Source organism: Colletes latitarsis, unplaced genomic scaffold, assembly GCF_051014445.1.
Source record: "Colletes latitarsis isolate SP2378_abdomen unplaced genomic scaffold, iyColLati1 scaffold0013, whole genome shotgun sequence".
NCBI classification, from domain to species: domain Eukaryota; kingdom Metazoa; phylum Arthropoda; class Insecta; order Hymenoptera; family Colletidae; genus Colletes; species Colletes latitarsis.
In genome coordinates, this window is record NW_027488368.1 from 6,145,772 (window position 1) to 6,217,860 (window position 72,089).

A 72,089-nucleotide genomic window follows, 5' to 3' on the forward strand; every position below is an offset into this window, starting at 1 on the left:
TCGACTAATCCTGGTCACGATATATATTTTAGAGGATAACTCATGCTAGGTCTAGGTTAGGCGTGGGATTTGCCCTCATCAGACTCATACTTTCGCATTCATCACATACTTGTTGTACAGATCCTGGGTTTTTTCTGGTTTGAATCACGTGGTAATGTGGTACCACACTGAAACAGTCCATGAAACCTAGTCTCGGTCAAAATTTTAAAGGATATCGCATGTTAGGTCTGGGTTGGGTCTGGGATTTACCCTCACGAGGCTCATACTTTCGCATATTTCTCATACATGTTGGCCTGATCCTGGGCTTTTTCTGTTTTTGATCACGTGGTAATGTGGTACCACATTGAAACAGTCCATGAAACCTGGTTTCGATCAATATTTTAGAGGATAACGCATGTTAGGTCTAGGTTAGGTCTAGGATTTGCCCTCATCTGGCTCATACTTTCGCATATTTCTCATACTTGTTGGCCTGATCCTTGCCCTTTTCTGGTTTGGATCACGTAGTAATGTGGTACCACACTGAAGCAGTCGACTAAACCTGGTCTCGATCAATATTTTAGAGGATAACTCATGCTAGGTCTAGGTTATGTCTGGAATTTGCTCTCATCAGTCTCATACCTTCGCATTCTTCACATACTTGTTGAACAGGCCCTGCGTTTTTTCTGGTTTGAATCACGTAGTAATGTGGTATCACACTGAAACAGTCCATGAAACCTGGTTTCGATCAATATTTTAGAGGATAACGCATGTTAGGTCTAGGTTAGGCCTGGGATTAGCCGTCATCAGACTCATACTTTCGCATTTTTCGCATACTTGTTGAACAGATCCTGGGTTATTTCTGGTTTGGATCACCTGGTAATGTGGCGCCACACTGAAGCAGTCAAATAAACCTAGTCTCGGTCAATATTTTATAGGATATCGCATGTTAGGTCTTGGTTAGGCCTGGGATTTGCCCTCATCAGACTCATACTTTCGCATTCTTCACATACTTGTTGAACAGATCCTGGGTTATTTCTGGTTTGAATCAGGTAGTAATGTCGTACTGTCATGCCGTAGGCCCCCATAGAAGATAAGTATTACTCATAGCGATAAGGTTAGTCATAAGCGATACACCAAGAAGATGACGAACTTGTTGACTCCTTTAAGGGTAAAAACAAATGCGTCATACGCCCAGATCTAACCCGGCTGTACTCAAACCAAAGATTATAAAAGCGTACCGCTTCTGGCCCTCGGGGCTCATTTTGACGTTTGATTTTGTAAGAAGTGCATCAATGTTCAGTCTCCGAATAAACCTTAGAGTATATCCTGATATCTTTGTCCGAGTGCTTGAACCTTTCCCAAACAAAATCAACCTAATATTGTGACGCCGCAACTATTTGGACGAGTCTGCAGCTTACGGCATAACAATAAGGACAATTTTATGGTGGCAGCGGTGGGATAAGCCAGCAGAAGACGACAAAGGGACGAGCTCCACTCTAAGCTTTCGAGACTATGAAGATAATTCTTGGGTAAGTTGATCAATTTATGCTATTTTCGACTTACCGTGAGCCCAAGAACGTAATTGAAACCGATTCATCAAGCGAAAACAGTATCATGAATACTAACGCGAGTTTTAATATAAACCCGGAAGACCTCGCCGCGGCTGGTTCTTCGAGGGAACTATTAGATTCAAATTCTATTCAGCAACAGATAGATATGCTAACGAAGAACTGTAACGCAATGATGGAACAAATCAGAGCACTCAAACTACAGAAAGACGGTATAATTCGTAAAATCACCGACGATGATTCTTCCGGTAATCAACGAAGCGGTAGCGAAATAAACACGCCACTTCGAACGCGAACATTAGTCCAGTATTCTAAGGACACAAAGGTAGCTTTGGAAATGATTGGAGAATTCGACGGATTTAATAGACCGGTTGAAAAATTCATATTAGAAGTCAGGGAAATGAAACAAATGGTACCGGATCAAGTCATTTATCTTAACATGCTACGCGCGCAGAAACTCAAAGGAGACGCTAAACAACTAATAGATCAGCAAGACATCAGTGATATTGACGACTTAATAGACGTGTTGAAAACAGAATACGGACTGTCGAAATCGTATCACCTACTACAACAGGAACGCACAGTTTTAACACAAGGAAGACGCGACGTTAGAGAATTTACACGTCGTTTCAATCTGCTAAACCGCGACATACAACGAGCTATTAATCAAATGCCAGATCTCTCGCCTCGAGAAAAACGCGCAGCACTAGTGGTAAAAGAAAAGAATGCGATAGATCTTTACATACAAAACCTAAACGACACTTTAACGAAAGACGTACAGTATATGCGTCCAATGACACTGCGAGAAGCACAGCAAATTGCTTACGAAGCTCAAAGACGAAACGAATTACGCGAAAGAGCTAGAAGTGCCGTCCAACGCGCGCAATACCCGTCGCGATCAAATAGGAGCTACCGGCTGGACGATATACCACCTCGTGTCGAAAAGCAACCCTCTCGCGAGACTCGCCGGTATCGAGAACAACCAAGATTCGCGCCGAGGCCAGACAGGGACAGAAATTTCCAACCAACGTGCTTTAAGTGTCAGAAAGTAGGTCATTATTCACGCGATTGCCCTAAGAACCAAAATTTTTGCGAAGTGAACAAATCCGACCGACCACCGGGAATAAAGTACTTACAATCGGACGAGACAGGAGTAATGGAAGAGGAGAGCGACCGCGAGTTAGCTGCAAGAATAAAATATCCATCGGAGTCAGATTGGGAGGAAGCCGAGGCACCTTCCTTATCGATACCGGAGCAGGAATAAATTTAATTAAGCGTACCCCAGCTAGAAATTTATCAACGCGACCTGGTATTAATACATTTTACGGAATAGATAATATGGAAACCCAGACTACGCGAGAAGCCAAATTAACTATTGGCAAAAAATCACATGTGTTAGCTATCGTAGATGATTCATTTCCTATAGAAGAAGATGGGCTCTTAGGAATGCCCTTCCTGTCTTCCGAGGAAGCAGGGATCGACATCAAAAATAAAACAATAAAGTTAACCAATACATTGAAGCGCGTTTTGCACTTACAAAGTATCAAACGGCCCGGACGAATCGAGCTGTTAGATAGTCAGACGCGACTAGATCATATAATGGATCCAAAGGTTCGTCAGCGAATAAGAAAAATTGTATTGGATCATGCAGAAATATTTTGTTTACCCGACGATCCTCTACCTAAAACGAGTTTAGTAGAGCACGCGATACCCACGACGGACGATATACCAGTCCACACGAAGCAGTTCAGGTATCCTCCAGGACACTTAGATGTTATTAAAGAACAAGTAAAAGATATGAAAGAAAAAGGGATTATCGTAGATTCCGACTCTCCGTATAATTCCCCTCTTTGGGTGGTTCCAAAGAAAGTGGACGCCAGTGGAAAGAAGAAGTGGAGAGTCGTGATAGACTTTCGGCAATTGAACGAGAAGACGCCTCAGGATGCCTATCCGTTGCCGAACATCGAAGAAGTCCTAGACCAGTTAGGAAGAGCGCGATGGTTCTGTGCTTTCGACCTGGCTAGCGGTTTTCACCAGATAGGAATGAAGACCAAGGATCAGAAGAAAACTGCATTCAGCACTCCGGCAGGGCACTACGAGTATACCCGCATGCCATTTGGGCTCAAGAATGCACCAGCGACGTTTCAACGGATGATGGATCAAGCCTTGAGGGGACTGACTGGCAACATCTGTTTCGTCTACCTAGATGACGTGATCGTGTTCGCGGCGGAACTCGAAGAATTATATAAACGTCTAAATACTCTTTTCGATCGATTTCGCGAAGTAGGGTTGAAACTTCAACCAGATAAATGCGAATACCTTAAACCCGAATTACAGTATTTGGGACATCTCATAACTGAGGAAGGAGTAAAGCCTAATCCCGAAAAGATTAGGGCAGTAAAAGAATTTCCAAGACCAAAAGACCGTAAGAATATCAAACAATTTTTAGGATTAGCGGGTTATTATCGACGCTTCATACCAGGATTTTCAAAGATCGCAAAACCATTAAACACACTTCTGAGGAAGGACGCAAAGTTTGAATGGGGCACGCGACAACAAGAGGCGTTTGATATTCTCAAGAAGGAACTCTGCGGAGATCGTGTTTTAGCGTACCCGGATTTCACCAAGGAATTTATTTTAGCCACCGACGCTTCGGGAGAAGCTATTGGAGGAATACTGGCTCAGAAGGGCTCCGACGGAAAGGAAAGACCTGTTAGCTTTGCCAGCAGGACACTTAACAAAGGAGAAATCAATTATTCAACAACCGACAAAGAATCATTAGCAGTTGTTTGGGCTGTAAAGCATTTCCGACCCTATCTGTATGGTCGAAATTTCAAAATTATTACTGATCATCAACCATTGAGGTGGCTGCCAACGCTAAAGAATCCAACGGGAATCAAGGCGCGATGGAAGATCACGCTAGAAGAGTACAATTACGAAATTATTTATAAAAAGGGATGTTTAAATACAAATGCAGATGCTTTATCGCGCAATCCAGTTTTATATTCCGATCACTATAAATCGCGTTGGATAAAAAGTATAAGAATTTGTGAAATCGCACCTCAGGATGCGACAATTGTTCGCTTTGAAGACGGGGAAGCTAGACTAGACTTAACCGATACTGAAATTGTAATTTACCGGAAGGATTTTGATTTATCTGAAATTTGCGAAGAACTTCTAACATTACTAATCTCGGAGCCGATCGCTTCTATAGCTATTAATATGTACGACTTGATAGGATATTGCAATTGCACGGAACAGGATATTAAAAAGATATTTTTGCGTGTATTTCAAGAAATTCGACGAAATAACGTCGTTAATTTAATACAAAATGCCTTAAACGAACCTGAGAATGACGAAGAGAAACAACGCATACTGAGTAATTCACACGGTAATATTCTGACGGGTCATTTAGGTATTAAGAATACAATTACAAAAATCTTGAAGAATTATGCATGGAAAGGACTCTATAAAGACGTGGCAAATTTTATTAAACAATGCCCAAATTGTCAACAGGGCAAAATAGAGAGAAGACCGACAAAAATGCCGCTGTGTATAACAGACACGCCGCGACGTTTTAATGATAAAATCGCGATAGATATAGTAGGGCCTTTTAATGAAAGTTCGATGGGTCAAAGATATGTGTTAACTATCCAAGACCAATTAAGTAAATTCATAGAAGCTGTAGCCTTAACAAATCAACGGAGCGAAACAATCGCTACAGCACTCATGAACACCTGGTTCTTACGTTACGGCGTACCAAAGACAATTTTGACAGACCTAGGACAGAACTTTACCAGTAATTTAATGCAGGACTTTGCAAAATTATTTAATATAAATTTACAACACACAACCGCTTTTCACCCAGAGTCTAATGGATCATTAGAGAGAGCGCATGCCACACTTAAGGAATTTATTCGAACACAATTGATAATGGACGATAACAACGAAGACTGGCACAATTATTTACAAGGAGCTGTATTCGCATGGAATACTGCACCACATCAAAATAAACTCGTACCGTATGAACTAGTTTTTGGACGAGACGCACCAATAGTCGATCAACTTTTAAACAATTCCACAGACGTAGACTATTCTGACTTATTGACTGCACACAAGACACACATACGTAAACTGACGTTACATGCCGAAGACGTACTATAGGATATTAAAGCTAGAGTTAAGAAAGAATATGATAAGCATATTAAACCATTATCATTAGAAATAGGTGACTATGTATGGGTTAAAAATCAGGGTAGGGACAGGCTACAAGGACTAACAAATCCTTGGGTAGGCCCATATAGAGTTATAGACATCAAAAATGTAAACGCACTAGTAGATGTTAAAGGAAAAATACAGAATATTCATCTCAATAGATTAAAATACGCTAATATGAACTCTGTTACAGATTAACGCTAGCAGTAATATGCTATGCAACATCATGGAAAATAACGCCAATAACCAATGTACCAAATATTGAGTTCGACCATTTAGGCACTGCTAGGTTATATCATAAAACTTGGATAACCGTTTTTACCATTGACCAAGAAGAAATCATCCTACACGAGGAACTCATCCTTGATAGCCTACATCTAGTAACACAGAACACCGGAGGATCCTACCAGGATCTCTTGCAGCATATTAAAGATAAGTTAATTAGGTTGAAACAAGAACGATTAAATCTATTAGCTATGGTAGGATATAGAGAAACGGATACAGTAAGTAACCGCGTTAAGAGAGGATGGTTAAACCCCATAGGAGATTTGGCAAATGTACTTTTTGGAACATCGTCTCAGAAAGACGCCGAATATTACAATCAAGAAATCGATAAATTATATAGTGACAATAAACGCGTAAATGTTCTAATAAGTAACGAAACTCTAATTGTCAAAGGGATTTTAAAAGACTTTAGTAAATATCAAGAGAAAGTAACAAAAGTCAATGCGTTAATGAATAGAAACGTCCGAACCGTTCATCAAGAACTTAATATGCTGTATACCACGTTACTAGTTAATGAAATTGCAGACGAATATTCGAATTTAATAACTAAGTTACGAAACATCGTAAATTCTGGACTTCAAGGAAAATTCAACATTGCCGCGGTACAAATGAGTAGTTTCTTAGAAACCTTGAAATATATGCAGAACCGTTTCGGTCAACATCAATTACTTTTTCCTATAGATCCACAAAATTTACATAAATATATAAAGATCTCCGATGTATCCATTTTTATTATGAATCGAGACAAGCTTTGCTTTGAAATTAAACTCCCCGTAACCGAAGAAGAAATGTATAATTTGTACCAAATAATACCGATTCCGAAATTAGTAGAGGCCATCATGTATTTGCCTACCATACCGAAAAATACTTACTCATTGATTCAACTACGAAGCGTTATAATCCAATAAATATAAATGAAATAGCTGATTGCAAGAAAATAGAGAAACTTTACATTTGTGAACGCCACACACCTGCATATGCGACTGCTTTACAAGACCCCTACCTTGTTCAAGCAATCCGTATTTTGCCAGAACAAGCCAAGTGCAAAACTGCAATGTTGAAATTGATAAATCCTATATGGATACAGCTCTCTTCTCAACAAGATTGGATATCAATTTCCCGCGAAGTCGAAAGCATACATATCTCCTGTAAAGGGCTTCCTCAAGAAACAAGGCTTTTGCAAGGTTTACATCGTATATATTTAGATAAGGAATGTATAGGCTCCGCGTTAACAGCCACTCTTATACCTCGAACTACAGATATTGATGTCAAAACATACCAACTACAATTAGGCTTAGCTTCATTCAATGTCACTGAACTGAATAATACAATAATAGATTTTGCAAAAATACCTAGCTTACCGACGAATGTTATCGAGCCAGAACATTTGTTACAATATGCTAGATCTTTTATCGATATTTCACAAGAAGCCGAGTGACTATCAACACATGTTAGGTCGACAACTAGGTACGAATAATTTTTGAGTAGTTTACAAATAATTGGAGCATCAGTAGCGACCATACTCGTCTTGTACGTATTATATAAATTAAAAGCTTTCCGTTTGCTTAAATACTTATTTACTAGACCTTGTTATTATATTAATTGTTTCAATGTCGGAGGACGACAGCAAGCTTTTAATACCAGAAATCCACATGTGACGCCTGACGTCGAATACTCTCCAGACCCGACGGCTCCCTTAACTCCGACTACAATCATAGAATCCCCGCTTGATATACCTAAAACTCTGCGTTTTGATACAGGATCGCCAACACCCGCAATCAAAACTATTAGATTTAAGCCATTAAAATTTTGAATATTGTAATCAAAATTTTAAAAATAAGGAAAGGGGTGTCATGCCGTAGGCCCCCATAGAAAATAAGTATTACTCATAGCGATAAGGTTAGTCATAAGCGATACACCAAGAAGATGACGAACTTGTTGACTCCTTTAAGGGTAAAAACAAATGCGTCACACGCCCAGATCTAACCCGGCTGTACTCAAACCAAAGATTATAAAAGCGTACCGCTCCTGGCCCTCGAGGCTCATTCTCACGTTTGATTTTGTAAGAAGTGCATCAGTGTTCAGTCTCCGAATAAACCTTAGAGTATATCCTGATATCTTTGTCCGAGTGCTTGAACCTTTCCCAATCAAAATCAACCTAATATTGTGACGCCGCAACTATTTGGACGAGTCTGCAGCTTACGGCATAACAGTACCACCCTGAAACAGTCGATTAAACCTGGTTTCGATCAATATTTTAGATGATAACGCATATTAGGTCTGGTTTAGTTCTTGGATTTGCCCGCATCTGGCTCATACTTTCGCATTCTTCACATACTTGTTGGACATATCCTGGGTTTTTTCTGGTTTGGATCACGTAGTAATGTGGTGCCACACGGAAACAGTCGATTAAACCTGGTATCGATCAATATTTTTGAGGATAACGCACGTTAGGTCTGGGTTAGGTCTAGGAATTGCCGTAATGAGGCTCATACTTTCGCATATTTCGCATACTTGTTGGCCAGATCCTTGGCTTTTTCTGGTTTGGATCACGTAGTAATGTGGTACCACACTGAAGCAGTCGACTAAACCTGGTCTCGATCAATATTTTAGAGGATAACGCATGTTAGGTGTGGGTTAGGTCTGGAATTTGCTCTCATCAGTCTCATACCTTCGCATTCATCACATACTTGTTGAAGAGATCCTGGGGTTTTTCTGGTTTGGATCACGTAGTAATGTGGTACCACACTGAAACAGTTGACTAAACCTGGTCTCGATCAATATTTTAGAGGATAACACATGCTAGGTCTAGGTTAGACCTGGGATTTGCCCGCATCTGGCTCATACTTTCGCATTCTTCACATACTTGTTGGACAGATCCTGGGTTTTTTCTGGTTTGGATCACGTAGTAATGTGGTGCCACACGGAAACAGTCGATTAAACCTGGTATCGATCGATATTTTTGAGGATAACGCATGTTAGGTCTGGGTTGGGTCTGGGATTTGCCCTCATGAGGCTCATACTTTCGCATATTTCTCATACATGTTGGCCTGATTCTGGGCTTTTTCTGTTTTTGATCACGTGGTAATGTGGTACCACATTGAAACAGTCCATGACACCTAGTCTCGGTCAATATTTTAGATGATAACGCATGTTAGGTCTGGGTTAGGTCTAGGATTTGCCCTCATCTGGCTCATACTATCGCATTTTTCGCTTACTTGCCGGGCAGATCCTGGGTTTTTTGAGGTTTGGATACCGTGGTAATGTGGTTCCACACCGAAACAGTCAATAAAACCTGGTCTCGATCAATATTTTAGAGGATAACGCATGTTAGGTCTGGGTTAGGTCTGGAATTTGCTCTCATCAGTCTCATACCTTCGCATTCATCACACACTTGTTGAAGAGATCCTGGGTTTTTTGTGGTTTGGATACCGTCGTAATGTGGTTCCACACCGAAACAGTCAATTAAACCTGGTTGCGATTAATATTTTACAGGATAACGCCGGTTATGTCTTGGTTAGTTCTGGTATTTGCAATTATCTGGCTCACACTTTCGCGTTTTTCGCATACCTGTTGGGCAGATCCTGGGTTTTTTCTGGTTTGGATCGCGTACTAATGCGGTACCACACTGAAACAGTCCATGAAACCTGGTTTCGAACTATATTTTTGAGGGTAGCACATGTTAGGTCTGGTTTAGGTCTTGGACTTGCCCGCATCTGGCTCATACTTTCGCATTCTTCACATACTTGTTGAAGAGACCCTGGGTTTCTACTAGTTTGGATCAGGTAGTAATGTGGTATCACACTGAAACAGCCGATTAACCCTTGTCACGATGAACATTTTTGAGGATAACGCCGGTTAGGTCTCGGTTAGGTGTGGGATTTGCCCTCATCAGGCTCATGCTTTCGCATATTTCTCATACTTGTTAGCCAGATCCTTTGCTTTTTCTGGATTGGGACACACAGAAATGTGGTGCCACACGGAAACAGTCGATTAAACCTGGTTTCGATCAATATTTTTGAGGATAACGCATGTTAGGTCTGGGTTAGGTCTAGGATTTGCCCTCATGAGGCTCATACTTTCGCATATTTCTCATACTTGTTGACCTGATCCTTGGCTTTTTCTGGTATGGATCACGTAGTAATGTGGTACCACACTGAAACAGTCGACTAAACATGGTCTCGATCAATATTTTAGAGGATAACGCATGTTAGGTCTGGGTTAGGTCTGGAATTTGCTCTCATCAGTCTCATACCTTCGCATTCATCACATACTTGTTGAAGAGATCCTGGGGTTTTTCTGGTTTGGATCACGTAGTAACGCGGTACCACACCGAAGCAGTCAATGAATCCTGGTTGCGATTAATATTTTAGAGGATAACGCCGGTTATATCTGGGTTAGTTCTGGTATTTGCAATCATCTGGCTCATACTTTCGCGTTTTTCGCATACTTGTTGGACAGATCCTGGGATTTTTCTGGTTTGGATCACGTAGTAACGCGGTACCACACCGAAGCAGTCAATTAATCCTGGTTGCGATTAATATTTTAGCGGATAGCGCAGGTTATGTCTCGGTTAGGTCTGGTATTTGCCCTCATCCGGCTCGTACTTTCGCATTTTTCGCATACTTGTTGGCCAGATCCTGGCCTTCTTCTGGCTTGGACCACGTAGTACCACACCGAAACAGTCAATTAATGCCGGTTGCGTTAATATTTTAGAGGATAACGCCGGTTATATCTCGGTTAGGTCTGGGATTTGCCCTCATCTGGCTCGTACTTTCGCATTTCTCGCATAGTAGTTGGCCAGATCCTGGGCTTTTTCTGGCTTGGATCACGTAGTAATGTGGTACCACACTGTCAATAAAAGCTGGTTCCGATTAGTATTTTAGAGGATAACGCTGGTTATGTCTGGGTTAGTTCTGGTATTTGCAATCATCTGGCTCATACTTTCGCGTTTTCGAATTCTTGTTGGGCAGATCCTGGGCTTTTTCTGGCTTGGATCACGTAGTAATGTGGTACCACACTGTCAATAAAAGCTGGTTCCGATGAGTATTTTAGAGGATAACGCTGGTTATGTCTGGGTTAGTTCTGGTATTTGCAATCATCTGTCTCATACTTTCGCGTTTTTCGCATACTTGTCGGGCAGATCCTGGGTTTTTTCTGGTTTGGATCACGTAGTAATGTGGTACCACACTGAAACAGTCAATTAATACTGGTTGCGATTAATATTTTAGAGGATAACGCTGGTTATGTCTGGGGTAGCTCTGGTATTTGCTATCATCTGGCTCATACTTTCGCCTTTTTCGCATACTTGTTGGCCAGATCCTGGGCTTTTTCTGGTTTGGATCACGTAGTAACGCGGTACCACACCGAAACTGTCAATTAATCCTGGTTGCGATTAATATTTTATAGGATAACGCCGGTTATGTCTCGATTAGATCTGGGATATGCCCTCATCTGGCTCGTACCTTCGCATTGTTCGCATACTTGTGGGCCAGATCCTGGGCTTTTTCTGGCTTGGATCACGTAGTAATGTGGTACCACACTGTCAAAAAACGCTGGTTCCGATTAGTATTTTAGAGGATAACGCTGGTTATGTCTGGGTTAATTCTGGTATTTGCAATCATCTGGCTCATACTTTCGCGTTCATCACATGCTTGTTGGGCAGAACCTTGGTTTTTTCTGGTTTGGATCATGTAGTAATGTGGTACCACACTGAAACAGTCAATATGAGCTGCTTCCGATTAATAGTTTGGAGGATAACGCTGGTTACGTTTGGGTTAGTTCTGGTATTAGCAATCATCTGGCTCGTACTTTCGCATTTTTCGCATACTTGTTGGCCAGATCCTGGCCTTTTTCTGGTTTGGATCGCGTACTAATGCGGTACCACACCGAAACAGTCAATTAAACCTGGTTGCGATTAATATTTTGGAGGACAACGCTGGTTATGTTTGGGTTAGTTCTGGTATTTGCAATCATCAGGCACATACGTTCGCATTTCTCGCATACTTGTTGGGCAGATCCTGGCCTTTTTCTGGCTTGGGCCACGTAGTAATGCGGTACCACACCGAAACAGTCCATCATACCTGGTTGCGATTAATATATTGGAGGATAACGCCGGTTATGTCTGGGTTAGGCCTGGTATTTGCCCTCATCTGGCTCGTAATTTCGCATTTTTCGCATACTTGTTGGCCTGATCCTGGACTTTTTCTGGCTTTGACAACGCAGTAATGTGGTACCACACCGAAACAGTCAATTAATCCTGGTTGCGATTAATATTTTAGAGGATAACGCCGGTTATGTCTAGGTTAGGTCTGGTATTTGCTCTCATCTGGCTCGTCCTTTCGCATTTTTCGCATACTTGTCGGCCAGATACTGGCCCTTTTCTGGTTTGGATCACGTAGTGTTGCGGTACCACACCAAAACAGTCAATTAAAGCTGGATGCGATTAGTATTTTAGAGGATAACGCCGGTTATGTCTGGGTTACGTCTGGTATTTGCTCAAATCTGGCTCGTACTTTCGCATTTTTCGCATACTTGTTGGCCGGATCCTGGCCATTTTCTGGTTTGGATCACGTAGTAATGCGGTACCACACCGAAACAGTCAATTAAACCTGGTTGCGATTAATATTTTAGAGGATAACGCAGGTTATGTCTGGGTTAGGTCTGGGATTTGCCCTCATCTGGCTCGTACTTTCGCATTTTTCACATACTTGTTGGGCAGATCCCGGGTTTTCCCTGGTTTGGATCATGTAGTAATGTGGTACCACACTGAAACAGTCAATTTGACCTGCTTCCGATTAATAGTTTGGAGGATAACGCTGGTTACGTTTGGGTTAGTTCTGGTATTAGCAATCATCTGGCTCGTACTTTCGCATTTTTGGCATACTTGTTGGCCTGGTCCTGACCTTTTCCCGGCTAGGACCACGTAGTATTGTGGTACCACACCGAAACAGTCAGTTATACCTGGTTCCGATTACTATTTTAGAGGAAAACGCCGGTTATGTCTGGGTTAGTTCTGGCATTTGCCCTCATCTGTCTCATACTTTCGGGTTTTTCGCATACTTGTTGGGCAGATCCTGGGTTTTTTCTGGTTTGGATCACGTAGTAATGTGGTACCACACTGAAACAGTCAATTAAACCTGGTTGCGATTAATATTTTTGAGGATAACGCCGGTTATGTCTGGGTTAGTTCTGGCATTTGCCCTCATCTGGCTCGTACTTTCGCATTTTTCGCATACTTGTTGGGCAGATCCTGAGTTTTTTCTGGTTTGGATCACGTAGTAATGTGGTACCACACTGAAACAGTCAATTAAACCTGGTTGCGATTAATATTTTTGAGGATAACGCCGGTTATGCCTGGGTTAGTTCTGGTATTTCCAACCATCCGGCTCATACTTACGCATTTTTCGCTTACTTGCCGGGCAGATCCTGGGTTTTTTGTGGTTTGGATACCGTCGTAATGTGGTTCCACACCGAAACATTCAATTAAACCTGGTTGTGATTAATATTTTACAGGATAACGCCGGTTAAGTCTTGGTTAGTTCTAGTATTTGCCGTCATCTGCCTCATTCTTTCGCATTTTTCGCATACTTGTTGGCCAGATCCAGGGCTTTTTCTGGTTTGTATCGCGTACTAATGCGGTACCACACCGAAACAGTCAATTAAACCTGTTTGCGATTAATATTTTAGAGGATAAAGCCGGTTATGTCTCGGTTAGGTCTGGGATTTGCCATCATCTGGCTCGTGCTTTCGTATTTTTCGCATACTTGTTGGCCAGATCCTAGGCTTTTTCTGGTTTGGATCACGTACTAATGTATTACGACACTGGAACAGTCAATAAAAGCTGGCTCCGAATAGTACTTTAGAGGATAACGCTGGTTATGTCTAGATTAGTTCTGGTATTTGCCCTCATCTGGCTCCTACTTTCGCATTTTTCACTTACTTGTTGGCCAGATCTCGGGTTTTTTGTGGTTTGGATCCCGTCGTAATGTGGTTCCACTCCGAAACAGTCAACTAAACCTGCTTGCGATTAATATTTTGGAGGACAACGCTGGTTATGTTTGGGTTAGTTCTGGTATTTGCAATCATCAGGCACATACGTTCGCATTTCTCGCATACTTGTTGGGCAGATCCTGCCCTTTTTCTGGCTTGGACCACGTAGTAATGCGGTACCACACCGAAACAGTCAATCATACCTGGTTGCGATTATTATTTTACAGGATAACGCTGGTTATGTCTAGATTAGTTTTGGTATTTGCAATCATCTGGCTCACACTTTCGCGTTTTTCGCATACTTGTTGGGCAGATCCTGGGTTTTTTCTGGTTTGGATCATGTAGTAATGTGGTACCACACTGAAACAGTCAATGTGAGCTGCTTCCGATTAATAGTTTGGAGGATAACGCTGGTTACGTTTGTGTTAGTTCAGGTATTAGCAATCATCTGGCTCGTACTTTCGCATTTTTCGCATACTTGTTGGCCAGATCCAGGCCTTTTTCTGGTTTGGATCACGTAGTAATGCGGTACCACACCGAAACAGTCAATATGAGCTGCTTCCGATTAATAGTTTGGAGGATAACGCTGGTTACGTTTGGGTTAGTTCTGGTATTAGCAATCATCTGGCTCGTCCTTTCGCATTTTTCGCATACTTGCTGGCCAGATCCTGGCCTTTGTCTGGCTTGGACCATGTAGTAATGTGGTACCACACTGGAACAGTCAATTAATCCTGGTTGCGATTAATATTTTAGAGGATAACGCCGGTGACGTCTTGGTTAGGTCTGGTATTTGCCCTCATCTGGCTCGTACTTTCGCATTGTTTGCATACTTGTTGGCCAGATCCTGCGCTTTTCCTGGCTTGGATCACGTAGTAATGTGGTACCACACTGTCAATAAAAGCCGGTTCCGATTAGTATTTGAGAGGATAACGCTGGTTATGTCTGGGTTAGTTCTGGTATTTGCAATCATCTGGCTCATACTTTCGCGTTTTTGGCATACTTATTGGCCAGGTCTTGGCCTTTTCCCGGCTAGGACCACGTAGTAATGTGGTACCACACCGATACAGTCAGTTATACCTGGTTGCGATTAATATTTTAGAGGATAACGCCGGTTATGTCTCGGTTAGGTCTGGGATTTGCCATCATCTGGCTCGCACTTTCGTACTTTTCGCATACTTGTTGGCCAGATCCTGGCCTTTTTCTGGTTTGGATCACGTAGTAATGTGGTACCTCACTGAAACTGTCAATTAAACCTGGTTGCGATTAATATTTGTGAGGATATCGCCGGTTATGTCTGGGTTAGTTCTGGTATTTCCAACCATCTGGCTCATACTTTTGCATTATTCGCTTACTTGTCGGGCAGATTCTGGGTTTCTTGTGGTCTGGATAGTGTCGTAATGTGGTTCCACACCGAAACAGTCAATTAAACCTGGTTGCGATTAATATTATGCAAGATAACGCCGGTTAAGTCTTGGTTAGTTCTAGTATTTGCCGTCATCTGTCTCATACTAACACGTTTTTCGCATACTTGTTGGGCAGATCCTGGGTTTTTTCTGGTTTGGATTTCGTAGTAATGTGGTACCACACTGAAACAGTCAATAAAAGCTGGTTCTTTCGCATTTTTCGCGTACTTGTTGGCCAGAACCTGGCGTTTTTCTGGCTTTGACAACGCAGTAATGTGGTTCCACACCGAAACAGTCATTTAAACCCGGTTGCGAATAATATTTTTGAGGATAACGCTGGTTATGTCTGGGTTAGTTCTGGCATTTGCCCTCATCTGTCTCATACTTTCGCGTTTTTCGCATACTTGTTGGCCAGATCCTGGCCTTTTTCTGGTTTGGATCACGTAGTAATGCGGTACCACACCGAAACAGTCACTATGTACTGCTTCCGATTAATAGTTTGGAGGATAACGCTGGTTACGTTTGGGTTAGTTCTGGTATTAGCAATCATCTGGCTCGTACTTTCGCATTTTTAGCATACTTGTTGGCCAGATCCAGGCCTTTTTCTGGTTTGGAACACGTAGTAGTGCGGTACCCCACCGAAACAGTCAACTAAACCTGGCTGCGATTAATATTTTTGAGGATAACGCCGGTTACGTCTCGGTTTGGTCTGGGATTTGCAATCATCTGGCTCGTACTTTCGCAATTTTCGCATACTTTTTGGCCAGAACTCGGGTTTTTTGTGGTTTGGATCCCGTCGCAATGTGGTACCTCACTGAAACAGTCAATTAAACCTTGTTTCGATTAATATTTTAGAGGATAACGCAGGTTACTTCTGGGTTAGGTCTGGTATTTGCCCTCATCTGGCTCGTGCTTTCGCATTTTTCGCTTACTTGTTGGCCAGATCTCGGGTTTTTTGTGGTTTGGATCCCGTCGTAATGTGGTACCACACTGAAACAGTCTATTAAACCTGGTTCCGATTAATTTTTTAGAGGATAGCGCAGGTTATGGCTGGGTTAGGTCTGGTATTTGCCCTCATCTGGCACGTACTTACGCATTTTTCGCATACTTGTTGGCCAGATCCTGGCCTTTTTCTTGCTTTGACAACGTAGTAATGTGGTACCACACTGAAACAGTCAATTAAACCAGGTTGCGATTAATATTTTAGAGGATAACGCCGGTTATGTCTGGGTTACGTCTGGTATTTGCCCTCATCTGGCTCGTACTTTCGCATTTTTCGCATACTTGTTGGCCAGATCCTGGCCTTTTTCTGGCTTGGACCACGTAGTAATGTGGTACCACACTGAAACAGTCAATTAAACCTGGTTCCGATTAATATTTTAGAGGATAACGCCGGTTATGTCTAGGTGAGGTCTGGTATTTGCCCTCATCTGGCTCGTACTATCGCACTATTCGCATACTTGTTGCCCAGATCCTGCCCTTTTTCTGGTTTGGAACACGTAGTAGTGCGGTACCACACCGAAACAGTCAACTAAACCTGGCTGCGATTAATATTTTAGAGGATAACGCCGGTTATGTCTCGGTTAGGTCTGGGATATGCCCTCATCTGGCTCGTACCTTCGCATTGTTCGCATACTTGTTGACCAGATCCTGTGCTTTTTCTGGCTTGGATCACGTAGTAATGTGGTACCACACTGTCAATAAAAGCTGGTTCCGATTAGTATTTTAAAGGATAACGCTGGTTATGTCTGGGTTAGTTCTGGTATTTGCCCTCATCTGGCTCGTACTTTCGCGTTTTTCGCATACTTGTTGGGCAGATCCACGGTTTTTTGTGGTTTGGATACCGTCGTAATGTGGTTCCACACCGAAACTGTCAATTAAACCTGGTTGCGATTAATATTATACAAGATAACGCCGGTTAAGTCTTGGTTAGTTCTAGTATTTGCCGTCATCTGTCTCATACTTTCGCTTTTTTCGCATACTTGTTGGCCAGATCCAGGGCTTTTTCTGGTTTGGATCGCGTACTAATGCAGTCCCACACCGAAACAGTCAATTAAACCTGGTTGCAATTAATATTTTGGAGGATAACGCCGGTTATGTCTCGGTTAGGTCTGGGATTTGCCCTCATCTGGCTCGTACTTTCGCATTGTTCGCATACTTGCTGGCCAGATCCTGGGCTTTTTCTGGCTTGGATCACGTAGTAATGTGGTACCACACTGAAACAGTCAATTAAACCTGGTTGCGATTAATATTTTTGAGGATAACGCCGGTTATGCCTGGGTTAGTTCTGGTATTTCCAACCATCCGGCTCATACTTACGCATTTTTCGCTTACTTGCCGGGCAGATCCTGGGTTTTTTGTGGTTTGGATACCGTCGTAATGTGGTTCCACACCGAAACATTCAATTAAACCTGGTTGTGATTAATATTTTACAGGATAACGCCGGTTATGTCTTGGTTAGTTCTAGTATTTGCCGTCATCTGCCTCATTCTTTCGCATTTTTCGCATACTTGTTGGCCAGATCCAGGGCTTTTTCTGGTTTGTATCGCGTACTAATGCGGTACCACACCGAAACAGTCAATTAAACCTGGTTGCGATTAATATTTTAGAGGATAAAGCCGGTTATGTCTCGGTTAGGTCTGGGATTTGCCATCATCTGGCTCGTGCTTTCGTATTTTTCGCATACTTGTTGGCCAGATCCTGGGCTTTTTCTGGCTTGGATCACGTAGTAATGTGGTACCACACTGTCAATAAAAGCTGGTTCCGATTAGTATTTTAGAGGATAACGCTGGTTATGTCTGGGTTAGTTCTGGTATTTGTAATCATCTGCCTCATACTTTCTCGTTTTTCGCATACTTGCTGGGCAGATCCTGGGGTATTTCTGGTTTGGATCAGGTATTAATGCGGTACCTCACCGAAACAGTCAACTAAACCTGGTTGCGATTAATATTTTAGAGGATAACGCCGGTTATGACTGGGTTAGTTCTGGTATTTGCCCTCATCTGGCTCCTACTTTCGCATTTTTCACTTACTTGTTGGCCAGATCTCGGGTTTTTTGTGGTTTGGATCCCGTCGTAATGTGGTTCCACTCCGAAACAGTCAACTAAACCTGCTTGCGATTAATATTTTGGAGGACAACGCTGGTTATGTTTGGGTTAGTTCTGGTATTTGCAATCATCAGGCACATACGTTCGCATTTCTCGCATACTTGTTGGGCAGATCCTGGCCTTTTTCTGGCTTGGACCACGTAGTAATGCGGTACCACACCGAAACAGTCAATCATACCTGGTTGCGATTAATATTTTACAGGATAACGCTGGTTATGTCTAGATTAGTTTTGGTATTTGCAATCGTCTGGCTCACACTTTCGCGTTTTTCGCATACTTGTTGGGCAGATCCTGGGTTTTTTCTGGTTTGGATCACGTAGCAATGCGGTACCACACCGAAACAGTCAACTAAACCTGCTTGCGATTAATATTTTGGAGGACAACGCTGGTTATGTTTGGGTTAGTTCTGGTATTTGCAATCATCAGGCACATACGTTCGCATTTCTCGCATACTTGTTGGGCAGATCCTGGCCTTTTTCTGGCTTTGACCACGTAGTAATGTGGTACCACACTGAAACAGTCAATAAAAGCTGGTTCCGAATAATAGTTTGGAGGATAACGCTGGTTACGTTTGGGTTAGTACTGGTATTTGCAATCATCAGGCACATACTTTCGCATTTTTCGCATACTTGCTGGCCAGATCCTGGCCTTTTTCTGGCTTGGACCACGTAGTAATGTGGTACCACACTGAAACAGTCAATTAAACCTGGTTCCGATTAATATTTTAGAGGATAACGCCGGTTATGTCTAGGTTAGATCTGGTATTTGCCCTCATCTGGCTCGTACTTTCGCGTTTTTCGCATACTTGTTGGGCAGATCCACGGTTTTTTGTGGTTTGGATACCGTCGTAATGTGGTTCCACACCGAAACTGTCAATTAAACCTGGTTGCGATTAATATTATACAAGATAACGCCGGTTAAGTCTTGGTTAGTTCTAGTATTTGCCGTCATCTGTCTCATACTTTCGCTTTTTTCGCATACTTGTTGGCCAGATCCAGGGCTTTTTCTGGTTTGGATCGCGTACTAATGCAGTCCCACACCGAAACAGTCAATTAAACCTGGTTGCAATTAATATTTTGGAGGATAACGCCGGTTATGTCTCGGTTAGGTCTGGGATTTGCCCTCATCTGGCTCGTACTTTCGCATTGTTCGCATACTTGCTGGCCAGATCCTGGGCTTTTTCTGGCTTGGATCACGTAGTAATGTGGTACCACACTGAAACAGTCAATTAAACCTGGTTGCGATTAATATTTTTGAGGATAACGCCGGTTATGCCTGGGTTAGTTCTGGTATTTCCAACCATCCGGCTCATACTTACGCATTTTTCGCTTACTTGCCGGGCAGATCCTGGGTTTTTTGTGGTTTGGATACCGTCGTAATGTGGTTCCACACCGAAACATTCAATTAAACCTGGTTGTGATTAATATTTTACAGGATAACGCCGGTTATGTCTTGGTTAGTTCTAGTATTTGCCGTCATCTGCCTCATTCTTTCGCATTTTTCGCATACTTGTTGGCCAGATCCAGGGCTTTTTCTGGTTTGTATCGCGTACTAATGCGGTACCACACCGAAACAGTCAATTAAACCTGGTTGCGATTAATATTTTAGAGGATAAAGCCGGTTATGTCTCGGTTAGGTCTGGGATTTGCCATCATCTGGCTCGTGCTTTCGTATTTTTCGCATACTTGTTGGCCAGATCCTGGGCTTTTTCTGGCTTGGATCACGTAGTAATGTGGTACCACACTGTCAATAAAAGCTGGTTCCGATTAGTATTTTAGAGGATAACGCTGGTTATGTCTGGGTTAGTTCTGGTATTTGTAATCATCTGCCTCATACTTTCTCGTTTTTCGCATACTTGTTGGGCAGATCCTTGGTTTTTTCTGGTTTGGATCATGTAGTAATGTGGTACCACACTGAAACAGTCAATATGAGCTGCTTCCGATTAATAGTTTGGAGGATAACGCTGGTTACGTTTGGGTTAGCTCTGGTATTAGCAATCATCTGGCTCGTACTTTCGCATTTTTGGCATACTTATTGGCCAGGTCCTGGCCTTTTCCCGGCTAGGACCACGTAGTAATGTGGTACCACACCGATACAGTCAGTTATACCTGGTTGCGATTAATATTTTAGAGGATAACGCCGGTTATGTCTCGGTTAGGTCTGGGATTTGCCATCATCTGGCTCGTGCTTTCGTATTTTTCGCATACCTGTTGGCCAGATCCTAGGCTTTTTCTGGTTTGGATCACGTACTAATTTGGTACCACACTGGAACAGTCAATAGAAGCTGGTTCCGAATAGTATTTTAGAGGATAACGCCGGTTATGTCTGGGTTACGTCTGGTATTTGCCCTCATCTGGCTCGTACTTTCGCATTTTTCGCATACTTGTTGGCCGGATCCTGGCCATTTTCTGGTATGGATCACGTAGTAATGCGGTACCACACCGAAACAGTCAATTAAACCTGGTTGCGATTAATATTTTAGAGGATAACGCAGGTTATGTCTTGGTTAGGTCTGGGATTTGCCCTCATCTGGCTCGTACTTTCGCATTTTTCGCATACTTGCTGGCCAGATCCCGGCCTTTTTCTGGCTTGGACCATGTAGTAATGTGGTACCACACTGAAACAGTCAATTAAACCTGGTTGTGATTAATATTTTAGAGGATAACGCCGGTTACGTCTTGGTTAGGTCTGGTATTTGCCCTCATCTGGCTCGTACTTTCGCATTGTTCGCATACTTGTTGGCCAGATCCTGGGCTTTTTCTGGCTTGGATCACGTAGTAATGTGGTACCACACTGTCAATAAAAGCTGGTTCCGATTAGTATTTTAGAGGATAACGCTGGTTATGTCTGGGTTAGTTCTGGTATTTGTAATCATCTGCCTCATACTTTCGCGTTTTTCGCATACTTGCTGGGCAGATCCTGGGGTATTTCTGGTTTGGATCAGGTATTAATGCGGTACCTCACCGAAACAGTCAACTAAACCTGGTTGCGATTAATATTTTAGAGGATAACGCCGGTTATGACTGGGTTAGTTCTGGTATTTGCAATCATCTGGCTCATACTTTCGCGTTTTTCGCATACTTGTTGGGCAGATCCTTGGTTTTTTCTGGTTTGGATCATGTAGTAATGTGGTACCACACTGAAACAGTCAATATGAGCTGCTTCCGATTAATAGTTTGGAGGATAACGCTGGCTACGTTTGGGTTAGCTCTGGTATTAGCAATCATCTGGCTCGTACTTTCGCATTTTTGGCATACTTATTGGCCAGGTCCTGGCCTTTTCCCGGCTAGGACCACGTAGTAATGTGGTACCACACCGATACCCCCAGTCAGTTATACCTGGTTGCGATTAATATTTTAGAGGATAACGCCGGTTATGTCTCGGTTAGGTCTGGGATTTGCCATCATCTGGCTCGTACTTTCGGACTTTTCGCATACCTGTTGTCCAGATCCTAGGCTTTTTCTGGTTTGGATCACGTAGTAATGTGGTACCTCACTGAAACAGTCAATTAAACCTGGTTGCGATTCATATTTGTGAGGATATCGCCGGTTATGTCTGGGTTAGTTCTGGTATTTCCAACCATCTGGCTCATACTTTCGCATTTTTCGCATACTTGTTGGCCAGATCCAGGGCTTTTTCTGATTTGGATCGCGTACTAATGCAGTCCCACACCGAAACAGTCAATTAAACCTGGTTGCGATTAATATTTTGGAGGATAACGCCGGTTATGTCTCGGTTAGGTCTGGGATTTGCCATCATCTGGCTCGTACTTTCGCATTTTTCGCATACTTGTTGGCCAGATCCTGTGTTTTTTCTGGTTTGGATAACGTAGTAATGTGGTACCACACCGAAACAATCAACTAAACCTGGTTGCGATTAATATTTTAGAGGACAACGCTGGTTACGTTTGGGTTAGTTCTGGTATTAGCAATCATCTGGCTCGTACTTTCGCATTTTTCGCATACTTGTTTGCCAGATCCTGGCCTTTTTCTGGTTTGGATCCCGTAGTAATGTGGTACCACACTGAAACAGTCAATTAAACCTGGTTGCGATTAATATTTTAGAGAATAACGCCGGTTATGTGTGGGTTGGGTCTGGGATTTGCCCTCATCTGGCTCGTACTTTCGCGTTTTTCGCATACTTGTTTGCCAGATCCTGAGTTTTTTCTGGTTTGGATCTCGTACCAATGTGGTACCACACTGAAACAGTCAATTAAAGCTGGTTCCGTTTAGTATCTTAGAGTATAACGCAGGTTATGTCTGTGTTAGATCTGGTATTTGCAAACATCTGGCACATACTTTCGCGTTTTTCGCATACTTGTTGGCTAGATCCTGGGTTTTCTCTGGTTTGGAGCACGTAGTAATGTGGTACCACACTGAAACAGTCAATAGAAGCTGGTTCCGCTTAGTATTTTAGAGGACAACGCTGGTTACGTTTGGGTTAGTTCTGGTATTAGCAATCATCAGGCTCGTACTTTCGCATTTTTCGCATACTTGTTGGCCAGATCCTGGCCTTTTTCAGGCTTGGACCACGTAGTAAAGTGGTTCCACACTGAAACAGTCAATTAAACCTGGTTGCGATTACTATTTTGGAGGATAATGCCGGTAATGTCTGGGATAGGTCTGGGATTTGCCCTCATCTGGCTCCTACTTTCGCGTTTTTCGCATACTTGTTGGCCAGATCCAGGCCTTTTCTGGTTTGGATCACGTAGTAATGTGGTACCACACAGAAACAGTCAATAGAAGCTGGTTCCGCTTAGTATTTTAGAGGATAACGCTGGTTATGCCTGGGTTAGTTCTGGTATTTGCAATCATCAGGCTCATACTTTCGCGTTGTTCGCATAGTTGTTGGCCAGAACCTGGGTTTTTTTCTGGTTTGGATCTCGTAGTAGTGAGATTCCACAACGAAACAGTCAATTAAACTGGTTGCGATTAATATTTTAGAGGATAACGCCGGTTATGTCTCGGTTAGGTCTGGGATTTGCCCTCATCTGGCTCGTACTTTCGGACTTTTCGCATACTTGTTGGCCAGATCCAGGCCTTTTTCTGGTTTGGATCACGTAGTAATGCGGTACCACACCGAAACAGTCAATTAAAGCTGGCTGCGATTAATATTTTAGAGGATAACGCCGGTTATGTCTCGGTTAGGTCTGGGATTTGCCCTCATCCGGCTCGTACTTTCGGACTTTTCGCATACTTGTTGGCCAGATCCTGGGTTTTTTCTGGCTTGGATCACGTAATAATGTGGTACCACACTGTCAATAAAAGCTGGTTCCGATTAGTATTTTAGAGGATAACGCTGGTTATGTCTGGGTTAGTCCTGGTATGTGCAATCATCTGGCTCATACTTTCGCGTTTTTCGCATACCTGATGGCCAGATCCTGGGTTTTCTCTGGTTTCGATCCCGTAGTAATGTGGTACCACACTGAAACAGTCAATAGAAGCTGGTTCCGCTTAGTATTTTAGAGGATAACGCTGGTTATGCCTGGGTTAGTTCTGGTATTTGCAATCATCAGGCTCATACTTTCGCGATGTTCGCATAGTTGTTGGCCAGAACCTGGGTTTTTTTCTGGTTTGGATCCCGTAGTAGTGAGATTCCACAACGAAACAGTCAATTAAACTGGTTGCGATTAATATTTTAGAGGATGACGCCGGTTATGCCTCGGGTAGGTCTGAGATTTATCTTCATCTGGCTCGTACTTTCGCGTTTTTCGCATACTTGTTGCCCAGATCCTGGCCTTTTTCTGGTTTGGGTCACGTAGTAATGAGGTACCACACTGAAACAGTCAATTAAACCTGTTTGCGATTATTATTTTTGAGGATAACGCCGGTTATGTCTGGGTTAGGCCTGGTATTTCCAACCATCTGGCTCGTACTTTCGCATTTTTCGCATACTTGTCCGGCAGATCCTGGGTTTGTTTGTGTCTTGGATCTCGTTGTAACGTGGTTCCACACCGAAACAGTCAATTAAACCTGGTTGCGATTAATATTTTACAGTATAACGCCGGTTATCTCTGGGTTACGTCTAGTATTTGCCCTCATGTGTCTCATACTTTCGCGTTTTTCGCATACTTGTTGGCCAGATCCTGGGCTTTTTCTGGTTTGGATCACGTAGTAATGTGGTACCGCACTGAAACAGTCAATTAAACCTGGTTGCGAATAATATTTTAGAGGATAACGCTGGTTATGTCTGGGATAGTTCTGGTATTTGCAAACATCTGGCTCATACTTTCACATTTTTCGCATACTTGTTTGCCAGATCCTGGATTTTTTCTGGTTTGGATCCCGTAGTAATGTGGTTCCACACCGAAACAGTCAATTAAACCTGGTTGCGATTAATATTTTAGAGGATAACGCCGGTTATGTCTGGGTTACGTCTAGTACTTGCCCTCATGTGTCTCATACTTTCGCGTTTTTCGCATACTTGTTGGCCAGATCCTGGGCTTTTTCTGGTTTGGATCACGTAGTAATGTGGTACCGCACTGAAACAGTCGATTAAACCTGGTTGCGAATAATATTTTAGAGGATAACGCTGGTTATGTCTGGGATAGTTCTGGTATTTGCAATCATCTGGCTCATACTTTCGCATTTTTCGCATACTTGTTTGCCAGATCCTGGTTTTTTTCTGGTTTGGATCCCGTAATAATGTGGTACCACACTGACACAGTCAATTAAACCTGGTTGCGATTAATATTTTAGAGGATAACGCCGGTTATGTCTGGGTTAGGTCTGGGATTTGCCCTCATATGGCTCGTACTTTCGCGTTTTTCGCATACTTGTTGGCCAGATCCTGAGTTTTTTCTGGTTTGGATCCCGTACCAATGTGGTACCACACTGAAACAGTCAATTAAAGCTGGTTCCGATTAGTATTTTCGAGGATAACGCTGGTTATGTCTGGGTTAGTCCTGGTATTTGTAATCGTCTGGCACATACCTTCGAGTTTTTCGCATACTTGTTGGCCAGATCATGGCCCTTTTCTGGCAAGGACCATGTAGTAAAGTGGTACCGCACTGAAACAGTCAACTAAACCTGGTTGCGATTAATATTTTAGAGGATAACGCCGGTTATGTCTCGGTTAAGTCTGGGATATGCCCTCATGTGGCTCGTACTTTCGCATTTTTCGCATACATGTTGGCCAGATCCTGGGCTTTTTCTGGCTTGGATCACGTAGTAATGTGGTACCACACTGTCAATAAAAGTTGGTTCCGATTAGTATTTTAGAGGATAACGCTGGTTATGTCTGCGTTAGTTCTGGTATGTGCAATCATCTGGCTCATACCTTCGCGTTTTTCGCATACTTGTTTGGCAGATCCTGGATTTTTTCTGGTTTGGATCACGTAGTACTGTGGTACCACACTGAAAGAGTCAATAAAAGCTGGTTCCGATTAATAGTTTGCAGGATAACGCTGGTTACGTTTGGTTTAGTTCTGGTATTAGCAATCATCTGGCTCGTTCTTTCGCATGTTTCGCAAACTTGTTGGCCAGGTCCTGGCCTTCTTCCGGCTTGGACCACGTAGTAATGTGGTACCACACCGCAACAGTCAGTTAAACCTGGTTGCGGTTAATATTTTTGAGGATAACGCCGGTTATGTCTGGGTTAGGCCTGGTATTTCCAACCATCTGGCTCGTACTTTCGCATTTTTCGCATACTTGTCCGGCAGATCCTGGGTTTGTTTGTGGCTTGGATCCCGTTGTAATGTGGTTCCATACCGAAACAGTCAATTAAACCTGGTTGCGATTAATATTTTACTGTATAACGCCGGTTATCTTGGGTTACGTCTAGTATTTGCCCTCATGTGTCTCATACTTTCGCGTTTTTCGCATACTTGTTGGCCAGATCCTGGGCTTTTTCTGGTTTGGATCACTTAGTAATGTGGTACCACACTGAGACAGTAAATAAAAGCTGGTTCCAATTATTATTTTAGGTGATAACGCTGGTTATGTCTGTGTTAGTTCTGGTATTTGCAATCATCTGGCTCATACTTTCGCGTTTTTCGCATACTTGTTGGCCAGATCCTGGCCTTTTTCTGGTTTGGATCACGTAGTAATGTGGTACCACACTGAAACAGTCAATAGAAGCTGGTTCCGCTTAGTATTTTAGAGGATAACGCTGGTTATGCCTGGGTTAGTTCTGGTATTTGCAATCATCAGGCTCATACTTTCGCGTTGTTCGCATAGTTGTTGGCCAGAACCTGGGTTTTTTTCTGGTTTGGATCCCGTAGTAGTGAGATTCCACAACGAAACAGTCAATTAAACTGGTTGCGATTAATATTTTAGAGGATGACGCCGGTTATGCCTCGGGTAGGTCTGAGATTTATCTTCATCTGGCTCGTACTTTCGCGTTTTTCGCATACTTGTTGGCCAGATCCTGGCCTTTTTCTGGTTTGGGTCACGTAGTTATGTGGTACCACACTGAAACAGTCAATTAAACCTGTTTGCGATTATTATTTTAGAGGATATCGCCGGTTATGTCTAGGTTAGGTCTGGTATTTGCCCTCATCTGGCTCATACTTTCGCATTTTTCGCATACTTGTTGGCCAGATCCTGGCCTTTTTCTGGCTTTGACATGGCAGTAATGTGGTTCCACACCGAAACAGTCAATTAAACCTTGGTCCGATTAATATTTTAGAGGATAACGCCGGTTATGTCTGGGTTAGGTCTGGTATTTGCCCTCATCTGGCTCGTACCTTCGCATTTTTCGCAGACTTGTTGGCCAGATCCTGGCCTTTTTCTGGCTTGGACCACGTAGTAAAGTGGTTCCACACTGAAACAGTCAATTAAACCTTGGTCCGATTAATATTTTAGAGGATAACGCCGGTTATGTCTGGATTAGGTCTGGTATTTGCCCTCATCTGGCTCGTATTTTCGCATCTTTCGCATAGTTATTGGCCAGGTCCTGGCCTTTTTCCGGCTTGGACCACGTAGTAATGTGGTACCACACCGCAACAGTCAGTTAAACCTGGTTGCGGTTAATATTTTTGAGGATAACGCCGGTTATGTCTGGGTTAGGCCTGGTATTTCCAACCATCTGGCTCGTACTTTCGCATTTTTCGCATACTTGTCCGGCAGATCCTGGGTTTGTTTGTGGCTTGGATCACGTAATAATGTGGTACCACACTGTCAATAAAAGCTGGTTCCGATTAGTATTTTAGAGGATAACGCTGGTTATGTCTGGGTTAGCCCTGGTATTTGCTATCATCTGGCTCATACTTTCGCATTTTTCGCATACTTGTTGGCCAGATCCTGGCCTTTTTCTGGCTTTGACATGGCAGTAATGTGGTACCACACTGAAACAGTCAATTAAAGCTGGTTCCGATTAGTATTTTCGAGGATAACGCTGGTTATGTCTGGGTTAGTCCTGGTATTTGCAATCATCTGGCACATACCTTCGAGCTTTTCGCATACTTGTTGGCCAGATCCTGGGCTTTTTCTGGTTTGGATCACGTAGTAATGTGGTACCACACTGAAACAGTCAATAGAAGCTGGTTCCGATGAGTATTTTAGAGGATAACGCTGGTTATGTCTGCGTTAGTTCTGGTATGTGCAATCTTCTGGCTCATACCTTCGCGTTTTTCGCATACTTGTTGGGCAGATCCTGGATTTTTTCTGGTTTGGATCACGTAGTACTGTGGTACCACACTGAAAGAGTCAATAAAAGCTGGTTCCGATTAATAGTTTGCAGGATAACGCTGGTTACGTTTGGTTTAGTTCTGGTATTAGCAATCATCTGGCTCGTTCTTTCGCATGTTTCGCAAACTTGTTGGCCAGGTCCTGGCCTTTTTCCGGCTTGGACCACGTAGTAATGTGGTACCACACCGCAACAGTCAGTTAAACCTGGTTGCGGTTAATATTTTTGAGGATAACGCCGGTTATGTCTGGGTTAGGCCTGGTATTTCCAACCATCTGGCTCGTACTTTCGCATTTTTCGCATACTTGTCCAGCAGATCCTGGGTTTGTTTGTGGCTTGGATCCCGTTGTAATGTGGTTCCATACCGAAACAGTCAATTAAACCTGGTTGCGATTAATATTTTACGGTATAACGCCGGTTATCTCTGGGTTACGTCTAGTATTTGCCCTCATGTGTCTCATACTTTCGCGTTTTTCGCATACTTGTTGGCCAGATCCTGGGCTTTTTCTGGTTTGGATCACGTAGTAATGTGGTACCGCACTGAAACAGTCAATTAAACCTGGTTGCGAATAATATTTTAGAGGATAACGCTGGTTATGTCTGGGATAGTTCTGGTATTTGCAAACATCTGGCTCATACTTTCGCATTTTTCGCATACTTGTTTGCCAGATCCTGGGTTTATTCTGGTTTGGATCCCGTAGTAATTTGGTTCCACAACGAAACAGTCAATTAAACCTGGTTGCGATTAATATTTTAGAGGATAACGCCGGTTATGTCTGGGTTACGTCTAGTACTTGCCCTCATGTGTCTCATACTTTCGCGTTTTTCGCATACTTGTTGGCCAGATCCTGGGCTTTTTCTGGTTTGGATCACGTAGTAATGTGGTACCGCACTGAAACAGTCAATTGAACCTGGTTGCGAATAATATTTTAGAGGATAACGCTGGTTATGTCTGGGATAGTTCTGGTATTTGCAATCATCTGGCTCATACTTTCGCATTTTTCGCATACTTGTTTGCCAGATCCTGGGTTTTTTCTGGTTTGGATCCCGTAATAATGTGGTACCACACTGACACAGTCAATTAAACCTGGTTGCGATTAATATTTTAGAGGATATCGCTGGTTATGTCTCAGTTAGGTCTAGGATTTGGCGTCATCTGTCTCGTACTTTCGCGTTTTTCGCATACTTGTTGGCCAGATCCAGGCCTTTTTCTGGTTTGGATCACGTAGTAATGCGGTACCACACCGAAACAGTCAATTAAAGCTGGTTGCGATTAATATTTTAGAGGATAACGTCGGTAATGTCTGGGATAGGTCTGGGATTTGCCCTCATCTGGCTCCTACTTTCGCATTTTTCGCATACTTGTTTGCCAGATCCTGGGTTTTTCCTGGTTTGGATCACGTAGTAATGTGGTTCCACACCGAAACAGCCAATTAAACCCGGGTCCGATTAATATCTTAGAGGATAACGCCAGTTACGTCTGGGTTAGGTCTGGTATTTGCCCTCATCTGGCTCGTACTTTCGCATTTTTCGCATACTTGTTGGCCAGATCCTGGCCGTTTTCTGGCAAGCACCCCGTAGTAAAGTGGTACCGCACTGAAACAGTCAATTAAACCTGGGTCCGATTAATATTTTAGAGGATAACGCCGGTTATGTCTGGGTTAGGTCTGGTATTTGCCCTCATCTGGATCGTACTTTTGCATTTTTCGCATACTTGTTGGCCAGATCCTGGGTTTTTTCTGGTTTGTATCCCGTAGTAATGTGATTTCACACCGAAACAGTCAATTAAACCTGGTTGCGAGTAATATTTTAGAGGATAACGCCGGTTATGTCCGGGTTAGGTCTGGTATATGCCCTCATCTGGCACGTACTTTCGCGTTTTTCGCATAGTTGTTGGCCAGATCCTGGGATTTTTCTGGTTTGGATCACGTAGTAATGTGGTACCACACCGGAGCAGTCAATTAAACCTGGTTGCGATTAATATTTTAGAGGATAACGCCGGTTATGTCCGGGTTAGGTCTGGTATATGCCCTCATCTGGCACGTACTTTCGCGTTTTTCGCATAGTTGTTGGCCAGATCCTGGGATTTTTCTGGTTTGGATCACGTAGTAATGCGGTACCACACCGAAACAGTCAACTAAACCTGGTTGCGATTAATATTTTAGAGGATAACGCTGGTTATGTCTAGATTAGTTTTGGTATTTGCCCTCATCTGGCTCGTACTTTCGCATTTTTCGCATACTTGTTGGGCAGATCCTGGGTTTTTTCTGGTTTGAATCACGTAGTAATGTGGTACCACACCTCAACAGTCAGTTAAACCTGGTTGCGATTAATATTTTTGAGGATAACGCCGGTTATGTCTGGGTTAGTTCTGGTATTTCCAACCATCTGGCTCGTACTTTCGCATTTTTCGCATACTTGTCCGGCAGATCCTGGGTTTTTTGTGGCTTGGATCCCGTCGTAATGTGGTTCCACACCGAAGCAGTCAATTAAACCTGGTTGCAATTAATATTTTACAGTATAACGCCGGCTATGTCTGGGTTAGTTCTGGTATTTGCTATCATCTGGCTCGTACTTTCGCGTTTTTCGCATAGTTGTTGGCCAGATCCTGGGTTTTTTCTGGAATGGATCCCGTAGTAATGCGGCACCACACTGAAACAGTCAATAGAATCTGGTTCCGATAAGTATTTTAGAGGATAACGCTGGTTATGTCTGGGTTAGTTCTGGTATTTGCTATCATCTGGCACATACCTTCGAGTTTTTCGCATACTTGTTGGCCAGATCGTGGGCTTTTTCTGGTTTGGATCACGTAGTAATGTGGTACCACACTGAAAAAGTCAATTAAACATGGTTGCGATTAATATTTTAGAGAATAACGCCGGTTATGTCTCGGGTAGGTCTGGGATTTGTCCACATCTGGCTCGTACTTTCGCATTTTGCGCATTCTTGTTGGCCAGATCCTGGGCTTTTTCTGGATTGGATCACGTAGTACTGTGGTACCACACTGAAACAGTCAATAAAAGCTGGTTCCGATTAATAGTTTGGAGGATAACGCTGGTTACGTTTGGGTTAGTACTGGTATTAGCAACCATCAGGCTCGTACTTTCGCATTTTTCGCATACTTGTTCAGATCCTGGCCTTTTTCTGGCTTGGACCACGTAGTAATGTGGTACCACACCTCAACAGTCAGTTATACCTGGTTGCGATTAATATTTTAGAGGATAACGCTGGTTATGTCTGGATTAGTTTTGGTATTTGCCCTCATCGGGCTCGTACTTTCGCATTTTTCGCATACTTGTTGGGCAGATCCTGGGTTTTTTCTGGTTTGGATCACGTAGTACTGTGGTACCACACTGAAACAGTCAATAAAAGCTGGTTCCGATTAATAGTTTGAAGGATAACGCTGGTTACGTTTGGGTTAGTTCTGGTATTAGCAACCATCGGGCTCGTACTTTCGCATTTTTCGCATACTTGTTCAGATCCTGGCCTTTTTCTGGCTTGGACCACGTAGTAATGTGGTACCACACCTCAACAGTCAGTTAAACCTGGTTGCGATTAATATTTTTGAGGATAACGCCGGTTATGTCTGGGTTAGTTCTGGTATTTCCAACCATCTGGATCGTACTTTCGCATTATTCGAATACTTGTCCGGCAGATCCTGGGTTTTTTGTGGCTTGGATCCCGTCGTAATGTGGTTCCACACCGAAACAGTCCAATAAACCTGGTTGCAATTAATATTTTACAGTATAACGCCGGTTATGTCTGGGTTACGTCTAGTATTTGCCCTCATGTGTCTCATACTTTCGAGTTTTTCGAATACTTGTTGGCCAGATCGTGGGCTTTTTCTGGTTTGGATCACGTAGTAATGTGGTACCACACTGAAACAGTCAATTAAACCTGGTTGCGATTAATATTTTAGAGGATAACGCCGGTTATGTCTCGGGTAGGTCTGGGATTTGTCCACATCTGGCTCGTACTTTCGCATTTTTCGAATTCTGGTTGGCCAGATCCTGAGTTTTTTCTGGTTTGGATCCCGTAGTAATGTGGTACCACACTGAAACAGTCAATTAAACCTGGTTGCGATTAAAATTTCAGAGGATAACGCCGGTTATGTCTCGGTTAGGTCTGGGATTTGCAATCTCCTGGCTCGTACTTTCGCATTTTTCGCATACTTGTTGGCCAGATCCAGGCCTTTTTCTGGTTTGGATCCCGTAGTAATGTGGCTCCACACCGGAACAGTCAATTAAACCTGGTTGCGATTAATATTTTACAGTATAACGCCGGTTATGTCTGGGTTACGTCTAGTATTTGCCCTCATGTGTCTCATACTTTCGAGTTTTTCGAATACTTGTTGGCCAGATCGTGGGCTTTTTCTGGTTTGGATCACGTAGTAATGTGGTACCACACTGAAGCAGTCAATTAAACATGTTCGCGATAAATATTTTAGAGGATATCGCCGGTTATGTCTGGGTTAGGTCTGGTATTTGCCCTCATCTGGCTCATACTTACGCGTTTTTCGCATACTTGTTGGGCAGATCCTGGGTTTTTTCTGGTTTGGATAATGTAGTAATGTGGTACCACACTGAAACTGTCAATAAAGGCTGGTTCCGATTAATAGTTTGGAGGATAACGCAGGTTACGTTTGGGTTAGTACTGGTATTTGCAATCATCAGGCACATACTTTCGCATTTTTCGCATACTTGTTGGCCACATCCTGGGAAATTTCTGGTTTGGATCACGTATTAATGCGGTACCACACCGAAACAGTCAACTAAACCTGGTTGCGATTAAAATTTCAGAGGATAACGCCGGTTATGTCCCGGTTAGGTCTGGGATTTGCAATCACCTGGCTCGTATTTTCGCATTTTTCGCATACTTGTTGGCCAGATCCAGGCCTTTTTCTGGTTTGGATCCCGTAGTAATGTGGTTCCACACCGGAACAGTCAATTAAACCTGGTTGCGATTAATATTTTAGAGGATAACGCCGGTTATGTCTGAGTTAGGTCTGGTATTTGCCCTCATCTGGCTCGTACTTTCGCGTTTTTCGCATACTTGCTGGCCAGATCCTGAGTTTTTTCTGGTTTGGATCCCGTAGTAATGCGGCACCACACTGAAACAGTCAATAGAAGCTGGTTCCGATAAGTATTTTAGAGGATAACGCTGGTTATGTCTGGGTTAGTTCTGGTATTTGCTATCATCTGGCACATACTTTCGCGTTTTTGGCATACTTGTTGGCCAGATCCTGGGCTTTTTCTGGTTTGGATCACGTAGTAATGTGGTACGACACTGAAGCAGTCAATAGAAGCTGGTTCCGATAAGTATTTTAGAGTATAATGCTGGTTATGTCTGGGTTAGTTCTGGTATTTGCTATCATCTGGCACATACCTTCGAGTTTTTCGCATACTTGTTGGCCAGATCGTGGGCTTTTTCTGGTTTGGATCAAGTAGTAATGTGGTACCACACTGAAACAGTCAATTAAACATGGTTGCGATTAATATTTTAGAGGATAACGCCGGTTATGTCTCGGGTAGGTCTGGGATTTGTCCACATCTGGCTCGTACTTTCGCATTTTGCGCATTCTTGTTGGCCAGATCCTGGGCTTTTTCTGGTTTGGATCACGTAGTAATGTGGTACCACACTGAAACTGTCAATAAAAGCCGGTTCCGATTAATAGTTTGGAGGATAACACTGGCTACGTTTGGGTTAGTTCTGGTATTAGCAATCATCTGGCTCGTACTTTCGCATTTTTCGCATACTTGTTGGCCAGATCCTGGCCTTTTTCTGGCGTGGATCACGTGGTAATGCGGTACCACACCGAAAGAGTCAACTAAACCTGGTTGCGATTAATATTTTAGAGGATAACGCTGGTTACGTCTAGATTAGTTTTGGTATTTGCCCTCATCTGGCTCGTACTTTCGCATTTTGCGCATTCTTGTTGGCCAGATCCTGGGCTTTTTCTGGTTTGGATCACGTAGTAATGTGGTACCACACTGAAACTGTCAATAAAAGCCGGTTCCGATTAATAGTTTGGAGGATAACACTGGTTACGTTTGGGTTAGTTCCGGTATTAGCAATCATCTGGCTCGTACTTTCGCATTTTTCGCATACTTGTTGGCCAGATCCTGGCCTTTTTCTGGCGTGGATCACGTGGTAATGCGGTACCACACCGAAAGAGTCAACTAAACCTGGTTGCGATTAATATTTTAGAGGATAACGCTGGTTACGTCTAGATTAGTTTTGGTATTTGCCCTCATCTGGCTCGTACTTTCGCATTATTCGCATACTTGTTGGCCAGATCCAGGCCTTTTTCTGGTTTGGATCACGTAGTAATGCGGTACCACACCGAAAGAGTCAATTAAAGCTGGTTGCGATTAATATTTTAGAGGATAACGCCGGTTATGTCTCGGTTAGGTCTGGGATTTGCCCTCATCTGGCTCGTACATACGCGTTTTTCGCATACATGTTGGCCAGATCCTGGGTTTTTTCTGGTTTGGATAACGTAGTAATGTGGTACCACACTGAAACAGTCAATAAAAGCTGGTTCCGATTAATAGTTTGGAGGATAACGCTGGTTACGTTTGGGTTAGTTCTGGTATTAGCAATCATCTGGCTCGTTCTTTCGCATTTTTCGCATACTTGTTGGCCAGGTCCTGGCCTTTTTCCGGCTTGGACCACGTAGTAATGTGGTACCACACCGCAACAGTCAGTTAAACCTGGTTGCGATTAATATTTTTGAGGATAACGCCGGTTATGTCTGGGTTAGTTCTGGTATTTCCAACCATCTGGCTCGTACTTTCGCATTTTTCGCATACTTGTCCGGCAGATCCTGGGTTTTTTGTGGCTTGGATCCCGTTGTAATGTGGTTGCACACCGAAACAGTCAATTAAACCTGGTTGCGATTAATATTTTATAGTATAACGCCGGTTATGTCTGGGTTACGTCTAGTATTTGCCCTCATCTGGCTCGTACTTTCGCATTTTTCGCATACTTGTTGGCCAGTTCTTGGCCTTTTCTGGCTTGGACCACGTAGTAATGTGGTACCACACTGAAACAGTCAATTAAACCCGCGTCCGATTAATATCTTAGAGGATAACGCTGAATATGTCTGGGTTAGGTCTGGTATTTGCCCTCATCTGGCTCGTACTTTCGCATTTTTCGTATACTTGTTGGCCAGATCCTGGCCTTTTTCTGGCAAGGACCACGTAGTAAAGTGGTACCGCACTGAAACAGTCAATTAAACCTGGGTCCGATTAATATTTTAGGGGATATCGCCGGTTATGTCTGGGTTAGGTCTGGTATTTGCAATCATCTGGCTCATACTTTCGCGATTTTCGCATACTTGTTGGGCAGATCCTGGGTTTTTTCTGGTTTGGATCACGTAGTAATGTGGTACCACACTGAAACAGTCAATAAAAGCTGCTTCCGATTAATAGTTTGGAGGATAACGCTGGTTACGTTTGCGTTAGTTCTGGTATTAGCAATCATCTGGCTCGTACTCTCGCGTTTTTCGCACACTTGTTGGCCAGATCCTGGGTTTTCTCTGGTTTGGATCCCGTAGTAATGTGGTACCACACTGAAGCAGTCAATTAAACATGTTCGCGATAAATATTTTAGAGGATATCGCCGGTTATGTCTCGGTTAGGTCTGGGATTTGCCCTCATCTGGCTCGTACTTTCGCATTTTTCGCATTCTTGTTGGCCAGATACTGGGCTTTTTCTGGTTTGGATCACGTAGTAATGTGTTACTACACTGAAACAGTGTATTAAACCTGGTTGCGATTAATATTTTAGAGGATAACGCCGGTTATGTCTCGGTTAGGTCTGTGATATGCCTTCATGTGGCTCCTACTTTCGCATTTTTCGCATACTTGTTGGGCAGATCCTGGGTTTTTTCTGGTTTTGATAATGTAGTAATGTGGTACCACACTGAAACAGTCAATAAAACCTGGTTGCGAATAATATTTTAGAGGATAACGCTGGTTATGTCTGTGTTAGTTCTGGTATTTGCAATCATCTGGCTCGTTCTATCGCATTTTTCGCATACTTGTTCAGATCCTGGCCTTTTTCTGGCTTGGACCACGTAGTAATGCGGTACCACACCGAAACAGTCAATCAAACCTGGTTGCGATTAATATTTTAGAGGATACCGCCGCATATGTCACGGTTAGGTCTGGTATTTGCAATCATCTGGCTCATACTTTCGCGTTTTTCGCACACTTGTTGGCCAGATCCTGGGATTTTTCTGGTTTGGGTCACGTAGTAATGTGGTACCACACTGAAGCAGTCAATTAAACATGTTCGCGATAAATATTTTAGAGGATATCGCCGGTTATGTCTGTGTTAGGTCTGGTATTTGCCCTCATCTGGCTCATACTTACGCGTTTTTCGCATACTTGTTGGGCAGATCCTGGGTTTTTACTGGTTTGGATAATGTAGTAATGTGGTACCACACTGAAACTGTCAATAAAAGCTGGTTCCGATTAATAGTTTGGAGGATAACGCAGGTTACGTTTGGGTTAGTACTGGTATTTGCAATCATCAGGCACATACTTTCGCATTTTTCGCATACTTGTTGGCCACATCCTGGGAAATTTCTGGTTTGGATCACGTATTAATGCGGTACCACACCGAAACAGTCAACTAAACCTGGTTGCGATTAAAATTTCAGAGGATAACGCCGGTTATGTCTCGGTTAGGTCTGGGATTTGCAATCACCTGGCTCGTACTTTCGCATTTTTCGCATACTTGTTGGCCAGATCCAGGCCTTTTTCTGGTTTGGATCCCGTAGTAATGTGGTTCCACACCGGAACAGTCAATTAAACCTGGTTGCGATTAATATTTTAGAGGATAACGCCGGTTATGTCTGAGTTAGGTCTGGTATTTGCCCTCATCTGGCTCGTACATTCGCGTTTTTCGCATACTTGTTGGCCAGATCCTGAGTTTTTTCTGGTTTGGATCCCGTAGTAATGCGGCACCACACTGAAACAGTCAATAGAAGCTGGTTCCGATAAGTATTTTAGAGGATAACGCTGGTTATGTCTGGGTTAGTTCTGGTATTTGCTATCATCTGGCACATACTTTCGCGTTTTTGGCATACTTGTTGGCCAGATCCTGGGCTTTTTCTGGTTTGGATCACGTAGTAATGTGGTACGACACTGAAGCAGTCAATAGAAGCTGGTTCCGATAAGTATTTTAGAGGATAACGCTGGTTATGTCTGGGTTAGTTCTGGCATTTGCTATCATCTGGCACATACCTTCGAGTTTTTCGCATACTTGTTGGCAAGATCGTGGGCTTTTTCTGGTTTGGATCAAGTAGTAATGTGGTACCACACTGAAACAGTCAATTAAACATGGTTGCGATTAATATTTTAGAGGATAACGCCGGTTATGTCTCGGGTAGGTCTGGGATTTGTCCACATCTGGCTCGTACTTTCGCATTTTGCGCATTCTTGTTGGCCAGATCCTGGGCTTTTTCTGGTTTGGATCACGAAGTAATGTGGTACCACACTGAAACTGTCAATTAAACCCGGTTCCGATTAATAGTTTGGAGGATAACACTGGTTACGTTTGGGTTAGTTCTGGTATTAGCAATCATCTGGCTCGTACTTTCGCATTTTTCGCATACTTGTTGGCCAGATCCTGGCCTTTTTCTGGCGTGGATCACGTGGTAATGCGGTACCACACCGAAAGAGACAACTAAACCTGGTTGCGATTAATATTTTAGAGGATAACGCTGGTTACGTCTAGATTAGTTTTGGTATTTGCCCTCATCTGGCTCGTACTTTCACAATTTTCGTATACTTGTTGGGCAGATCCTGGGCTTTTTCTGGTTTGGATCACGTAGTAATTTGTTACTACACTGAAACAGTCAATAAAAGCTGGTTCCGATTAATAGTTTGGAGGATAACGCAGGTTATGTCTCGGGTAGGTCTGGGATTTGTCCACATCTGGCTCGTACTTTCGCATTTTTCGCATACTTGTTGGCCAGATCCTGGGCTTTTTCTGGTTTGGATCACGTAGTAATGTGGTACCACACTGAAACAGTCAATAGAAGCTGGTTCCGATAATTATTTTAGAGGATAACGCTGGTTATGTCTGGGTTAGTTCTGGTATTTGCTATAATCTGGCACATACCGTCGAGTTTTTCGCATACTTGTTGGCCAGATCGTGGGCTTTTTCTGGTTTGGATCACGTAGTAATGTGGTACCACACTGAAACAGTCAATTAAACCTGGTTGCGATTAACATTTTAGAGGATAACGCCGGTTATGTCTCGGGTAGGTCTGGGATTTGTCCACATCTGGCTCGTACTTTCGCATTTTTCTCATTCTTGTTGGCCAGATCCTGGGCTTTTTCTGGTTTGGATCCCGTAGTAATGTGGTTCCACACCGAAACAGTCAATTAAACATGGTTGCGATTAATATTTTAGAGGATAACGCCGGATATGTCCGGGTTAGGTCTGGTATATGCCCTCATCTGGCTCGTACTTTCGCGTTTTTCGCATAGTTGTTGTCCAGATCCTGGGATTTTTCTGGTTTGGATCCCGTAGTAATGTGGTTCCACACCGGAACAGTCAATTAAACCTGGTTGCGATTAACATTTTAGAGGATAACGCCGGTTATGTCTCGGGTAGGTCTGGGATTTGTCCACATCTGGCTCGTACTTTCGCATTTTGCGCAATCTTGTTGGCCAGATCCTGGGCTTTTTCTGGTTTGGATCACGTAGTAATGTGGTACCACACTGAAACTGTCAATAAAAGCTGGTTCCGATTAATAGTTTGGAGGATAACACTGGTTACGCTTGGTTTTGTTCTGATATTATCAATCATCTGGCTCGTACTTTCGCATTTTTCGCATACTTGTTGGCCAGATCCTGGCCCTTTTCTGGCGTGGATCACGTAGTAATGCGGTACCACACCGAAACAGTCAACTAAACCTGGTTGCGATTAATATTTTAGAGGATAACGCTGGTTATGTCTAGATTTGTTTTGGTATTTGCCCTCATCTGGCTCGTACTTTCGCATTTTTCGCATACTTGTTGGGCAGATCCTGGGTTTTTTCTGGTTTGGACCACGTAGTACTGTGGTACCACACTGAAACAGTCAATAAAAGCTGGTTCCGATTAATAGTTTGGAGGATAACGCTGGTTACGTTTGGGTTAGTTCTGGTATTAGCAACCATCAGGCTCGTACTTTCGCATTTCTCGCATACTTGTTGGCCAGATCCTGGCCTTTTTCTGGCGTGGATCACGTAGTAATGCGGTACCACACCGAAACAGTCAACTAAACCTGGTTGCGATTAATATTTTAGAGGATAACGCTGGTTATGTCTAGATTAGTTTTGGTATTTGCCCTCATCTGGCTCGTACTTTCGCATTTTTCGCATACTTGTTGTCCAGATCCTGGGATTTTTCTGGTTTGGATCCCGTAGTAATGTGGTTCCACACCGGAACAGTCAATTAAACCTGGTTGCGATTAATATTTTAGAGGATAACGCTGGTTATGTCTAGATTAGTTTTGGTATTTGCCCTCATCTGGCTCGTACTTTCGCATTTTTCGCATACTAGTTGTCCAGATCCTGGGATTTTTCTGGTTTGGATCCCGTAGTAATGTTGTTCCACACCGGAACAGTCAATTAAACCTGGTTGCGATTAATATTTTAGAGGATAACGCCGGTTATGTCTGAGTTAGGTCTGGTATTTGCCCTCATCTGGCTCGTACTTTCGCGTTTTTCGCATACTTGTTGGCCAGATCCTGGGCTTTTTCTGGTTTGGATCACGTAGTAATGTGGTACGACACTGAAGCAGTCAATAGAAGCTGGTTCCGATAAGTATTTTAGAGGATAACGCTGGTTATGTCTGGGTTAGTTCTGGTATTTGCTATCATCTGGCACATACCTTCGAGTTTTTCGCATACTTGTCGGCCAGATCGTGGGCTTTTTCTGGTTTGGATCACGTAGTAGTGTGGTACCACACTGAAACAGTCAATTAAACGTGGTTGCGATTAATATTTTAGAGGATAACGCCGGTTATGTCTCGGGTAGGTCTGGGATTTGTCCACATCTGGCTCGTACTTTCGCATTTTGCGCAATCTTGTTGGCCAGATCCTGGGCTTTTTCTGGTTTGGATCACGTAGTAATGTGGTACCACACTGAAACTGTCAATAAAAGCTGGTTCCGATTAATAGTTTGGAGGATAACACTGGTTACGCTTGGTTTTGTTCTGGTATTAGCAATCATCTGGCTCGTACTTTCGCATTTTTCGCATACTTGTTGGCCAGATCCTGGCCCTTTTCTGGCGTGGATCACGTAGTAATGCGGTACCACACCGAAACAGTCAACTAAACCTGGTTGCGATTAATATTTTAGAGGATAACGCTGGTTATGTCTAGATTTGTTTTGGTATTTGCCCTCATCTGGCTCGTACTTTCGCATTTTTCCCATACTTGTTGGGCAGATCCTGGGTTTTTTCTGGTTTGGTTCACGTAGTACTGTGGTACCACACTGAAACAGTCAATAAAAGCTGGTTCCGATTAATAGTTTGGAGGATAACGCTGGTTACGTTTGGGTTAGTTCTGGTATTAGCAACCATCAGGCTCGTACTTTCGCATTTCTCGCATACTTGTTGGCCAGATCCTGGCCTTTTTCTGGCGTGGATCACGTAGTAATGCGGTACCACACCGAAACAGTCAACTAAACCTGGTTGCGATTAATATTTTAGAGGATAACGCTGGTTATGTCTAGATTAGTTTTGGTATTTGCCCTCATCTGGCTCGTACTTTCGCATTTTTCGCATACTTGTTGTCCAGATCCTGGGATTTTTCTGGTTTGGATCCCGTAGTAATGTGGTTCCACACCGGAACAGTCAATTAAACCTGGTTGCGATTAATATTTTAGAGGATAACGCTGGTTATGTCTAGATTAGTTTTGGTATTTGCCCTCATCTGGCTCGTACTTTCGCATTTTTCGCATACTTGTTGTCCAGATCCTGGGATTTTTCTGGTTTGGATCCCGTAGTAATGTGGTTCCACACCGGAACAGTCAATTAAACCTGGTTGCGATTAATATTTTAGAGGATAACGCCGGTTATGTCTGAGTTAGGTCTGGTATTTGCCCTCATCTGGCTCGTACTTTCGCGTTTTTGGCATACTTGTTGGCCAGATCCTGGGCTTTTTCTGGTTTGGATCACGTAGTAATGTGGTACGACACTGAAGCAGTCAATAGAAGCTGGTTCCGATTAATATTTTAGAGGATAACGCCGGTTATGACTGGGTTAGGTCTGGTATTTGCCCTCATCTGGCTCGTACTTTCGCGTTTTTCGCATACTTGTTGGCCAGATCCTGAGTTTCTTCTGGTTTGGATCCCGTAGTAATGCGGCACCACACTGAAACAGTCAATAGAAGCTGGTTCCGATAAGTATTTTAGAGGATAACGCCGCATATGTCTCGGTTAGGTCTGGGATTTGCAATCATCTGGCTCGTACTTTCGCATTTTTCGCATACTTTTTGGCCAGATCCTGGCCTTTTTCCGGCTTGGACCACGTAGTAATGTGGTACCACACCTCAACAGTCAGTTAAACCTGGTTGCGATTAATATTTTTAAGGATAACGCCGGTTATGTCTGGGTTAGTTCTGGTATTTCCAACCATCTGGCTCGTACTTTCGCATTTTTCGCATACTTGTCCGGCAGATCCTGGGTTTTTTGTGGTTTGGATCCCGTCGTAATGTGGTTCCACACCGAAACAGTCAATTAAACCTGGTTGCGATTAATATTTTACAGTATAACGCCGGTTATGTCTGGGTTACGCCTAGTATTTGCCCTCATGTGTCTCATACTTTCGCGTTTTTCGCATACTTGTTGGCCAGATCCTGGGCTTTTTCTGCTTTGGATCACGTAGTAATGTGGTACCACACTGAAACAGTCAATTAAACCTGGTTGCGAATAATATTTTAGAGGATAACGCTGGTTATGTCTCGGTTATGTCTGGTATTTGCCCTCATCTGGCTCGTACTTTCGCATTTTTCGCATACTTGTTGGCCAGATCCTGGCCTTTTTCTGGCAAGCACCTCGTAGTAAAGTGGTACCGCACTGAAACAGTCAGTTAAACCTGGTTGCGATTAATATTTTTGAGGATAACGCCGGTTATGTCTGGGTTAGTTCTGGTATTTGCTATCATCTGGCACATACTTTCGCGTTTTTCGCATACTTGTTGGCAAGATCCTGGCCTTTTTCTGGCTTGTACTACGTAGTAAAGTGGTTCCACACCGATACAGTCAATTAAACCTGGTTGCGATTACTATTTTGGAGGATAACGAAAGTTATGTCTGGGTTAGGTCTGGTATTTGCCCTCATCTGGCTCGTACTTTCGCGTTTTTCGCATAGTTGTTGGCCAGATCCTGGGTTTTTCCTGGTTTGGATCACGTAGTAATGTGGTTCCACACCGAAACAGTCAATTAAACGCGGGTCCGATTAATATCTTAGAGGATAACGCCAGTTACGTCTGGGTTAGGTCTGGTATTTGCCCTCATGTGGCTCGTACTTTCGCGTTTTTCGCATAGTTGTTGGCCAGATCCTGGGTTTTTTCTGGAATGGATCCCGTAGTAATGCGGCACCACACTGAAACAGTCAATAGAAGCTGGTTCCGATAAGTATTTTAGAGGATAACGCTGGTTATGTCTGGGTTAGTTCTGGTATTTGCTATCATCTGGCACATACTTTCGCGTTTTTCGCATACTTGTTGGCCAGATCCTGGGCTTTTTCTGGTTTGGATCACGTAGTAATGTGGTACCACACTGAAACAGTCAATAGAAGCTGGTTCCGATAAGTATTTTAGAGGATAACGCTGGTTATGTCTGGGTTAGTTCTGGTATTTGCTATCATCTGGCACATACCTTCGAGTTTTTCGCATACTTGTTGGCCAGATCGTGGGCTTTTTCTGGTTTGGATCACGTAGTAATGTGGTACCACACTGAAAAAGTCAATTAAACATGGTTGCGATTAATATTTTAGAGAATAACGCCGGTTATGTCTCCGGTAGGTCTGGGATTTGTCCACATCTGGTTCGTACTTTCGCATTTTGCGCATTCTTGTTGGCCAGATACTGGGCTTTTTCTGGTTTGGATCACGTAGTACTGTGGTACCACACTGAAACAGTCAATAAAAGCTGGTTCCGATTAATAGTTTGGAGGATAACGCTGGTTACGTTTGGGTTAGTTCTGGTATTAGCAACCATCAGGCTCGTACTTTCGCATTTTTCGCATACTTTTTGGCCAGATCCTGGCCTTTTTCCGGCTTGGACCACGTAGTAATGTGGTTCCACACCGAAACAGTCAATTAAACCTGGTTGCGATTAATATTTTACAGTATAACGCCGGTTATGTCTGGGTTACGTCTAGTATTTGCCCTCATGTGTCTCATACTTTCGCGTTTTTCGCATACTTGTTGGCCAGATCCTGGGCTTTTTCTGGTTTGGATCACGTAGTAATGCGGCACCACACTGAAACAGTCAATAGAAGCTGGTTCCGATAAGTATTTTAGAGGATAACGCTGGTTATGTCTGGGTTAGTTCTGGTATTAGCAACCATCAGGCTCGTACTTTCGCATTTTTCGCATACTTGTTCAGATCCTGGCCTTTTTCTGGCTTGGACCACGTAGTAATGTGGTACCACACCTCAACAGTCAGTTAAACCTGGTTGCGATTAATATTTTAGAGGATAACGCTGGTTATGTCTAGATTAGTTTTGGTACTTGCCCTCATCTGGCTCGTACTTTCGCATTTTTCGCATACTTGTTGGGCAGATCCTGGGTTTTTTCTGGTTTGGATCACGTAGTACTGTGGTACCACACTGAAACAGTCAATAAAAGCTGGTTCCGATTAATAGTTTGGAGGATAACGCTGGTTACGTTTGGGTTAGTTCTGGTATTAGCAACCATCAGGCTCGTACTTTCGCATTTTTCGCATACTTGTTCAGATCCTGGCCTTTTTCTGGCTTGGACCACGTAGTAATGTGGTACCACACCTCAACAGTCAGTTAAACCTGGTTGCGATTAATATCTTTGAGGATAACGCCGGTTATGTCTGGGTTAGTTCTGGTATTTCCAACCATCTGGCTCGTACTTTCGCATTTTTCGAATACTTGTCCGGCAGATCCTGGGTTTTTTGTGGCTTGGATTCCGTCGTAATGTGGTTCCACACCGAAACAGTCCAATAAACCTGGTTGCAATTAATATTTTGCAGTATAACGCCGGTTATGTCTGGGTTACGTCTAGTATTTGCCCTCATGTGTCTCATACTTTCGAGTTTTTCGAATACTTGTTGGCCAGATCGTGGGCTTTTTCTGGTTTGGATCACGTAGTAATGTGGTACCACACTGAAACAGTCAATTAAACCTGGTTGCGATTAATATTTTAGAGGATAACGCCGGTTAGGTCTCGGGTAGGTCTGGGATTTGTCCACATCTGGCTCGTACTTTCGCATGTTTCGCATTCTGGTTGGCCAGATCCTGGGCTTTTTCTGGTTTGGATCCCGTAGTAATGTGGTTCCACACCGGAACAGTCAATTAAACCTGGTTGCGATTAATATTTTAGAGGATAACGCCGGTGATGTCTGAGTTAGGTCTGGTATTTGCCCTCATCTGGCTCGTACTTTCGCGTTTTTCGCATACTTGTTGGCCAGATCCTGAGTTTTTTCTGGTTTGGATCCCGTAGTAATGTGGTACCACACTGAAACAGTCAATTAAACCTGGTTGCGATTAATATTTTAGAGGATAACGCCGGTTATGTCTGGGTTAGGTCTGGTATTTGCCCTCATCTGGCTCGTACTTTCGAGTTTTTCGCATACTTGTTGGCCAGATCGTGGACTTTTTCTGGTTTGGATCACGTAGTAATGTGGTACCACACTGAAAAAGTCAATGAAACATGGTTGCGATTAATATTATAGAGAATAACGCCGGTTATGTCTCGGGTAGGTCTGGGATTTGTCCACATCTGGCTCGTACTTTCGCATTTTTCGCATACTTGTTGGCCAGATCCTGAGTTTTTTCTGGTTTGGATCCCGTAGTAATGCGGCACCACACTGAAACAGTCAACAGAAGCTGGTTCCGATAAGTATTTTAGAGGATAACGCTGGTTATGTCTGGGTTAGTTCTGGTATTTGCTATCATCTGGCACATACTTTCGCGTTTTTCGCATACTTGTTGGCCAGATCCTGGGCTTTTTCTGGTTTGGATCACGTAGTAATGTGGTACCACACTGAAACAGTCAATAGAAGCTGGTTCCGATAAGTATTTTAGAGGATAACGCTGGTTATGTCTGGGTTAGTTCTGGTATTTGCTATCATCTGGCACATACCTTCGAGTTTTTCGCATACTTGTTGGCCAGATCGTGGGCTTTTTCTGGTTTGGATCACGTAGTAATGTGGTACCACACTGAAACAGTCAATTAAACATAGTTGCGATTAATATTTTAGAGGAGAACGCCGGTTATGTCTCGGGTAGGTCTGGGATTTGTCCACATCTGGCTCGTAGTGTCGCATTTTGCGCATTCTTGTTGGCCAGATCCGGGGCTTTTTCTGGTTTGGATCACGTAGTAATGTGGTACCACACTGAAACTGTCAATTAAACCTGGTTGCGATTAATATTTTAGAGGATAACGCCGGTTAGGTCTCGGGTAGGTCTGGGATTTGTCCACATCTGGCTCGTACTTTCGCATGTTTCGCATTCTGGTTGGCCAGATCCTGGGCTTTTTCTGGTTTGGATCCCGTAGTAATGTGGTTCCACACCGGAACAGTCAATTAAACCTGGTTGCGATTAATATTTTAGAGGATAACGCCGGTGATGTCTGAGTTAGGTCTGGTATTTGCCCTCATCTGGCTCGTACTTTCGCGTTTTTCGCATACTTGTTGGCCAGATCCTGAGTTTTTTCTGGTTTGGATCCCGTAGTAATGTGGTACCACACTGAAACAGTCAATTAAACCTGGTTGCGATTAATATTTTAGAGGATAACGCCGGTTATGTCTGGGTTAGGTCTGGTATTTGCCCTCATCTGGCTCGTACTTTCGAGTTTTTCGCATACTTGTTGGCCAGATCGTGGACTTTTTCTGGTTTGGATCACGTAGTAATGTGGTACCACACTGAAAAAGTCAATGAAACTTGGTTGCGATTAATATTATAGAGAATAACGCCGGTTATGTCTCGGGTAGGTCTGGGATTTGTCCACATCTGGCTCGTACTTTCGCATTTTTCGCATACTTGTTGGCCAGATCCTGAGTTTTTTCTGGTTTGGATCCCGTAGTAATGCGGCACCACACTGAAACAGTCAACAGAAGCTGGTTCCGATAAGTATTTTAGAGGATAACGCTGGTTATGTCTGGGTTAGTTCTGGTATTTGCTATCATCTGGCACATACTTTCGCGTTTTTCGCATACTTGTTGGCCAGATCCTGGGCTTTTTCTGGTTTGGATCACGTAGTAATGTGGTACCACACTGAAACAGTCAATAGAAGCTGGTTCCGATAAGTATTTTAGAGGATAACGCTGGTTATGTCTGGGTTAGTTCTGGTATTTGCTATCATCTGGCACATACCTTCGAGTTTTTCGCATACTTGTTGGCCAGATCGTGGGCTTTTTCTGGTTTGGATCACGTAGTAATGTGGTACCACACTGAAACAGTCAATTAAACATAGTTGCGATTAATATTTTAGAGGAGAACGCCGGTTATGTCTCGGGTAGGTCTGGGATTTGTCCACATCTGGCTCGTAGTGTCGCATTTTGCGCATTCTTGTTGGCCAGATCCGGGGCTTTTTCTGGTTTGGATCACGTAGTAATGTGGTACCACACTGAAACTGTCAATAAAAGCTGGTTCCGATTAATAGTTTGGGGGATAACGCTGGTTACGTTTGGGTTAGTTCTGGTATTAGCAACCATCAGGCTCGTACTTTCGCATTTTTCGCATAATTGTTGGGCAGATCCTGGGCTTTTTCTGGTTTGGATCACGTAGTAATGTGGTACCACACTGAAACAGTCAATTAAACATGGTTGCGATTAATATTTTAGAGGATAACGCCGGTTATGTCTCGGGTAGGTCTGGGATTTGTCCACATCTGGCTCGTACTTTCGCATTTTTCGCATTCTTGTTGGCCAGATCCTGGGCTTTTTCTGGTTTCGATCACGTAGTAAAGTGGTACCGCACTGAAACAGTCAATTAAACCCGGGTCCGATTAATATTTTAGAGGATAACGCCGGTTATGTCTGGGTTAGTTCTGGTATTTGCCATCATCTGGCATATACTTTCGCGTTTTTCGCATACTTGTTGGCCAGATCCTGGCCTTTTTCTGGCTTGGACTACGTAGTAAAGTGGTTCCACACCGATACAGTCAATTAAACCTGGTTGCGATTACTATTTTGGAGGATAACGCCGGTTATGTCTGGGTTAGGTCTGGTATTTGCCCTCATCTGGCTCGTACTTTCGCGTTTTTCGCATACTTGTTGGCCAGATCCTGAGTTTTTTCTGGTTTGGATCCCGTAGTAATGTGGTACCACACTGAAACAGTCAATAGAAGCTGGTTCAGATAAGTATTTTAGAGGATCACGCTGGTTATGTCTGGGTTAGTTCTGGTATTTGCTATCATCTGGCACATACTTTCGCGTTTTTCGCATACTTGTTGGCCAGATCCTGAGTTTTTTCTGGTTTGGATCCCGTAGTAATGTGGTACCACACTGAAACAGTCAATAGAAGCTGGTTCCGATAAGTATTTTAGAGGATCACGCTGGTTATGTCTGGGTTAGTTCTGGTATTTGCTATCATCTGGCACATACTTTCGCGTTTTTCGCATACTTGTTGGCCAGATCCTGGCCTTTTTCTGGTTTGGGTCACGTAGTAACGCGGTACCACACCGATACAGTCAATTAAACCTGGTTGAGATTACTATTTTGGAGGATAACGCCGGTTATGTCTGGGTTAGGTCTGGTATTTGCCCTCATCTGGCTCGTACTTTCGCATTTTTCTCATACTTGTTGGTCAGATCCTGGGTTTTTTCCGGTTTGGATCCCGTAGTTGTGTGGTTCCACACCGAAAAGGTCAACTAAACCTGGCTGCGATTAATATTTTAGAGGATAACGCCGGTGATATCTGGGTTAGGTATAGGATTTGCTGTCATCTGTCTCGTACTTTCGCGTTTTTCGCATACTTGTTGGCCAGATCCTGAGTTTTTTCTGGTTTGGATCCCGTAGTAATGTGGTGCCACACTGAAACAGTCAATAGAAGCTGGTTCCGATAAGTATTTTAGAGCATAACGCTGGTTATGTCTGGGTTAGATCTGGTATTTGCTATAATCTGGCACATACTTGCGCGATTTCGCATACTTGTTGGCCAGATCCTGGGCTTTTTCTGGTTTGGATCACGTAGTAATGTGGTACCACACTGAAACTGTCAATTAATCCTGGTTGCGATTAATATTTTAGAGGATAACGCCGGTTATGTCTTGGTTAGGTCTGGTATTTGCCCTCATCTGGTTCGTACTTTCGAATTTTTCGCATACTTGTTGGCCAGATCCAGGCCTTTTTCTGGTTTGGATCACGTAGTAATGCGGTACCACACCGAAACAGTCAATTAAAGCTGGTTGCGATTAATATTTTAGAGGATAACGCCGGTTATGTCTCGGTTAGGTCTGGGATATGTCCTCATCTGGCTCGTACTTTCGCGTTTTTCGCATACTTGTTGGGCAGATCCTGGGTTTTTTCTGGTTTGGATCACGTAGTACTGTGGTACCACACTGAAACAGTCAATAAAAGCTGGTTCCCATTAATAGTTTGAAGGATAACGCTGGTTACGTTTGGGTTAGTTCTGGTATTAGCAATCATCTGGCTCGTTCTTTCGCATTTTTCGCATACTTGTTTAGATCCTGGCCTTTTTCTGGTTTGGATCACGTAGTAATGCGGTACCACACCGAAACAGTCAATTAAAGCTGGTTGCGATTAATATTTTAGAGGATAACGCCGGTTATGTCTCGGTTAGGTCTGGGATATGCCCTCATCTGGCTCGTACCTCCGCATTTTTCGCATACTTGTTGGCCAGATCCTGGCCTTTTTCTGGCAAGGACTACGTAGTAAAGTGGTTTCACACCGATACAGTCAATTAAACCTGGTTGCGATTACTATTTTGGAGGATAACGCCGGTTATGTCTGGGTTAGGTCTGGTATTTGCCCTCATCTGGCTCGTACTTTCGCGTTTTTCGCATACTTGTTGGCCAGATCCTGAGTTTTTTCTGGTTTGGATCCCGTAGTAATGTGGTACCACACTGATACAGTCAATAGAAGCTGGTTCCGATAAGTATTTTAGAGGATCACGCTGGTTATGTCTGGGTTAGATCTGTTATTTGCTATCATCTGGCACATACTTTCGCGTTTTTCGCATACTTGTTGGCCAGGTCCTGGCCTTTTTCCGGCTTTGACATGGCCGTAATGGGGTACCACACCGAAACAGTCGGTTAAACCTGGTTGCGATTAATATTTTTGAGGATAACGCCGGTTATGTCTGGGTTAGTTCAGGTATTTCCAACCATCTGGCTCGTACTTTCTCATTTTTCGCATACTTGTCTGGCAGATCCTGGGTTTTTTGTGGCTTGGATCCCGTTGTAATGTAGTTCCACACCGAAGCAGTCAATTAAACCTGGTTGCGATAAATATTTTATAGTATAACGCCGGTTATGTCTGGGTTACGTCTAGTATTTGCCCTCATCTGGCTCGTTCTTTCGCATTTTTCGCATACTTGTTGGCCAGATCCTGGCCTTTTTCTGGCAAGGACCACGTAGTAAAGTGGTACCGCACTGAAACAGTCAATTAAACCTGGGTCCGATTAATATTTTAGAGGATAACGCCGGTTATGTCTGGGTTAGGTCTGGTATTTGCCCTCATCTGGCTCGTACTTTCGCATTTTTCGCATACTTGTTGGTCAGATCCTGGGCTTTTTCTGGTTTGGATCACGTAGTAATGTAGTTCCACACCGAAGCAGTCAATTAAACCTGGTTGCGATAAATATTTTATAGTATAACGCCGGTTATGTCTGGGTTACGTCTAGTATTTGCCCTCATCTGGCTCGTTCTTTCGCATTTTTCGCATACTTGTTGGCCAGATCCTGGCCTTTTTCTGGCAAGGACCACGTAGTAAAGTGGTACCGCACTGAAACAGTCAATTAAACCTGGGTCCGATTAATATTTTAGAGGATAACGCTGGTTATGTCTGGGACAGTTCTGGTATTTGCAATCATCTGGAACGTACTTTCGCATTTTTCGCATACTTGCTTAGATCCTGGCCTTTTCTGGCTTGGACCACGTAGTAATGCGGTACCACACCGAAACAGACAATCAAACCTGGTTGCGATTAATATTTTAGAGGATAACGCCGCATATGTCTCGGTTAGGTCTGGGATTTGCAATCATCTGGCTCGTACTTTCGCATTTTTCGCATACTTGTTGGCCAGATCTTGGCCTTTTTCTGGCTTGGACCACGTAGTAATGTGGTACCACACTGAAACAGTCAATTAAACCCGGGTCCGATTAATATTTTAGAGGATAACGCCGGTTATGTCTGGGTTTGGTCTGCTATTTGCCCTCATCTGGCTCGTACCTCCGCATTTTTCGCATACTTGTTGGCCAGATCCTGGCCTTTTTCTGGCAAGGACCACGTAGTAAAGTGGTACCGCACTGAAACAGTCAATAAATCCTGTGTCCGATTAATATTTTAGAGGATAACGCCGGTTATGTCTGGGTGAGGTCTGGTATTTGCCCTCGTCTGGCTCGTACTTTCGCGTTTTTCGCGTACTTGTTGGCCAGATCCTGAGTTTTTTCTGGTTTGGATCCCGTAGTAATGCGGTACCACACTGAAACAGTCAATAGAAGCTGGTTCAGATAAGTATTTTAGAGGATCACGCTGGTTATGTCTGGGTTAGTTCTGGTATTTGCTATCATCTGGCACATACTTTCGCGTTTTTCGCATACTTGTTGGCCAGATCCTGGCCTTTTTCTGGCTTGGACCACGTAGTAATGCGGTACCACACCGAAACAGACAATCAAACCTGGTTGCGATTAATATTTTAGAGGATAACGCCGCATATGTCTCGGTTAGGTCTGGGATTTGCAATCATCTGGCTCGTACTTTCGCATTTTTCGCATACTTGTTGGCCAGATCCTGTCCTTTTTCTGGTTTGGGTCACGTAGTAACGCGGTACCACACCGATACAGTCAATTAAACCTGGTTGAGATTACTATTTTGGAGGATAACGCCGGTTATGTCTGGGATTAGCAATCATCTGGCTCGTACTTTCGCATTTTTCGCATACTTGTTGGCCAGATCCTGTCCTTTTTCTGGTTTGGATCACGTAGTAATGCGGTACCACACCGAAACAGTCAATTAAAGCTGGTTGCGATTAATATTTTAGAGGATAACGCCGGTTATGTCTCGGTTAGGTCTGGGATATGCCCTCCTCTGGCTCGCACTTTCGCGTTTTTCGCATACTTGTTGGGCGGATCCTGGGTTTTTTCTGGTTTGGTTCACGTAGTACTGTGGTACCACACTGAAACAGTCAATAAAAGCTGGTTCCCATTAATAGTTTGAAGGATAACGCTGGTTACGTTTGGGTTAGTTCTGGTATTAGCAATCATCTGGCTCGTTCTTTCGCATTTTTCGCATACTTGTTTAGATCCTGGCCTTTTTCTGGCTTGGACCACGTAGTAATGCGGTACCACACCGAAACAGACAATCAAACCTGGTTGCGATTAATATTTTAGAGGATAACGCCGCATATGTCTCGGTTAGGTCTGGGATTTGCAATCATCTGGCTCGTACTTTCGCATTTTTCGCATACTTGTTGGCCAGATCTTGGCCTTTTTCTGGCTTGGACCACGTAGTAATGTGGTACCACACTGAAACAGTCAATTAAACCCGGGTCCGATTAATATTTTAGAGGATAACGCCGATTATGTCTGGGTTAGGTCTGGTATTTGCCCTCATCTGGCTCGTACCTCCGCATTTTTCGCATACTTGTTGGCCAGATGCTGGCCTTTTTCTGGCAAGGACCACGTAGTAAAGTGGTACCGCACTGAAACAGTCAATAAATCCTGGGTCCGATTAATATTTTAGAGGATAACGCCGGTTATGTCTGGGTGAGGTCTGGTATTTGCCCTCGTCTGGCTCGTACTTTCGCGTTTTTTGCGTACTTGTTGGCCAGATCCTGAGTTTTTTCTGGTTTGGATCCCGTAGTAATGCGGTACCACACTGAAACAGTCAATAGAAGCTGGTTCAGATAAGTATTTTAGAGGATCACGCTGGTTATGTCTGGGTTAGTTCTGGTATTTGCTATCATCTGGCACATACTTTCGCGTTTTTCGCATACTTGTTGGCCAGATCCTGGCCTTTTTCTGGCTTGGACTACGTAGTAAAGTGGTTCCACACCGATACAGTCAATTAAACCTGGTTGCGATTACTATTTTGGAGGATAACGCCGGTTATGTCTGGGTTAGGTCTGGTATTTGCCCTCATCTGGCTCGTACTTTCGCGTTTTTCGCATACTTGTTGGCCAGATCCTGAGTTTTTTCTGGTTTGGATCCCGTAGTAATGTGGTACCACACTGATACAGTCAATAGAAGCTGGTTAAGATAAGTATTTTAGAGGATCACGCTGGTTATGTCTGGGTTAGATCTGTTATTTGCTATCATCTGGCACATACTCTCGCGTTTTTCGCATACTTGTTGGCCAGATCCTGGCCTTTTTCTGGCTTGGACCACGTAGTAATGCGGTACCACACCGAAACAGACAATCAAACCTGGTTGCGATTAATATTTTAGAGGATAACGCCGCATATGTCTCGGTTAGGTCTGGGATTTGCAATCATCTGGCTCGTACTTACGCATTTTTCGCATACTTGTTGGCCAGATCCTGTCCTTTTTCTGGTTTGGGTCACGTAGTAACGCGGTACCACACCGATACAGTCAATTAAACCTGGTTGAGATTACTATTTTGGAGGATAACGCCGGTTATGTTTGGGTTAGGTCTGGCATTTGCCCTCATCAGGCTCGTACTTTCGCATTTTTCGCATACTTGTTGGCCAGATCCTGGGTTTTTTCCGGTTTGGATCCCGTAGTTGTGTGGTTCCACACCGAAAAGGTCAACTAAACCTGGCTGCGATTAATATTTTAGAGGATAACGCCGGTGATATCTGGGTTAGGTCTGGTACTTGCCCTCATCTGGCTCGTACTTTCGCCTTTTTCGCATACTTGTTGGCCAGATCCTGGCCTTTTTCTGTCTTGGATCAAGTAGTAATGTGGGACCACACTGAAACAGTCAATTGAACCTGGTTGCGACTAATATTTTAGAGGATAACGCCGGTTATGTCTCGGTTAGGTATAGGATTTGCCGTCATCTGTCTCGTACTTTCGCGTTTTTCGCATACTTGTTGGCCAGATCCTGAGTTTTTTCTGGTTTGGTTCCCGTAGTAATGTGGTACCACACTGAAACAGTCAATAGAAGCTGGTTCCGATAAGTATTTTAGAGGATTACGCTGGTTATGTCTGGGTTAGATCTGGTATTTGCTATAATCTGGTACATACTTGCGCGATTTCGCATACTTGTTGGCCAGATCCTGGGCTTTTTCTGGTTTGGATCACGTAGTAATGTGGTACCACACTGAAACTGTCAATTAATCCTGGTTGCGATTAATATTTTAGAGGATAGCGCCGGTTATGTCTTGGTTAGGTCTGGTATTTGCCCTCATCTGGTTCGTACTTCCGCATTTTTCGCATACTTGTTGGCCAGATCCTGTCCTTTTTCTGGTTTGGGTCACGTAGTAACGCGGTACCACACCGATACAGTCAATTAAACCTGGTTGAGATTACTATTTTGGAGGATAACGCCGGTTATGTTTGGGTTAGGTCTGGCATTTGCCCTCATCAGGCTCGTACTTTCGCGTTTTTCGCATACTTGTTGGGCAGATCCTGGGTTTTTTCTGGTTTGGATCACGTAGTACCGTGGTACCACACAGAAACAGTCAATAAAAGCTGGTTCCCATTAATAGTTTGAAGGATAACGCTGGTTACGTTTGGGTTAGTTCTGGTATTAGCAATCATCTGGCTCGTTCTTTCGCATTTTTCGCATACTTGTTGGCCAGGTCCTGGCCTTTTTCCGGCTTTGACATGGCAGTAATGTGGTACCACACCGAAACAGTCGGTTAAACCTGGTTGCGATTAATATTTTTGAGGATAACGCCGGTTATGTCTGGGTTAGTTCAGGTATTTCCAACCATCTGGCTCGTACTTTCTCATTTTTCGCATACTTGTCTGGCAGATCCTGGGTTTTTTGTGGAATGGATCCCGTAGTAATGTGGTTCCACACCGAAACAGTCAATTAAACCTGGTTGCGATTAATATTTTAGAGGGTAACGCTGGTTATGTCTGGGACAGTTCTGGTATTTGCAATCATCTGGAACGTACTTTCGCATTTTTCGCATACTTGTTTAGATCCTGGCCTTTTTCTGGCTTGGACCACGTAGTAATGCGGTACCACACCGAAACAGACTATCAAACCTGGTTGCGATTAATATTTTAGAGGATAACGCCGCATATGTCTCGGTTAGGTCTGGGATTTGCAATCATCTGGCTCGTACTTTCGCATTTTTCGCATACTTGTTGGCCAGATCTTGGCCTTTTTCTGGCTTGGACCACGTAGTAATGTGGTACCACACTGAAACAGTCAATTAAACCCGGGTCCGATTAATATTTTAGAGGATAACGCCGGTTATGTCTGGGTTAGGTCTGGTATTTGCCCTCATCTGGCTCGTACCTCCGCATTTTTCGCATACTTGTTGGCCAGATCCTGGCCTTCTTCTGGCAAGGACCACGTAGTAATGTGGTACCGCACTGAAACAGTCAATAAATCCTGGGTCCGATTAATATTTTAGAGGATAACGCCGGTTATGTCTGGGTGAGGTCTGGTATTTGCCCTCGTCTGGCTCGTACTTTCGCGTTTTTCGCGTACTTGTTGGCCAGATCCTGAGTTTTTTCTGGTTTGGATCCCGTAGTAATGCGGTACCACACTGAAACAGTCAATAGAAGCTGGTTCAGATAAGTGTTTTAGAGGATCACGCTGGTTATGTCTGGGTTAGTTCTGGTATTTGCTATCATCTGGCACATACTTTCGCGTTTTTCGCATACTTGTTGGCCAGATCCTGGCCTTTTTCTGGCTTGGACCACGTAGTAATGCGGTACCACACCGAAACAGACAATCAAACCTGGTTGCGATTAATATTTTAGAGGATAACGCCGCATATGTCTCGGTTAGGTCTGGGATTTGCAATCATCTGGCTCGTACTTTCGCGTTTTTCGCATAGTTGTTGGCCAGATCCTGGGTTTTTTCTGGAATGGATCCCGTAGTAATGTGGTTCCACACCGAAACAGTCAATTAAACCTGGTTGCGATTAATATTTTAGAGGGTAACGCTGGTTATGTCTGGGACAGTTCTGGTATTTGCAATCATCTGGAACGTACTTTCGCATTTTTCGCATACTTGTTTAGATCCTGGCCTTTTTCTGGCTTGGACCACGTAGTAATGCGGTACCACACCGAAACAGACTATCAAACCTGGTTGCGATTAATATTTTAGAGGATAGCGCCGCATATGTCTCGGTGAGGTCTGGGATTTGCAATCATCTGGCTCGTACTTTCGCATTTTTCGCATACTTGTTGGCCAGATCTTGGCCTTTTTCTGGCTTGGACCACGTAGTAATGTGGTACCACACTGAAACAGTCAATTAAACCCGGGTCCGATTAATATTTTAGAGAATAACGCCGGTTATGTCTGGGTTAGGTCTGGTATTTGCCCTCATCTGGCTCGTACCTCCGCATTTTTCACATACTTGTTGGCCAGATCCTGGCCTTCTTCTGGCAAGGACCACGTAGTAAAGTGGTACCGCACTGAAACAGTCAATAAATCCTGGGTCCGATTAATATTTTAGAGGATAACGCCGGTTATGTCTGGGTGAGGTCTGGTATTTGCCCTCGTCTGGCTCGTACTTTCGCGTTTTTCGCGTACTTGTTGGCCAGATCCTGAGTTTTTTCTGGTTTGGATCCCGTAGTAATGCGGTACCACACTGAAACAGTCAATAGAAGCTGGTTCAGATAAGTGTTTTAGAGGATCACGCTGGTTATGTCTGGGTTAGTTCTGGTATTTGCTATCATCTGGCACATACTTTCGCGTTTTTCGCATACTTGTTGGCCAGATCCTGGCCTTTTTCTGGCTTGGACCACGTAGTAATGCGGTACCACACCGAAACAGACAATCAAACCTGGTTGCGATTAATATTTTAGAGGATAACGCCGCATATGTCTCGGTTAGGTCTGGGATTAGCAATCATCTGGCTCGTACTTTCGCATTTTTCGCATACTTGTTGGCCAGATCCTGTCCTTTTTCTGGTTTGGATCACGTAGTAATGCGGTACCACACCGAAACAGTCAATTAAAGCTGGTTGCGATTAATATTTTAGAGGATAACGCCGGTTATGTCTCGGTTAGGTCTGGGATATGCCCTCATCTGGCTCGTACTTTCGCGTTTTTCGCATACTTGTTGGGCAGATCCTGGGTTTTTTCTGGTTTGGATCACGTAGTACTGTGGTACCACACTGAAACAGTCAATAAAAGCTGGTTCCCATTAATAGTTTGAAGGATAACGCTGGTTACGTTTGGGTTAGTTCTGGTATTAGCAATCATCTGGCTCGTACTTTCGCATTTTTCGCATACTTGTTCAGATCCTGGCCTTTATCTGGCTTGGACCACGTAGTAATGCGGTACCACACCGAAACAGTCAATAAAACCTGGTTGCGATTAATATTCTAGAGGATAACGCCGGTTATGTCTCGGTTAGGTCTGGGATATGCCCTCATCTGGCTCGTACTTTCGCGTTTTTCGCATACTTGTTGGGCAGATCCTGGGTTTTTTCTGGTTTGGATCACGTAGTACTGTGGTACCACACTGAAACAGTCAATAAAAGCTGGTTCCCATTAATAGTTTGAAGGATAACGCTGGTTACGTTTGGGTTAGTTCTGGTATTAGCAATCATCTGGCTCGTTCTTTCGCATTTTTCGCATACTTGTTTAGATCCTGGCCTTTTTCTGTCTTGGATCAAGTAGTAATGTGGGACCACACTGAAACAGTCAATTGAACCTGGTTGCGACTAATATTTTAGAGGATAACGCCGGTTATGTCTCGGTTAGATATAGGATTTGCCGTCATCTGTCTCGTACTTTCGCGTTTTTCGCATACTTGTTGGCCAGATCCTGAGTTTTTTCTGGTTTGGATCCCGTAGTAATGTGGTACCACACTGAAACAGTCAATAGAAGCTGGTTCCGATAACTATTTTAGAGGATAACGCTGGTTATGTTTGGGTTAGATCTGGTATTTGCTATAATCTGGTACATACTTGCGCGATTTCGCATACTTGTTGGCCAGATCCTGGGCTTTTTCTGGTTTGGATCACGTAGTAATGTGGTACCACACTGAAACTGTCAATTAATCCTAGTTGCGATTAATATTTTAGAGGATAACGCCGGTTATGTCTCGGTTAGGTCTGGGATATGCCGTCATCTGGCTCGTACTTTCGCGTTTTACGCATACTTGTTGGGCAGATCCTGGGTTTTTTCTGGTTTGGATCACGTAGTACTGTGGTACCACACTGAAACAGTCAATAAAAGCTGGTTCCCATTAATAGTTTGAAGGATAACGCTGGTTACGTTTGGGTTAGTTCTGGTATTAGCAATCATCTGGCTCGTACTTTCGCATTTTTCGCATACTTGTTCAGATCCTGGCCTTTATCTGGCTTGGACCACGTAGTAATGCGGTACCACACCGAAACAGTCAATAAAACCTGGTTGCGATTAATATTCTAGAGGATAACGCCGCATATGTCTCGGTTAGGTCTGGTATTTGCCCTCATTTGGCTCGTACTTTCGCATTTTTCGCATTCTTGTTGGCCAGATCCTGGCCTTTTTCTGGTTTGGATAACGTAGTACTGTGGTACCACACCGAAACAGTCAGTTAAACTTGATTGCGAATTATATTTCAGAGGATAACGCTGGTTATGACTGGGTTAGTTATCATATTTCCAATCATCTGGCTCATACTTTCGCGTTTTTCGCATACTTGTTTGCCAGATCCTGGGTTTTTTCTGGTTTGGATCCCGTAGTAATGTGGTTCCACACCGAAACAGTCAATTAAACCTGGTTGCGATTAATATTTTAGAGGATAACGCCGGTTATGTCTCGGTTAGGTCTGGTATTTGCCCTCATCTGGCTCGTACTTTCGCATTTTTCGCATTCTTGTCGGGCAGATCCTGGGTTTTTTCTGGTTTGGATAAAGTAGTAATGTGGTACCACACTGAAACAGTCAATAAAAGCTGGTTCCAATTAATAGTTTGGAGGATAACGCAGGTTACGTTTGGGTTAGTACTGGTATTTGCAATCATCAGGCTCATACTTTCGCGTTTTTCGCATACTTGTTGGCCAGATCCTGGGCTTTTTCTGGTTTGGATCACGTAGTAATGTGGTACCACACTGAAACAGTCAATAGAAGCTGGTTCAGATAAGTATTTTAGAGGATCACGCTGGTTATGTCTGGGTTAGTTCTGGTATTTGCTATCATCTGGCACATACTTGCGCGATTTCGCATACTTGTTGGCCAGATCCTGGCCTTTTTCTGGCTTGGACTACGTAGTAAAGTGGTTCCACACCGATACAGTCAATTAAACCTGGTTGCGATTACTATTTTGGAGGATAACGCCGGTTATGTCTGGGTTAGGTCTGGTATTTGCCCTCATCTGGCTTGTACTTTCGCGTTTTTCGCATACTTGTTGGCCAGATCCTGAGTTTTTTCTGGTTTGGATCCCGTAGTAATGTGGTACCACACTGATACAGTCAATAGAAGCTGGTTCCGATAAGTATTTTAGAGGATCACGCTGGTTATGTCTGGGTTAGATCTGTTATTTGCTATCATCTGGCACATACTTTCGCGTTTTTCGCATACTTGTTGGCCACATCCTGGCCTTTTTCTGGCTTGGACCACGTAGTAATGCGGTACCACACCGAAACAGACAATCAAACCTGGTTGCGATTAATATTTTAGAGGATAACGCCGCAAATGTCTCGGTTAGGTCTGGGATTTGCAATCATCTGGCTCGTACTTTCGCATTTTTCGCATACTTGTTGGCCAGATCCTGTCCTTTTTCTGGTTTGGGTCACGTAGTAACGCGGTACCACACCGATACAGTCAATTAAACCTGGTTGAGATTACTATTTTGGAGGATAACGCCGGTTATGTTTGGGTTAGGTCTGGCATTTGCCCTCATCAGGCTCGTACTTTCGCATTTTTCGCATACTTGTTGGCCAGATCCTGGGTTTTTTCCGGTTTGGATCCCGTAGTTGTGTGGTTCCACACCGAAAAGGTCAACTAAACCTGGCTGCGATTAATATTTTAGAGGATAACGCCGGTGATATCTGGGTTAGGTCTGGTACTTGCCCTCATCTGGCTCGTACTTTCGCCTTTTTCGCATACTTGTTGGCCAGATCCTGGCCTTTTTCTGTCTTGGATCAAGTAGTAATGTGGGACCACACTGAAACAGTCAATTGAACCTGGTTGCGACTAATATTTTAGAGGATAACGCCGGTTATGTCTCGGTTAGGTATAGGATTTGCCGTCATCTGTCTCGTACTTTCGCCTTTTTCGCATACTTGTTGGCCAGATCGTGGCCTTTTTCTGTCTTGGATCAAGTAGTAATGTGGTACCACACTGAAACAGTCAATAGAAGCTGGTTCCGATAAGTATTTTAGAGGATTACGCTGGTTATGTCTGGGTTAGATCTGGTATTTGCTATAATCTGGTACATACTTGCGCGATTTCGCATACTTGTTGGCCAGATCCTGGGCTTTTTCTGGTTTGGATCACGTAGTAATGTGGTACCACACTGAAACTGTCAATTAATCCTGGTTGCGATTAATATTTTAGAGGATAACGCCGGTTATGTCTTGGTTAGGTCTGGTATTTGCCCTCATCTGGTTCGTACTTTCGCATTTTTCGCATACTTGTTGGCCAGATCCAGGCCTTTTTCTGGTTTGGATCACGTAGTAATGCGGTACCACACCGAAACAGTCAATTAAAGCTGGTTGCGATTAATATTTTAGAGGATAACGCCGGTTATGTCTCGGTTAGGTCTGGGATATGCCCTCATCTGGCTCGTACTTTCGCGTTTTTCGCATACTTGTTGGGCAGATCCTGGGTTTTTTCTGGTTTGGATCACGTAGTACCGTGGTACCACACAGAAACAGTCAATAAAAGCTGGTTCCCATTAATAGTTTGAAGGATAACGCTGGTTACGTTTGGGTTAGTTCTGGTATTAGCAATCATCTGGCTCGTTCTTTCGCATTTTTCGCATACTTGTTGGCCAGGTCCTGGCCTTTTTCCGGCTTTGACATGGCAGTAATGTGGTACCACACCGAAACAGTCGGTTAAACCTGGTTGCGATTAATATTTTTGAGGATAACGCCGGTTATGTCTGGGTTAGTTCAGGTATTTCCAACCATCTGGCTCGTACTTTCTCATTTTTCGCATACTTGTCTGGCAGATCCTGGGTTTTTTGTGGCTTGGATCCCGTTGTAATGTAGTTCCACACCGAAGCAGTCAATTAAACCTGGTTGCGATTAATATTTTACAGTATAACGCCGGTTATGTCTGGGTTACGTCTAGTATTTGCCCTCATCTGGCTCGTACTTTCGCATTTTTCGCATACTTGTTGGCCAGATCTTGGCCTTCTTCTGGCAAGGACCACGTAGTAAAGTGGTCCGCACTGAAACAGTCAATAAATCCTGGGTCCGATTAATATTTTAGAGGATAACGCCGGTTATGTCTGGGTGAGGTCTGGTATTTGCCCTCGTCTGGCTCGTACTTTCGCGTTTTTCGCGTACTTGTTGGCCAGATCCTGAGTTTTTTCTGGTTTGGATCCCGTAGTAATGCGGTACCACACTGAAACAGTCAATAGAAGCTGGTTCAGATAAGTGTTTTAGAGGATCACGCTGGTTATGTCTGGGTTAGTTCTGGTATTTGCTATCATCTGGCACATACTTTCGCGTTTTTCGCATACTTGTTGGCCAGATCCTGGCCTTTTTCTGGCTTGGACCACGTAGTAATGCGGTACCACACCGAAACAGACAATCAAACCTGGTTGCGATTAATATTTTAGAGGATAACGCCGCATATGTCTCGGTTAGGTCTGGGATTAGCAATCATCTGGCTCGTACTTTCGCATTTTTCGCATACTTGTTGGCCAGATCCTGTCCTTTTTCTGGTTTGGATCATGTAGTAATGCGGTACCACACCGAAACAGTCAATTAAAGCTGGTTGCGATTAATATTTTAGAGGATAACGCCGGTTATGTCTCGGTTAGGTCTGGGATATGCCCTCATCTGGCTCGTACTTTCGCGTTTTTCGCATACTTGTTGGGCAGATCCTGGGTTTTTTCTGGTTTGGATCACGTAGTACTGTGGTACCACACTGAAACAGTCAATAAAAGCTGGTTCCCATTAATAGTTTGAAGGATAACGCTGGTTACGTTTGGGTTAGTTCTGGTATTAGCAATCATCTGGCTCGTTCTTTCGCATTTTTCGCATACTTGTTTAGATCCTGGCCTTTTTCTGTCTTGGATCAAGTAGTAATGTGGGACCACACTGAAACAGTCAATTGAACCTGGTTGCGACTAATATTTTAGAGGATAACGCCGGTTATGTCTCGGTTAGATATAGGATTAGCCGTCATCTGTCTCGTACTTTCGCGTTTTTCGCATACTTGTTGGCCAGATCCTGAGTTTTTTCTGGTTTGGATCCCGTAGTAATGTGGTACCACACTGAAACAGTCAATAGAAGCTGGTTCCGATAACTATTTTAGAGGATAACGCTGGTTATGTTTGGGTTAGATCTGGTATTTGCTATAATCTGGTACATACTTGCGCGATTTCGCATACTTGTTGGCCAGATCCTGGGCTTTTTCTGGTTTGGATCACGTAGTAATGTGGTACCACACTGAAACTGTCAATTAATCCTAGTTGCGATTAATATTTTAGAGGATAACGCCGGTTATGTCTCGGTTAGGTCTGGGATATGCCGTCATCTGGCTCGTACTTTCGCGTTTTTCGCATACTTGTTGGGCAGATCCTGGGTTTTTTCTGGTTTGGATCACGTAGTACTGTGGTACCACACTGAAACAGTCAATAAAAGCTGGTTCCCATTAATAGTTTGAAGGATAACGCTGGTTACGTTTGGGTTAGTTCTGGTATTAGCAATCATCTGGCTCGTACTTTCGCATTTTTCGCATACTTGTTCAGATCCTGGCCTTTATCTGGCTTGGACCACGTAGTAATGCGGTACCACACCGAAACAGTCAATAAAACCTGGTTGCGATTAATATTCTAGAGGATAACGCCGCATATGTCTCGGTTAGGTCTGGTATTTGCCCTCATCTGGCTCGTACTTTCGCATTTTTCGCATTCTTGTTGGCCAGATCCTGGCCTTTTTCTGGTTTGGATAACGTAGTACTGTGGTACCACACCGAAACAGTCAGTTAAACTTGGTTGCGAATTATATTTCAGAGGATAACGCTGGTTATGACTGGGTTAGTTATCATATTTCCAATCATCTGGCTCATACTTTCGCGTTTTTCGCATACTTGTTTGCCAGATCCTGGGTTTTTTCTGGTTTGGATCACGTAGTAATGTGGTTCCACACCGAAACAGTCAATTAAACCTGGTTGCGATTAATATTTTAGAGGATAACGCCGGTTATGTCTCGGTTAGGTCTGGTATTTGCCCTCATCTGGCTCGTACTTTCGCATTTTTCGCATTCTTGTCGGGCAGATCCTGGGTTTTTTCTGGTTTGGATAAAGTAGTAATGTGGTACCACACTGAAACAGTCAATAAAAGCTGGTTCCAATTAATAGTTTGGAGGATAACGCAGGTTACGTTTGGGTTAGTACTGGTATTTGCAATCATCAGGCTCATACTTTCGCGTTTTTCGCATACTTGTTGAACTGATCCTGGGTTTTTTCTCGTTTGGGTCACGTAGTAATGTGGTATCACACTGAAACAGTCAATCAAACCTGGATACGACCAATATTTTAGAGGATAACGAATGTTAGGTCTAGGTTAGGCCTGGGATTTGCCCTCATCAGACTCAAACTTTCGCATATTTCTCATACTTGTTGGGCAAATCCTTGGATTTTTCTGGATTGGATCACGTAGTAATGTGGTACCACACTGAAACAGTTAATTAAACCTGGATACGACCAATAATTTAGACGTTACACCATGTTAGGTCTGGGTCAGGCCTGGAATTTGCCCTCATCTGACTCATACTTTCGCATTCTTCACATACTTGTTGAACAGATACTGGGTTTTTTTCCGGTTTGGATCACGTAGTAATGTGGTACCACACAAAAACAGTCGATTAAACCTGGTTTCGATCAATATTTTTGAGGGTAACGCGTGGTAGGTCTGGGTTGGGTCTAGGATTTGACCTCATCTGACTCATACTTTCGCATTTTTCGCATACTCGTTGGCCATATCCTGGGCTTTTTCTGGTTTGGATCAGGTGGTAATGTGGTACCACACTGAAACAGTCGAGTAAACCTGGTTTCTATCAATATTTTAGATGATAACGCATGTTAGGTCCAGGTTAGGCCTGGGATTTGCCCTCATCAGACTCATACTTTCGCGTTTTTCGCATACTTGTTGGCCATATCCTGAGTTTTTTCTGGTTTGGATCCCGTAGTAATGTGGTACCACACTGAAACAGTCAATAGAAGCTGGTTCCGATAACTATTTTAGAGGATAACGCTGGTTATGTCTGGGTTAGATCTGGTATTTGCTATAATCTGGTACATACTTGCGCGATTTCGCATACTTGTTGGCCAGATCCTGGGCTTTTTCTGGTTTGGACCACGTAGTAATGCGGTACCACACCGAAACAGACAATCAAACCTGGTTGCGATTAATATTTTAGAGGATAACGCCGCATATGTCTCGGTTAGGTCTGGGATTAGCAATCATCTGGCTCGTACTTTCGCATTTTTCGCATACTTGTTGGCCAGATCCTGTCCTTTTTCTGGTTTGGATCACGTAGTAATGCGGTACCACACCGAAACAGTCAATTAAAGCTGGTTGCGATTAATATTTTAGAGGATAACGCCGGTTATGTCTCGGTTAGGTCTGGGATATGCCCTCATCTGGCTCATACTTTCGCGTTTTTCGCATACTTGTTGGCCAGATCCTGAGTTTTTTCTGGTTTGGATCCCGTAGTAATGTGGTACCACACTGAAACAGTCAATAGAAGCTGGTTCCGATAACTATTTTAGAGGATAACGCTGGTTATGTCTGGGTTAGATCTGGTATTTGCTATAATCTGGTACATACTTGCGCGATTTCGCATACTTGTTGGCCAGATCCTGGGCTTTTTCTGGTTTGGATCACGTAGTAATGTGGTACCACACTGAAACTGTCAATTAATCTTGGTTGCGATTAATATTTTAGAGGATAACGCCGGTTATGTCTGAGATAGGTCTGGGGTTTGCCCCCATCTGGCCCGTACTTTCGCGTTTTTCGCATACTTGTTGGCCAGATCCTGGGCTTTTTCTGGTTTGGATCCCGTAGTAATGTGGTACCACACTGAAACAGTCAATTAAACCTGGTTGCGAATAATATTTTAGAGGATAACGCTGGTTATGTCTGTGTTAGTTCTGGTATTTGCAATCATCTGGCTCATACTATCGCGTTTTTCGCACACTTGTTGGCCAGATCCTGGGATTTTTCTGGTTTGGATCACGTAGTAATGTGGTACCACACTGAAGCAGTCAATTAAGCATGTTCGCGATAAATATTTTAGAGGATATCGCCGGTTATGTCTGGGTTAGGACTGGTATTTGCCCTCATCTGGCTCATACTTACGCGTTTTTCGCATACTTGTTGGGCAGATCCTGGGTTCTTTCTGGTTTGGATAACGTAGTAATGTGGTACCACACTGAAACTGTCAATAAAAGCTGGTTCCGATTAAAATTTTAGAGGATAACGCCGCTTACGTCTTGGTTAGGTCTGGTATTTGCCCTCATCTGGTTCGTACTTTCGCATTTTTCGCATACTTGTCGGGCAGATCCTGGGTTTTTTCTGGTTTGGATAAAGTAGTAATGTGGTACCACACTGAAACAGTCAATAAAAGCTGGTTCCAATTAATAGTTTGGAGGATAACGCAGGTTACGTTTGGGTTAGTACTGGTATTTGCAATCATCAGGCTCATACTTTCGCGTTTTTCGCATACTTGTTGAACTGATCCTGGGTTTTTTCTCGTTTGGGTCACGTAGTAATGTGGTATCACACTGTCTGGTACTTGCCCTCATCTGGCTCGTACTTTCGCCTTTTTCGCATACTTGTTGGCCAGATCCTGGCCTTTTTCTGTCTTGGATCAAGTAGTAATGTGGGACCACACTGAAACAGTCAATTGAACCTGGTTGCGACTAATATTTTAGAGGATAACGCCGGTTATGTCTCGGTTAGGTATAGGATTTGCCGTCATCTGTCTCGTACTTTCGCCTTTTTCGCATACTTGTTGGCCAGATCGTGGCCTTTTTCTGTCTTGGATCAAGTAGTAATGTGGTACCACACTGAAACAGTCAATAGAAGCTGGTTCCGATAAGTATTTTAGAGGATTACGCTGGTTATGTCTGGGTTAGATCTGGTATTTGCTATAATCTGGTACATACTTGCGCGATTTCGCATACTTGTTGGCCAGATCCTGGGCTTTTTCTGGTTTGGATCACGTAGTAATGTGGTACCACACTGAAACTGTCAATTAATCCTGGTTGCGATTAATATTTTAGAGGATAACGCCGGTTATGTCTTGGTTAGGTCTGGTATTTGCCCTCATCTGGTTCGTACTTTCGCATTTTTCGCATACTTGTTGGCCAGATCCAGGCCTTTTTCTGGTTTGGATCACGTAGTAATGCGGTACCACACCGAAACAGTCAATTAAAGCTGGTTGCGATTAATATTTTAGAGGATAACGCCGGTTATGTCTCGGTTAGGTCTGGGATATGCCCTCATCTGGCTCGTACTTTCGCGTTTTTCGCATACTTGTTGGGCAGATCCTGGGTTTTTTCTGGTTTGGATCACGTAGTACCGTGGTACCACACAGAAACAGTCAATAAAAGCTGGTTCCCATTAATAGTTTGAAGGATAACGCTGGTTACGTTTGGGTTAGTTCTGGTATTAGCAATCATCTGGCTCGTTCTTTCGCATTTTTCGCATACTTGTTGGCCAGGTCCTGGCCTTTTTCCGGCTTTGACATGGCAGTAATGTGGTACCACACCGAAACAGTCGGTTAAACCTGGTTGCGATTAATATTTTTGAGGATAACGCCGGTTATGTCTGGGTTAGTTCAGGTATTTCCAACCATCTGGCTCGTACTTTCTCATTTTTCGCATACTTGTCTGGCAGATCCTGGGTTTTTTGTGGCTTGGATCCCGTTGTAATGTAGTTCCACACCGAAGCAGTCAATTAAACCTGGTTGCGATTAATATTTTACAGTATAACGCCGGTTATGTCTGGGTTACGTCTAGTATTTGCCCTCATCTGGCTCGTACTTTCGCATTTTTCGCATACTTGTTGGCCAGATCTTGGCCTTCTTCTGGCAAGGACCACGTAGTAAAGTGGTACCGCACTGAAACAGTCAATAAATCCTGGGTCCGATTAATATTTTAGAGGATAACGCCGGTTATGTCTGGGTGAGGTCTGGTATTTGCCCTCGTCTGGCTCGTACTTTCGCGTTTTTCGCGTACTTGTTGGCCAGATCCTGAGTTTTTTCTGGTTTGGATCCCGTAGTAATGCGGTACCACACTGAAACAGTCAATAGAAGCTGGTTCAGATAAGTGTTTTAGAGGATCACGCTGGTTATGTCTGGGTTAGTTCTGGTATTTGCTATCATCTGGCACATACTTTCGCGTTTTTCGCATACTTGTTGGCCAGATCCTGGCCTTTTTCTGGCTTGGACCACGTAGTAATGCGGTACCACACCGAAACAGACAATCAAACCTGGTTGCGATTAATATTTTAGAGGATAACGCCGCATATGTCTCGGTTAGGTCTGGGATTAGCAATCATCTGGCTCGTACTTTCGCATTTTTCGCATACTTGTTGGCCAGATCCTGTCCTTTTTCTGGTTTGGATCATGTAGTAATGCGGTACCACACCGAAACAGTCAATTAAAGCTGGTTGCGATTAATATTTTAGAGGATAACGCCGGTTATGTCTCGGTTAGGTCTGGGATATGCCCTCATCTGGCTCGTACTTTCGCGTTTTTCGCATACTTGTTGGGCAGATCCTGGGTTTTTTCTGGTTTGGATCACGTAGTACTGTGGTACCACACTGAAACAGTCAATAAAAGCTGGTTCCCATTAATAGTTTGAAGGATAACGCTGGTTACGTTTGGGTTAGTTCTGGTATTAGCAATCATCTGGCTCGTTCTTTCGCATTTTTCGCATACTTGTTTAGATCCTGGCCTTTTTCTGTCTTGGATCAAGTAGTAATGTGGGACCACACTGAAACAGTCAATTGAACCTGGTTGCGACTAATATTTTAGAGGATAACGCCGGTTATGTCTCGGTTAGATATAGGATTAGCCGTCATCTGTCTCGTACTTTCGCGTTTTTCGCATACTTGTTGGCCAGATCCTGAGTTTTTTCTGGTTTGGATCCCGTAGTAATGTGGTACCACACTGAAACAGTCAATAGAAGCTGGTTCCGATAACTATTTTAGAGGATAACGCTGGTTATGTTTGGGTTAGATCTGGTATTTGCTATAATCTGGTACATACTTGCGCGATTTCGCATACTTGTTGGCCAGATCCTGGGCTTTTTCTGGTTTGGATCACGTAGTAATGTGGTACCACACTGAAACTGTCAATTAATCCTAGTTGCGATTAATATTTTAGAGGATAACGCCGGTTATGTCTCGGTTAGGTCTGGGATATGCCGTCATCTGGCTCGTACTTTCGCGTTTTTCGCATACTTGTTGGGCAGATCCTGGGTTTTTTCTGGTTTGGATCACGTAGTACTGTGGTACCACACTGAAACAGTCAATAAAAGCTGGTTCCCATTAATAGTTTGAAGGATAACGCTGGTTACGTTTGGGTTAGTTCTGGTATTAGCAATCATCTGGCTCGTACTTTCGCATTTTTCGCATACTTGTTCAGATCCTGGCCTTTATCTGGCTTGGACCACGTAGTAATGCGGTACCACACCGAAACAGTCAATAAAACCTGGTTGCGATTAATATTCTAGAGGATAACGCCGCATATGTCTCGGTTAGGTCTGGTATTTGCCCTCATCTGGCTCGTACTTTCGCATTTTTCGCATTCTTGTTGGCCAGATCCTGGCCTTTTTCTGGTTTGGATAACGTAGTACTGTGGTACCACACCGAAACAGTCAGTTAAACTTGGTTGCGAATTATATTTCAGAGGATAACGCTGGTTATGACTGGGTTAGTTATCATATTTCCAATCATCTGGCTCATACTTTCGCGTTTTTCGCATACTTGTTTGCCAGATCCTGGGTTTTTTCTGGTTTGGATCACGTAGTAATGTGGTTCCACACCGAAACAGTCAATTAAACCTGGTTGCGATTAATATTTTAGAGGATAACGCCGGTTATGTCTCGGTTAGGTCTGGTATTTGCCCTCATCTGGCTCGTACTTTCGCATTTTTCGCATTCTTGTCGGGCAGATCCTGGGTTTTTTCTGGTTTGGATAAAGTAGTAATGTGGTACCACACTGAAACAGTCAATAAAAGCTGGTTCCAATTAATAGTTTGGAGGATAACGCAGGTTACGTTTGGGTTAGTACTGGTATTTGCAATCATCAGGCTCATACTTTCGCGTTTTTCGCATACTTGTTGAACTGATCCTGGGTTTTTTCTCGTTTGGGTCACGTAGTAATGTGGTATCACACTGAAACAGTCAATCAAACCTGGATACGACCAATATTTTAGAGGATAACGAATGTTAGGTCTAGGTTAGGCCTGGGATTTGCCCTCATCAGACTCAAACTTTCGCATATTTCTCATACTTGTTGGGCAAATCCTTGGATTTTTCTGGATTGGATCACGTAGTAATGTGGTACCACACTGAAACAGTTAATTAAACCTGGATACGACCAATAATTTAGACGTTACACCATGTTAGGTCTGGGTCAGGCCTGGAATTTGCCCTCATCTGACTCATACTTTCGCATTCTTCACATACTTGTTGAACAGATACTGGGTTTTTTTCCGGTTTGGATCACGTAGTAATGTGGTACCACACAAAAACAGTCGATTAAACCTGGTTTCGATCAATATTTTTGAGGGTAACGCGTGGTAGGTCTGGGTTGGGTCTAGGATTTGACCTCATCTGACTCATACTTTCGCATTTTTCGCATACTCGTTGGCCATATCCTGGGCTTTTTCTGGTTTGGATCAGGTGGTAATGTGGTACCACACTGAAACAGTCGAGTAAACCTGGTTTCTATCAATATTTTAGATGATAACGCATGTTAGGTCCAGGTTAGGCCTGGGATTTGCCCTCATCAGACTCATACTTTCGCGTTTTTCGCATACTTGTTGGCCATATCCTGAGTTTTTTCTGGTTTGGATCCCGTAGTAATGTGGTACCACACTGAAACAGTCAATAGAAGCTGGTTCCGATAACTATTTTAGAGGATAACGCTGGTTATGTCTGGGTTAGATCTGGTATTTGCTATAATCTGGTACATACTTGCGCGATTTCGCATACTTGTTGGCCAGATCCTGGGCTTTTTCTGGTTTGGACCACGTAGTAATGCGGTACCACACCGAAACAGACAATCAAACCTGGTTGCGATTAATATTTTAGAGGATAACGCCGCATATGTCTCGGTTAGGTCTGGGATTAGCAATCATCTGGCTCGTACTTTCGCATTTTTCGCATACTTGTTGGCCAGATCCTGTCCTTTTTCTGGTTTGGATCACGTAGTAATGCGGTACCACACCGAAACAGTCAATTAAAGCTGGTTGCGATTAATATTTTAGAGGATAACGCCGGTTATGTCTCGGTTAGGTCTGGGATATGCCCTCATCTGGCTCATACTTTCGCGTTTTTCGCATACTTGTTGGCCAGATCCTGAGTTTTTTCTGGTTTGGATCCCGTAGTAATGTGGTACCACACTGAAACAGTCAATAGAAGCTGGTTCCGATAACTATTTTAGAGGATAACGCTGGTTATGTCTGGGTTAGATCTGGTATTTGCTATAATCTGGTACATACTTGCGCGATTTCGCATACTTGTTGGCCAGATCCTGGGCTTTTTCTGGTTTGGATCACGTAGTAATGTGGTACCACACTGAAACTGTCAATTAATCTTGGTTGCGATTAATATTTTAGAGGATAACGCCGGTTATGTCTGAGATAGGTCTGGGGTTTGCCCCCATCTGGCCCGTACTTTCGCGTTTTTCGCATACTTGTTGGCCAGATCCTGGGCTTTTTCTGGTTTGGATCCCGTAGTAATGTGGTACCACACTGAAACAGTCAATTAAACCTGGTTGCGAATAATATTTTAGAGGATAACGCTGGTTATGTCTGTGTTAGTTCTGGTATTTGCAATCATCTGGCTCATACTATCGCGTTTTTCGCACACTTGTTGGCCAGATCCTGGGATTTTTCTGGTTTGGATCACGTAGTAATGTGGTACCACACTGAAGCAGTCAATTAAGCATGTTCGCGATAAATATTTTAGAGGATATCGCCGGTTATGTCTGGGTTAGGACTGGTATTTGCCCTCATCTGGCTCATACTTACGCGTTTTTCGCATACTTGTTGGGCAGATCCTGGGTTCTTTCTGGTTTGGATAACGTAGTAATGTGGTACCACACTGAAACTGTCAATAAAAGCTGGTTCCGATTAAAATTTTAGAGGATAACGCCGCTTACGTCTTGGTTAGGTCTGGTATTTGCCCTCATCTGGTTCGTACTTTCGCATTTTTCGCATACTTGTTGGCCAGATCCAGGCCTTTTTCTGGTTTGGATCACGTAGTAATGCGGTACCACACCGAAACAGTCAATTAAAGCTGGTTGCGATTAATATTTTAGAGGATAACGCCGGTTATGTCTCGGTTAGGTCTGGGTTATGCCCTCATCTGGCTCGTACTTTCGCGTTTTTCGCATACTTGTTGGGCAGATCCTGGGCTCTTTCTGGTATGGATCACGTAGTAATGTGGTACCACACTGAAACAGTCTATTAAACCTGGTTTCGATCAATATTTTAGATGATAACGCATGCTAGGTCTGGGCTAGGTCTAGGATTTGCCATCATCTATCTCATACTTTCGCATTCTTCACATACTTGTTGAACAGATCCTGGGTTTTTTCTTGGTTTGGATCACGTAGTAATGTGATATTACACTGAAACAGTCCATGAAACCTGGTTTCGATCAATATTTTAGACGATAACGCATGTTAGGTCTAGGTAAGGCCTGGGATTTGCCCTCATCAGACTAAACTTTCGCATATTTCTCATACTTGTTGGGCAGATCCTTGGATTTGTATGGATTGGATAACGTAGTATGTGGCACCACAATGAAACAGTTAATTAAACCTGGATACGACCAATATTTTAGACGTTACACAATGTTAGGTCTAGGTGGGCCTGGGATTTGCCCTCATGAGACTCGTACATTCGCGTATTTCTCATACTTGTTGAACAGATCCTGGGTTTTTTCTGGTTTGGATCACGTAGTAATGTGGAACCACACTGAAACAGTCAATTAAACCTGGTTTCGATCAATATTTTAGATGA